This window comes from Balearica regulorum, chromosome 27 (assembly GCF_011004875.1).
Source record: "Balearica regulorum gibbericeps isolate bBalReg1 chromosome 27, bBalReg1.pri, whole genome shotgun sequence".
NCBI lineage: Eukaryota > Metazoa > Chordata > Aves > Gruiformes > Gruidae > Balearica > Balearica regulorum.
Window position 1 is genome coordinate 624,772 of NC_046210.1, and position 59,811 is coordinate 684,582.

At 46.2% G+C, this 59,811-nt stretch overlaps 1 protein-coding gene across 4 annotated transcripts; it reads left to right on the plus strand.

The window, feature by feature from the left end:
- The first annotated feature begins 889 nt into the window (after positions 1-889).
- GFPT1 (glutamine--fructose-6-phosphate transaminase 1) lies at positions 890-45,255 on the plus strand. 4 transcript variants are annotated; one of them, XM_075736736.1, is made up of 20 exons: positions 890-997; positions 11,462-11,569; positions 11,974-12,081; positions 13,143-13,268; positions 14,080-14,138; positions 17,329-17,463; positions 18,392-18,453; positions 19,184-19,263; positions 20,157-20,210; positions 23,185-23,290; positions 24,552-24,715; positions 25,276-25,371; positions 25,677-25,774; positions 26,659-26,779; positions 28,565-28,722; positions 31,694-31,808; positions 32,073-32,200; positions 32,929-33,096; positions 33,413-33,574; positions 44,878-45,255. In XM_075736736.1, exons 1-20 carry the CDS (start codon positions 991-993, stop codon positions 44,905-44,907), a joined length of 2,085 nt encoding a protein of 694 aa, XP_075592851.1. In that variant the 5' UTR covers positions 890-990; the 3' UTR covers positions 44,908-45,255. The 4 variants fall into 4 exon arrangements, with proteins under 4 accessions (XP_075592851.1, XP_075592850.1, XP_075592853.1 ...); XM_075736735.1 differs by lacking the exon at positions 44,878-45,255 and adding an exon at positions 34,183-38,375; XM_075736738.1 differs by lacking the exon at positions 20,157-20,210.
- The last annotated feature ends 14,556 nt before the right edge of the window (positions 45,256-59,811 follow it).

Here is a 59,811-nt window from a genome sequence, read left to right on the forward strand (position 1 = left end):
CGGTGACTTCCTGCTTCTGTTTGTGTTCAGCCAGGTTCTTGCAGCAAGTTCAAAATCTACCCCTGCCCTGTTTTTTTTATGGATACTATCATTTTTGGTTGTTAGCTTTGGTTGTTTCCTTTTTAAGGAAATCTATTGACTTTTAGTTTCAAGATAAAGTTAAGTCAGCAGCATTTTCTTAAGAAGGAATTGCTATCTTTTTGTAGCCTTAGGCTTTTAATAAGTTTTTCAAACGGTATCTGATCACGGTAGTTACATGCTGTCTGCATAACTAAGCTGTCCGGCTGTATGAACAAGTATATTGCTGCTTTGTCAGTGGTGCCCATCCCCATTTGCTTTGTAGATTAATCTTAATGGTTTATCTTCTGAATAGGTGCTATTATAAAGCAATCAGAGTACAAAATGAGAAGATAAGCCACGTGGATTTGGGGGAGGATACGTGCTGTGTCGGGGGTGCGGGAGGCTGAGGGTGCTGCTCGTTCACCACCCCAGCCTAGAAAAGCTCCTGGGTGTTCAGGGTCCCTAACTTGGTGCTCTCCAAACGCCGGCGTTGCTCTTGGCTGGCGGTCAGATGAATTGTTAGCGGGAATGCCCCCCTGCCCAGGGGAACAGGACCACCCTCCCCTGCGTGTCCAGGCTGTCACCGCAGGCTCCGGGCGCTTTATTGCCGCGGCTGCGCGCAGCGCCCGGTTTTCCGTCCATCCCGCTTTGCTGCACGGGGAAGGCCGGGGGTGGGGGGGGAGCCTTTTGTCCGCCTGTCGTGTCCCCCACCCCCCTCCGCCGCCCCCGGTCTCCCCGCCCGTGCGGGGCCCTGGGCGCCGCCCGCCCGCAGGCGGACGCGGATCCGGCTGCCACGTCCCGGGGGCGGGGCGGGCGGCGGAGGCCAATGGTGGGGCGGGCGGCGGGCCTGCGCCTTGGGCCCCCGCCGCGGGGGGCGGGCGGCGCGGCCCCGGCGCGCAGAGGCAGCGCGACCGCGGACCGGGGCGCACCATGTGCGGTAAGGGCAGGGCGGCGCGGCCCGGCGGGGAACCGGGGGGAAACGCAGCGCATCCCGCGGCTGCGGGAAGGGGCTCCCGGGCGGCGGGGGCCGGGTCCCTGGTCCCTGCCCTGCTTCCCCTCCCCGCCGGAGGAGCAGCGCTAGGCCGGCCGGTGCCGTGCCGAAAGCGTGCCGCGGCAGAACAGCCCGGTCCCCGGGACACCCCGGGCAATTTGGGTGGCGAAAAGGAGCCGGCCGCTTCTGCGTTGCCTCGCTTATAGCGAGAAGGGGCCCCGTCTCCGTTATCTGAAAATGTCATCGTCTTGTCTACGGTCCGCATACGTTTCTCCGGGGGAGGCGTCTTGCGACGTATTAGTAACTTGAAAGCGCAAATTATCCCGGAATTATGCGCAAATGTGGCCAGAGCACACAAAAGGCCAGCGCCCTGGCTCTGCGTGAGACACGGCAGTACTAAAAATACGCTGTTTCCTCGGTGCCGAAGCCTTCGGGGCGCTCGGCGATGTTGGTGGGTTTCGTTCGGTGGCGGGTGGTGCTGAGGATGGTGACACTCCTGTTCTGTGCCGGGGGGGTGCGTAGGTTGCAGTTTTCAAAAGCAACGAAGTGACTTAGGAGCCTAAGCCCCAGTGAACGTCAGTAATGTGTACGTTATAGGAAGGGAATACGGGTTTCACCAGTAGCTTTTCCAAACGTGGCTCTGGTCGTATCAGAATAACCACTCCCACTTTTCGGTGAAAAGTAGCGTTTATTGTTAGTTTTTCAGGCGTTACAGCCTCTCACGTGAACACTCGTACATTGATTCAAGTTTACTCCATGTAGGTTGTGAGGCAGACAGGTAAACTGGTTTAAATGTGGTTTAGGAGTGCCCGTTGCAGGGTTATGCACCAGCTCATCGCCGTCTGTTCGTACCCCAGTGGAGGAGCTTCCCCGTGTTGAACACATGCCTTGAGAGAGGCTTGGTCCCCAAAGTCACTTAGGTACTTTCCACTCCTGGTTGCCATGTTAGTATAATTACTCTACCTCATCTTTTGGACACAGGAATATAATTTAAACTTTCTCTTCCTCTGTTTATCACATCGACTTCATGTTTTTCCATGGAAATCTATGCCACAGTGATCTGTTGGCCTTTCTTATTTGCCTTTCCACGTTTCCTTTTTTTTTTCATGTATTTTTATGTGCAAAATTAAAATGATGCTCTAAGCAAGATTGTGGGTTTTATATTTAATGTGTAAGTTGCCATTTCTTTCATTGTTTTTCTGAGATTGAACCAGGGTGAAATGGTATCACCTTCAAGCTGTCAAGTCTGTGGAGCGCTACGAAGAGGCAATCAGAAATTCAGCTTACATTTAACACTATGTTAATTTGTGTTAAAAGTACAAAGTGGAGCAAAGCTAAGAATAGAAGGGATAATTATTATTATAAATAGCTTGCTGCAAGAATAGGGATGATTTTGGTGCCTTGTGCTTGCCTTATTTGAGGTCCAGCCTTTGAAATGTGCAATATTAACATTCTGCTCTTTGTCTTTTTAACTGTGATAAGCCCTGAAAATGCTGTGGGTAGTTACTTAGTTGTGTTCAAGATCTAACGTGTTTCTCCCCTTTCTGATATAAGCAAAGTTCTTCTTGGATATTGAAACATTTTATGAAACAGTAAGAAAAGCATCAAGGATTTTTGGCTCTGTTGTTGAGTCTTGTTCTGGGAGCCAGAGATATATCCTATAGTGAAAAGTGAGAAGAGGAGAGCGTTAACTGAGCACATTAATACAGAAAAATAAGCCTTGGAAATTGAGGAGCTTCTGAATGCAGGAAGTGCGTGGCTGAAGACAGTTAAGGCTTTTGTAGGGAACAGGAGGAGAACTGTTTGGAGTCCGAGGGTGCTACCACATGAACTCTTGTGACTTGCGGTTAAGCACAGTTGGCAGAAACTAAGGAATACAGTCTCCTCTGCTGCTGTCGTTTGCGGTCCGGTTGGTGAGCGCAAGGCAAAATTGACGGTGGTCTCGGCTCACAGTAGGAAACGTTAATTGCAGTGACGTTTGGGCTTTTTTCCGTACAGCAGCAGTAGGCTCCAGCACAAGAACAAGGTGAACAAATTGAGGCATCGCCCTCTTGGGTAGTCCTGCAAGTGTCGTGACTAGGCAGAGCTGGCTTGTAGGTACTCTGTAGGTACCTACAAGCTTGTAGGCTAGCAAGACTTAATTGTCTTTCCTAACTGAAGTGACAGTAGTCTACGTCTTGGAGTAGAGGGCTCTGATTTCTCATGCTGTAGCCTCTGTAAGGTCTGAGTAGCTGTGTTATGCAGTGTAGTGATAGCTGTGCAGGCCTGGTTGCTTGTACGAACCCTCAAACGACATTTCTGTAATAGAATTGTAAGTCAGGATATACGTTGCTTTTTCTTGCCGTGCTGTCTGGTGGGTACACGGTCCACATTGAGGTTTTTCATCTCAGATAGAAAGGTAGTTATTAAGATGAGGTTTTTTTAAAAAAAGGTGACAATGCTGCTATTGTTATTTGAATTCTCCCTGTGACAGCTTGAAGACTATGGAGTTACCAACACAAATGTTTTCAATATACTGATAATCTGACGTTCAGGTTTACGTGTGTGTGACCTTACAGAGTCCTGAAATCTGATGTGCTCATACTGCTTGACAGGTAAAGGAAAGTAGCCTCAAAGTTCAATTCCTTCATGCCTAGCATAAATGACAAGCCTGCTGTGTAGATGTGCTGGCCTTTTGTTTTTAATAGCGTTAGTGAAAAATAGGTTTTGTTCTTGGTATGTATTACAGACTTGCAGTTTGAAGGCCTAGCCAGGTAAAAGTTGGGTGTGCTTTGGTCAGAATGCACCGAACCAGTTGAATGGCATCTATGAAATAGTTTGGAAAACAGGTTTTTCAAGGTAGCCAGGTTTTGTAAATAAGTAAACCTATCGTATGCCATGACTGTTTTTAACAACAAAAAGAAATTTTAGAATTTAGGTCTTGTATTACTAGTGATTACTGAAGATAAAAACGGGCTTAAGACAAAATTCAAGTTTCAAGTTTTAGGGTTGCATGTACATCAGTGGGGACTGTCCTCCCACCTGCTGAAATACCACTTGTACACCTGGGTGTATGCCTTTCTGTGAAGCATAGAGTAGTTGTTCTTGCCCAGAGTGAGTCCTTAGAATTGATACACTGGTTTCTTACTCTAGACAGGAGAAATCTTGTCCTTTGTAGCTGGAGAGGGAGGTGTGTGCGTGGGTGATAAAAGCAGCATCCTGTCAACAAATGTGGTTCTTCACCAAGTGGATGTTTTTCCACTTTGCTTTTCTCCCAGAGCAGACTTGATGAATTGAATGTAAACTGTCCCGTATATATCCCACCTAATAACGATAGTATGCTTGTTTCTGACCTTGCGCTCATTCAACCTGTGCAGAATTAGCGTTGTTTCGATACGCAGGGGTTGGCACAGCGTTCCACCTCACCGAACCACCAGGTAGCCAATAATAGGAGCCCACTCCAGTAAGTTTTGAGCATCAGTATGAGACTTTTTTCTGTGTGAGTACTTGCTATTACTGCCTACTGTCTCCCCTGCTGTAGTTTGAAGAAAAATATTTTTATTGCTTTTCCCAGTCTGTAACGTATATTATGCATGTGTTATTTAGTAGCCTGCTTCTAATTTGTTGAAGACTTAAGGCCTCATAGTCATCACCAGGATAAAGGATTCTTTGGAATTGCCAAGTGGATGTACCGATAACATCGTCTGTTGAAATGGTTTTAACAGGTATACGGTATGGTATAAAGGAATTTGTAAATCCAACAGTAAACCTAGCCTGAAGGCTTTTCTACTTTTGTGGGAAAAGGATTAGGAGAAGCTATTCCTGAGTAACTTCACACATTCAAGACACTGGAAGTGGTGCTTCATTTCATTTGCCTATGAACTTACATGAAATAAAAGAATGTGAGCACCAAAAAGATCACAGGAAAATTAAGTCCTCAGAAAAAAGTATTTTAGTGATTGTCAACAATAGAAACAATGAACATCCATTTGGTAAAAATGCCATTCTGTTAAAATCTGTCAACAGTTTGTAGGGAATTCTTCATTAAGCTGCCATTAAGAATGTCTAAGTTTTGTGCTTGAATATTAAACATCAGTTCTAAGAAGGGCTTAAGTTTCACAAGCAGCTGAGTTACCAGTTCTGCTGGTGCTTCACCAGGTAAAGTTTTTACGGCAAACCTGCAAGAAGAGAAATGTTTTATGTGCGAAAGTGCATTGTTCAAGAAATTTCACTTAAGAGAAATACATACAGGAGTTCATACTACGGTGGGTCTTAGTGTTTTTCAAGAATTGTATGATGAGCTGACATGCTTTGACCAAGTCTTTTCAGTCTGTACGTGCAATGTCCTCTGTCAAGTTACTAGTTGAAATGTTTTATTATGTTGTAAAGTGTGACAACTGTTCTTATCCTGAAGTATATTAGTGTCAAGTCCTGAAGTATATTAGTGTATTCCAGACAGGGGTATGTGTTTTCTGAGCCTGTCAGATATAAATTCCTGTAGTATGCTTGCTGCTGTCTTCTTTTAGCTGGGAGTTCACAATTATAAACAGTGCTGGACAAGAATGAAGTTCACAGGGTAGGTTTTTTTGTTTCACGTGGCACGTATTTCACCTTGAATGATGCCAACTCAGGGCTTGTCAAGGTGGCGTAATTAAATGTTATTCACATATCCTGGTTTTCTATAATACTTCCTCTTTCTGGCTTGTTCGGAGCATGAGTTATGGAGGGCAGGTGTGGCATTATTGCTGAAAGCCACTTGCGTTCAGTGGTGTCTAAATGCGTAAGTCGAGCTGAAACTGCAACTCCTCTTTTCAGGTCTGCTAGGGACAAGAAATTCACAGTGGTTTGGTTTCAGGAACGTTCTGCTTGGACTTCAAGATTTCTACATTTTCAGCACCTGGCATCTAGGCTGGCAAGGGGGATGAGCTGGTGGTGCACCAGATGGGACCCTGATGGGAATTCGCTAGATTTGCATTGGAATTTCATCAAATCCAACATGTTTCCATCGACTGTTGTGATTTAAATGAATTGTCACTTTGACAGAAAAATTGGCACTTTGTGGCAGAGCGCTCCTCACGGAAGCCTTCAAGCAGCTGTAAAGATCCGTACAGCTCATATCTTTCCATCTTTTGAATCGTGTAGATTGATTTCAATATAAGCACAGGGAGGGAGAGAACAAGGCTTTAACAAGGTACTGTGATTTGGAGAAAAACATGTCTCTGGTGCCTAGAAGGAAGGTCTTTTATAGTCTAAACTGCATGGTAGAGTTGCTGTGTGCCATCCCATGTCTGCCACGTTCCACCTCGGAGAAGGCTATGTTTTGTAGCTGGGTGAAGTGATCCTTTGTTCGGCTTTTGGGTAAAAAGAGGTTCTTCTCTTGAACAGCCAGGGCTTTGTGTCATGCTGGGACATAAGTATCACCTGAGTGCCCTTGGACTCAGCACAGCCACGTTCCTCACCAGGCATTTACGCAGGTGGGACCGAAGGCTCGAGGTGTAATTCCAGAGCAGAATTTTACCTGCAGAGCCCGTGTTGGTGGCTGCTGGGAGAAATAAACATTTTACAAAAATACACTTAGATCAGTGAAGTGTAACAAACATTTAATGCTTTGGGTCTTTTTTTTCTCATCAGTGTTTCTGTCGAGGGCAATGGAATTGTACTTAAAAATGGAAGTGGTTACAAGATGTGATTGCTCATGTGTTCCTGAATAATCCAATAGTTAGGGTAGAGCCAGTAAAAATGCTGTTTTCTAAATGCAGATTGAAACTTTCTCCAGCTATGAAGAATCACGTCATTATGGGATGTTTGAAAAGGAGAAAATGAAGTGCATTTGAAAATATTTCCAGTAAATGAAACTGTTATTTACACATAATTCATCATGATCAAATGTCATAAATGGGTGATAAACCTCCAAATATTTGATTTTTAGCTTGCAGATTAGTAAGTCATGCATTTAGGAAGACTCATGTTCCTTTTCACCGGCGTTACTGTCCCATTTTTCACTTTAATTGTGCATAATTTCTACATATTATTCTATTTATTTTTATTTCTTTTTTTCTTCCTGTTTTCTTTAAGGTGAGTTTTAAACTTGCTTGTCTGACTTGCCTTCTCATTTGTGAAATGTGTCAATCACAGGTGAGTTCCTAGAATTTTATTTTCATAGTGGTGTCTCCATTATCACTCCAGCTATTTTCCTGTCAAGATCTAAAAGCTGAACGGAATCAAAACTGAATCTCCCAATGGTTTCCTGGTCGGCTTTTTTGAAGAGTGTGTTCACACATTTTGCATCGTTAATACTGTATTTGCATTTCTTTTAGCTGGCTTGCTTTTCATAGTCTCTGTGTTTTCTGATAAGCAGCACTGAATTCCTTGCATGGTTGGAGTTTTTTTGTGGCATTCTTAGTCTTAGATTCAGATTTTTTTTCACAGTCCTCATGAATAATCTTAGTATAATTGTGCTGTAATTAATAGATTATTTTTTCAATGCCTGAGACAAATGCCAAGTTGGCTCCTTTCTAGATAGATGTTTTCTGTTTGTTTACAGTACAAGTAGAAATAAACACTGCTGTTTTTCAGTCTCATTCCAGATGAGCCATCCCTTCCTGGAGGAAGTCGGTTTCTACTTTGTGCCCATTCAGTACACGGCATTTTGTTGCATGCTGCTAGCAGTTGTGATGACAAGAAATCAAGTTTAGGTTTGTTGGGTTGTGGTGGGTTTTTTTTTAGTTCAGATGTGACTGAACTTGTTAAAATATGCAGAGAAAATAACATTTCAAGCCACTGTCTGATTTGGATTCAGATTTAACAAAGATGTCCAAAGTCAGCCCTGACTAGAGGGAAATACTTCTGGTTTTAAACCGTATTTTTGGTTCAGAATAAGTTGTAATCCTCGTGCCAGAAGCAGGTTGGAGACTGAAATGATCAATTCATATTTACCAAAATATTTTATGACAGGAAGCCAGGTTTCTGCCTAATAATTGTGCCCTTCTATTGAGTTAGACTTTTTTTCACATGGGGGACTTCATTTTAATGGCCTTGCTGGGGCACCAAGGGTCTGTGTGGGAAGCGCTGTGCAAAGTGATTTTCACTGGGACTTTGAGCGAGATGCTGTGGGGTTCCTTTGGTGTCCCCCTGCCCCTCGGGGCTGTGTCTGTTTTATGAGCTACAGAGGTGCTGATCGGGTGTTTAGGTGGGGACACACGCTCTGCACTTTCTGCCGGGCCATTGAGATGACTGCGTTGGGCCCCCAGTCTACTTCAATGGAAAATACCCTCATTTAAATGTAGCGTCACAGCCTGGAAGCAAGTTGGGTTTTCGGTTGCCGTGTGCCTGGTAGCGTTACACGGGTGATGCCTGGTGTCCCTTGGGCGCAGCGGAGCGCTACCTTCACACACCTCCGGCATGCTCTTGGCCGGAGGGGCCTGGAGTTGCTGATGGGCAGCCGAGATGCAGAGCAAACTACCTACATTAAACTTGCTGTCCCGTTCTACACTGCTTCCCCTCCACCTTTCCCACAGTCCTCTTTTCTCCTCCCTTCTTGGCATATGCCCGTACATATCACACCTTTTGCACGCAGTTCCTTCCCTAAACTTCGCAGTGGCTCTGTTTCACCCTTTGCGTGCCAGTGAGGAAAGATCTCCTCTGTGCTCCCATCAAAGAGGCTCTTGTGCCTCTCACGCTGCCGCTGTTCACTGGGAAGGGCTTCCAGGAGCTGTCTCACTGTGGCCAGCCTGATGTTCAAACTCCAGAGCACCTTAATGCTTGTCATCGGTCCCCGTTTGCTCAAAAGAGCATATCCCACTTGAGTGGCCTTTGGTGTTGCGCTGTGCTGGTGGAATAACTAGGGAGCTGTGTGCCAGTGGGACTGGTTATGCCATGGCGAGATAGCTGGAATGCCCCCGGCAGGACGCAGGGATTGTAGGTGACGGACCCAGCTATCGCCAGAGCGAGGAGCTGCCCAGCGCCGTCAAAAAGAGGTGTAAGGCTCCAGGGTTGGGGTGGGAATGGGACCCTTAAGGGCATGTGCTTCCAAATACTGAGAGAGGTTTCAACTCTGAAATTATTTAGCTAATTTGGAAAAATGTAAGCAGCGGTCATGTTTCTGTAATTACTCATGCTGGTTATAATTATTTCTTCTGAAGTAGCTTTGCTTTGGATGCTGTGGTAGGTGGCTTTGGTGTGAAGGGAAATGTCAGGAACTGCTGGAACACAGCGTGTCTTTTTAAAAACATCTTCTGTGCTCGTTGTCTCTGCTTTTATTTTCTATGCTTGTTATTTTTATGTGTAACGTTACCACTGCGTTGGGCATCTGTTTGGGAGGTTTCTGGTAAATATGGAGAGAGGGGCTTTTCCAGCTGCCTGCTAACAAAGCAGTCTGCTTTGTACTCTTGTTGTAAGACCTGGAAGTCATTTAAAGGATTTTAGGCATTCAGGATATAGCTGAAATGTGTCATCCTTCAGCCTGGATGACAGCTATTTGGAGCCAGTTCACTTGTAAACAGGGAGATTGCTGTTTGCCTGAAGAATGCAGTTTTTAGAAATGGAGTGAGCTAAGTATCAAATTGGAAAACTTTTTTTTTTTTTCCCCGGGGGGGTGGGGTGGTGATTGAGAGTGTGGGGGAAGTATCCTTCAGAGGAGGCTTTTGAAATACAGCAGAGGTGGTTAACTGCTGTTAGCGTTTCATGATCTGTTGTTAGCTGTGAATTGGGAGGTTTGCGAAGGAGGACCTGGCCCTGGCCCTGTCCCTGGCGATACTGAAACACGCGTTCAAGTTGAACAAATGCCATCAGGAGATGGCAGCAGCAGGCCTGTGTGCATGTTTTGGGATGTCGGGAGCAGTGGAAACGCAACTGCAGATTTTTAGAAACTTGATCCTGATACAAGTGGTTATCAGAAAAGGTTTTGGGGAAGTGGAGGTAGGAGCAAGAGAAATCAAATGAAAAGCTCCTTTTATTTTTTTTTTTTCCTTCATCTAACTAGATGGTTTAAGAAAGAGGAACAATAGAATGTGCATCTAATTTTTTCTAGCAATATGGAAGAAAATAAGCAAGACAGATGTGCTCTTTTCGCAGCAGAACTGCAGGGAGATGTAACTTCTGATGCTGGTGCTTTGGGAGTGGGAAGTTGAAGCTCATGACAAAGTTGTCCTGAGAGCTGCAGCTGAAGTCCATGGACAAGGGAGAAGGAATGGGGGAGTCTCAGAATGGTATATGGCTGCGTACAACCTTGTTGTCCCCGCTTAGGCTAAAAGGTCCCTTGCAAATGTTTCAGTGCTTTGCTATGTGGTGCATCCATCAACACTGAATAGCCCATATTTCTACTTATAAATTAAGATGTCAGAAGGCTTTACATTATTTAGTTTAATTCCAAAACAAAAACAGCTTAAGAATGCAGTTTTTCAAATGTTCTTTAAAATAATCTGTCTGTAAACATAAAGCTATGTGTTCCAAAAGTCATCTTGGGAGTAAAATTTTTCACATGAATAAGAATTGGGAAGTGCGAGACAGGCTGTATGGAAGTACTATCAGGAAAAAGTGAAAGATTTGGGATGCCTTGAAAAGCACTTTGGTTTTGTGTGTGTGTGACTGAATTCTGTTCTCAAGAAGTTTTGATAAAGTTTCTCAAATTATAAACCTTGAAGTACCCGTCACTTACATATATGGATGAAACACATATTTGTATGAAACCTGTCTTGCTTTTATTCCACGCAGATATTCTTCTCCTTTAAAATGTTAGCGTGAAATGGTAGATTTCAAGTACAGATATTTCTAGCATCCAGTAAATGTCTTCTATGCTACTGCTTCCTGATGGCACCAAAGGAAATCTTTCTGAAATAGAGCCATAGTTGGCATTAGAGATTTAGGAATTTTGTGTCCTCATTGCTGCTTAACAATAGAAGAAACAATTTACCTTCTTTTGCAACCCACAGGAAAAAGAGTTCCATTAGTTTGCATGAGTTAAATGATTATATTTTTCTTAGTGAGTCTGTGGGAGGAACTTAGAGAAAGCTGTTTGAGGAAGGATATATTCAGCATGTCGGTGAACCCTGAACGTTTCATCTGGAGTGATTAATTTCCTGTTCATTGCATCGTCTCCTGACAGCTCATTCTGTCGTGTAGGTCCACCTCACGTGGAAATTCTTTGTCCCATTGCGCCCAGACTTGTCCTGTTTAGTTGCTTTCAGTGTCATGGGAAGGATGCTGGCATTTTGTGGTTGGTTTTGATCTCTTAAACGATAGTGAGATCTTCTCCATTGGACCTCAGGAGGCGTAAGGAAGAGCTGCAGATGGGGTGGTACCTTCCTGCGGGGAGTTCTCGGTACAAAGGCTTGTTTGACTTTTAACTTAGGGCATGTACTAAGTAGATGGCACATACAGAGTCTCCTCAGCTGTGATTTTGTTAGAAGATTATGCTCTTTTTTCCCCATACAGGCATCTTTGCTTACCTGAACTACCATGTTCCCCGGACAAGGCGGGAGATCCTGGAGACCCTTATCAAAGGGCTCCAGCGGCTGGAGTACAGAGGCTATGATTCTGCAGGTAGCTCTCTCTGAGCAACAGTGGCTCTTTTTTGAATTCTGGCATGTAAATGGTGATTTTCATGGTGTATTTGTGAATGGGTTCTACTGTTTTCTGCTTTTGAAGCAAGCTGAAACACAAAGTGGATGTGCCTTTGATCATGTGGTCAGAGGTCTGGATTAACTTTCAGTATATGGATTTCTGTGAACATTGTTGGTGCCTGTTATCTGGGGCTTTAAAAATGCCTACAAGATGACAAAGGGAAAGATGACTTCTAATCTAAGGGGTTTCTTGCCTTCCTTTTGAGAGTCAGCTGGGGGGAGAAAGGGTACTGTAAAAAAAAACACAGGATTTTTGGACATAAAATACTGTAATATACTTTCTGCACTTCACACACTTTCTTTGTATTCTGTGGTGGTGCTTAGGTGTGGGGATTGATGGCGGAAACGACAAAGACTGGGAAGCTAATGCTTGCAAAATCCAGCTTATCAAACAGAAGGGGAAAGTGAAGGCTCTGGACGAAGAGGTTCACAGTATGTATTTCCCTTTCATTCTTTGCCTGCTCTCTTTCCTTGAAATCTCCTCATGTCATGTGTGGTTTGAATATCACCTGGTTTACCCAGAAACACCATATTTCCAAGTAACTGTGTTTAAAGTGCCAGAGATGTAAACACTCAGCGTGTGCTGTGAAGAACCCAGTGATCCTTTGAATGTTGTCATGAAGTTACAGAGAAGTCCTGATTTCTCAAGACAAATGAATCACATCCTATTAAAATAAAATAGACTTGAAATACATTTTAGGAAACAGACCAAAAAAACTGTGAGGGGAATTACTGGGAAATAATTATCAGAGACCTAGGGCTTGCGCAAAAAAAGAGAAATGCTCTAATAACTTCACCGATTGAATTTTAAATTTTCATACATAATGCTTGTCCCAACTAAAGCTGTCTGTCTGAGTAGCAATGGGCTAAGCAGCTGGCTTCAGGAAAGCACTAATGTATGTAACTGTCAAATTGATGAGAACACAGAGAGTGAGGTCGTCTGCATCTGTTTCTGCCTCTTTGTGTTCCCTCGATTTAAATGTTAACTTCATTAAATCTGTGCACAACGCAAAGAAACACAGAGTGGTTGGGTGTGGAATACAGGTAAGCTGTGTGAGAATGGGAAGATGCTTCTCAGAGGAGCCAAGATCTCTAGTTCAAGAGCTGCTGTGTTGTTGGAATTTGACTTCTTTTTAACCCATGCTAGTGTTAACCTCACAGTGCAGGGTGCTGTTTATCCCAAAGAAATAGCGTACAGCAGCTGACAGCATGGCAAGGTGCACTCCTGAGAGCGGAATTAAGGGTGGATCCTTTTTTAAAGGTTGTTTTTTATTTTGGCAGGGCAGGGAATGCAGGGGAGGGGCAGGTTGGTTGTGTGCATCTGTGTTCTGAATTCCCTGAAAATGTGCTTGATGTTTTGTGGGATTTGCTGATTCTGTTTCCCGGTCAGTATTGCTGTCTCGCACATCCCGGAGGCCTGGTGAGACTCCCACGTTGACTTTGGGGTAGGGACAGCCCCTCGGTACTAAAAACTTCTCCTACTTCTGCTGCAGAGCAACAGGACATGGACCTCGACATCGAGTTTGATGTTCACCTTGGAATCGCCCATACCCGCTGGGCTACCCACGGTGAGCCCAGCCCCATCAACAGCCACCCGCAACGCTCGGATAAAAACAATGGTGAGTGTGTTTGCATGAGGAACCGCACGCTCCTCAGCAGGGCTTGAAGGCTCTGGAGGAGCTTGCCGCTGCCGCTGCTGCCCGGTGTGTTGCAGGGAGGGGTGGCTGGAGCCCTGCAGGGGGTTTGTTGCAGACCGTGATGCTGAGCCTGGCTGCTGGGAAGCCAGAGGGGTTTTGGCCTGGATTTCTGTCCAGGGGGTTTGTCCACAGCAGTGAATGATCTCAGGAGGGTTGGGATTAGTGCCCAGAGGTCCAGTGGGTGCATGGGCACAGTGCAAGGAGGAGGCAAACACAGAATGAAGTCGGTTGGTAAGAATTTTCCTGGCTATTCTTTGGAATGGAATTTTGTATACTACTTCCCCCCCCACCCCATTTATTTATGTTTTTTTCATAATCACTATTGTGTGGAAAGGGGTTGGTCTGCTCTGTGCTGCTGCAGCGTGCAGCTTGGTCAGTGTTTGGCGTAGCCACCCGAGGAGCAGCACCGACGAGGTGGCAGGAGGAGTGCAGTGTTTAATTGCTTCCAGCAGGCTGGAAACTGCCAAACACTTAAATGCCTCCAGAAGGTTTGCGGGGTCTTGGTAGCCCTAGTCCCACCCAGGTCATTATTATCTTCCGCCATTACCAGCCACGCCAAACGGGGCAGAGCAAGCAAATCACACCAGGAGGTGAAACTCTTCTTTCTGCCCAGTACGGCTTTTCACACAATAAAGCTTTGTGGTCTCTGTGTCTCTATCACGGGGCCGTGGGCACCCGCTGCCAGGCCAGGGAGCTGGTGTGGGGCTGAGCGGTGCCTTTCCTCTGTCTCCAGAGTTCATCGTCATCCACAACGGCATCATCACCAACTACAAAGACCTGCGGAAATTCCTGGTGAGTGATCTCTGTGTGTGACGCTCGGTCCCTCACTCCCACTCACTTCTGCTTTCACACACTCCCCACTTGTATCCTCACACTCATTTCCCACTCACACTCCCCCACTCGTCCCACTCCCATCATCCCTCCACTCCCTGCCTCATATTCTCATACTCACCCTTGCTCACGTTCCCACTCCACACTCCCCTGCTCCCATTCACTCTCCTCCACTCATGCTCCCCTACTCACACTCACCCACTTAAAGTCCCTCCCTCCTTCCCTCCCTGTATTCACACTCCCCCACTCACACCCCCCTTCATTATTCCACTCATATTCTCACACTCCTTTACTCTCTCCCCCACTCCCTCACACAGACTCACTCTCCCACTTCACACACACTCCCCTCTCACACTCCTTCCCTCTCACCTGTTCCCCCACTCATGTTCTTGCACTCACACCCCCACACCTCTGCTCTTGCTCCTCACTTCTCCGCTCATAGTCCACCCCTCCCTGCCCCATTCCCCACTCGTATTCTCACACTCACTCCCCCACTCACACTCCCAAGCACTTCCCCCACTGACCTCACCTTACTGTCCCTCTCACTCACCTCCTCACTCCCCCACTCAATATTCACACTCCTTAACTCCCACTCTCTCCCACTCACACACTCCTCTGACTCACCCTCCCCCCTCACCACACTCCTCATTCCCCCATTACTCCCCACTCACTGGCCCCATTTCCCACTCAGTCTCACACACTCCCCCATTCACCCCCACACTCACTTTCCCACTCATACTCTCACTCACACTTCCCCACTCACTCAGACTCTCCCACTCACATTCTCCCACTCAATTCACTAATCACACTCTCCCACTCACACCCCCCCACTCTCACTTCCCACTCACTGTCCTGCTAACACTCCGCGCTCCCCTACTCACTACCCCATTCCCCACACTCACTCACACTCCCCTATTCACACTCAACTCTCCCACTTGCACCCCCACTCCTCTTACTCTCCCTCCTTCCCTCCCTCCCTCCCACTCATATTCTCGCACTTACTCCCCGTTTACCCTTCCACTCACACTCCTCCAGTCACTCAACCTCTTCATTCCCTCACTCATTCTCCCACTCAGGCACACACTCCTCAGCTCACACGCCTCTCTCACCTCACACTCACTCTTCGTTCCCCCACTCACCCTCCCACCCCTCCTCATTTCCCCAGATTCTCCCACGCACTTGCCCTGTTCACACACTGTCCCACTCACTCCCCCCACTCTCACTCACACACCACCCCTCATATTCCTCATGCTCACTCCCCTACTCACACTCACTCTCCCCCACTCATATTCACAACCCTACTCACACTCTTCAATCTCTCACTCATTCCCACAGTTCCCTACTCACACTCACCTCTCACACTCCTCCACACTCCCACCTCCCTCCCCCATTGCCCCACTCACACTCCTACTCACTCTGCCACTCACTCCTCCACTTGTATTCTCACTTACACTTCCTTACTCTTATGCTCACCTCCATTCACACTCCCTCGTTCTTCCTTCCACTCCTGCTCTCTTACTCCCCACTGCCCCTCACACTTGGTCATCCCCGGCTCACTCCCCGACTCATGCTCACCCCCCACCCACGCTCATTCCCCCATTCATAGTCACTCTCACACTCTCAGCTCACACTCAGGAGCACTCACACGTACACGCGCTCTACATTTGCACTCCAGCCCACTCCCCCGCTCACACTTAAACTGACTTCCCCCAGTCACACTCATGTTCTCACAACTCAATCCACACTCACTTCACTTGTGCGCACACTCTAATGCAGACTCGCTACTCACATGCTCCCGTACTCAGACTTTTCCATGTACGTGCACACTCACATTCGCTCCCCCACTTGCACTATTGCGTGTGCACTCACATGCACTCTCACTGCCCCGCTCGCACACTCTTCCATTTGCACTTACTCGTCTCCTCACGGGTGCGCTCACCTTCACCCTCACTCCTGTGCTCTGCTGCTCCCTCCCTTGCGCTGACGGAGTGGGAAGGAGGTGTGGATGGAGAAGAAAGGAAAGATGGGAGGAAAAAGGAAGAAGAGATGAAGGGGAAAGGAAATGAAAAGGAGGGCAAGGAAATGGAGGAAAGGGAAGGAAAAAGGAAGGGAAGAAGGAAGGAAAATGGGAAAGGTAGGGAAGATGACATGGGAGGAAGGAAAGGGCAGGAAAGAATAAAAAAGAGGAAATGGAGGAAAAGGAGGAGAAAATGAAGGGGGAAAGGAAGGAAAGAAAGAGGGATGGGTGAAGAGAAAGGAAGGCCAGGAAGGAAGGCAGGAAAGAGGGAAGGAAAAAGGAAACGAGGAAAGTAGGAGAAAGGGAAGAAAGGGAAAGTCAGGACAGAGGAAGAAGGAAAGAAGGAAGGAAGAGGAAAAAAGGAAAGGAAGGAAGTTGAAAGGAAAGAAGGAAGAGGAAATGGACTGAAAAAAAGGAAAGAAGAAAAAGGCAGGAGGAAAGGAAAAAAGGGGAAATGCAGGAAAGGCATCAGGAAGGAAAGAAAAAAGGAAAGCATGAAAGGAAATTATGGAGGAAGAAAGGAAAAAAGGATAAAAAGAAAAGGCAAGAAAGAAGGAAGAGGGAAAAGTCAGGACAGAAGGAAAATAGGAAAGGATAGGAAGAGAGGTAAGGCTGAAAGGAGAAAAGCAGGAAAGAAGGAAGAGAGGTGGAAAGGATGAAAGTATGAAAAGGAAAAGGCAGGAAAGAATGAAAGCAAGGAAGAAGGAAGGAAGGATGGGAAAAGGAAAGGTAAAGAAGGAATGGAAGAAGGGAGAGAGGAAGGAAAAAAAGGAAGAGGAAATGCAGTAGGGAAGGATGAAGCAAGGAAAGGCAGGAAAGAAGAAGAAAAGGCAGGAAAAGAGGAAAGAAAGCGAAGTATGGAGGAAGAAAAAAGGAAAGGCAAAAAGGATGGAAAAAGGAAGGGTAGGGAGGAAGAAAAGTAAAGACATGATAAAAAGGGGAGGAAAAAGAAAAAAGGAAAGGCAGGAATAAAAAGGAAAGGCAGGAATGAAGGAAGAGGGGAGGAGGGAAAGGGAGGGAAAAGCAAAAGAGAAAAGGAGACAAGGAAGGAAAAGGAGGGCTGGAAAGAAAAGGAAGAGCAAGTCGGGAAGGAAAGGCAGAAGGCCAGTTGCCCAACGTGTGCTGTCACTGCAGGAGAGCAAAGGCTACGACTTCGAGTCAGAGACGGACACAGAGAGCATCGCCAAACTGGTCAAGTACATGTACGACAACCGCGACAGTGACGACATCAGCTTCACCACCCTGGTGGAGAGGGTCATCCAGCAGCTGGTAATGCTGGGAGCTGGGTGTGGGGTGGGGACCCGGGGACAGACGGGGGGGACACGCACCAAATGGGCAGACACAGAAAAGAACAGCAGCACTCCAGAATTGCCCAGGGTAACCTGGCTGGCGTTGCCCCGTGCCGGACTGTGCTACAGGACGTTCTGCGGCATGCGCTAACGAGTGGTTTTGTCTTTCCTACCTCTTTCCTACCTCAGACATACATTCGTTTTTCTAGAGCCATCACTCGTGTGAAAAATGTCTACATTTTGGGGTGCAACAGCACCTTGAGGCAGCCAGTCCTTGGTGTGTGCAGGGGGTGGGAGTGAAAAGCACCCCCTGCTCCCGATCTTCCCGACCCCTCCATCTGGAAGAGCTGCTGACCCCTTGTGGGAACTTCCCCACACAGCACCTGGTTCAGAACAGGATCCATCCGCAATTTACCTCTCGTCCCAGAGCGCGTTGTTCAGGAGACGGTGTTGCAGTGATTTGCCTGGCAGCAGCTGTAGTAGCAACAGACCAAGAACACGTTTTGCTGGTAGATTGCGGTGGCTCATCTGTACGTTCGGTGGCACCACACCGGAGCAAACACCCCAAAGTTTTGGTGCTTCTTTTACCAGGCCTGTGCCTTTGCAAGTCCCCTTGCCGCACGCTGAGCTAACACAGGAGCACTCGCGTGGGGAGCCAGTGATGTCCGAGCGCAGTGTGTGTCTGGGAGGTCAGAAGAGTCGTGAAGTGGTTGAGGAGCTACCAGGGCTCGGGGAGGGACACCTTTCCAGAATGAGGTGCCTGGAGCTTCTGCTGGCTGTGAAGCCACCTGCTCAGTCTCTCTTACTTGTTTGCAGAAACATGGGTGCAGGTTACATGCTGGGAACCCTGAAATGGCAGCTCAGACCTCCGATGAAGGGATAACCAGTTTGTATTTCTCTTGTTCCAGGAAGGTGCTTTCGCCCTTGTCTTCAAAAGTGTTCATTATCCTGGTCAAGCAGTTGGTACCAGGTAAGTATTGTCATGGGAAAGAGCGTTCTTCTTGTGCCCTGTATATCACCTTTTTTTTTTTTTTGTTCCCCTGAGTTAGAAGACGACGGAGTAGAGGTTTTTCTCATCGCACTGTATATGCTGTGGTGAGGGTGGTGGTTTTTTCATTTTCTTTCTCTTGTTTTCCATCTGTCATAACAGAAGATTCCCAAAAAATGTTTTGAAAATCTTTTAGCGAACAGCTGTATCTCAACTTTTGTAGACTGTGGTGGTGAGAGCTTTGAAAGGAGATGGTTTTCTCTCTGTCTTTGTGTTTGTGGCAGCATTTGGACAAGTCCTCCATTTGACTTGAAGTTGGGCCAGCGTGGAGTTCAGGTTTTCTACTCCACTTGTAAATGTCGGCATCAGTTGGGTTTGAATTTCACTTCCAATGACTTGTCTGTAGTTACGTACAGTAAGAACAGCCAGTGCGCTCCTGGTTGAAGTGTCCGTGGGATTTCAGTTACCCCTGCAGAGTTTATGTTAAACTTGAGACAGATTCCTCACGTCCTTGCGTTGTGTTTATTCTGAGATTCTTTCGCTCTGTCCTGCGGCCTCCCATGTTTGTGGCACTAACAACTTATCTGGGAGGAGCTCACTCTTTATTAGTTCCGTTCAGTTGCTGTGCTGGAGAATAACGGTCCCTTCAGGCCGGCTGTCAGCGTGATGAATCTCTGGGCGCCGAGGGTTGTAACTCGATGTCCTCTTGCAGGCGAGGCAGCCCCCTGCTAATCGGAGTGCGCAGTGAACACAAGCTTTCCACCGACCACATCCCCATACTCTACCGGACAGGTAAGTGCGAGCACCCCCTTCCCCAGGGCAGCCACCTTCTAGGCACGCTCAGACCGATGTACAAGCGTAGAACTTCACACACAGTTGTGTGCTCTGGAATACATACTACGCTTTGAAACTTATCTGTAAATTAAACCATTATTAAAAAGAGGTGGGGTTTTTTTTTAAAGTTTTTTAACCATGTGCTATGCCACCATATCCTTCAAGTTTGTCTCTGGTTTTATAATCAAAGCTTTAATGTCCAGTGGTTGCAAGGAAAACACATCTTAATGCAGCAGAATAGAACAGTTCGGTAAAGTTAACAGTATGGTTAAGCGTATATATATAAGTTAAGTTTAGATACTTAAGTTTATATATTGTGTGTGGCATGTTGGCATTCATGGACTCAGTTGTTTTCAAGACCAAACGTGACCATGCTTTGCAGGCTACAGGCTTTTCACTATCACAGACCTTTCCCCACCCTCCGACATCATTGTTAAAAAGCAGAATGCTGTTACACTCTGTGCCGCAATCTGTATCTATGTTGTCTGTCCGTCTGTCTCTCGCACCCATGTTTTACTGTAGACACGTAGTTGCACCCTTGAAAATGAGAAGCGGCTAAGAATTATCCTGTAATTTACCGTTGTCAGAGGAGTCTGAACCCCTTCAGTCTGTGGCCACTGGACTAGTTCTCTCAGCACTGCAGTGATCAAAAGGACTCACTGCTTCCTAACGGTGTTGCTAATGATACCCTGCTATGATGTAACATGAAGAACCAGTCCCAGTTCTTTGTCTGTTTATTCTTGGTTGATGCTGGATAATTAGCAGTAATCCTCACTGTATGTATGTAACACTTTTTTTTTTTTTCACTGATGATCTGAAGTTTGTTTTGTTTTTTCCAATTACACTTTCAGCTGTACAATCTATGGATCATTCTTTTGATGGAATATCCATAAAAATGGAGGAAGGTGCCTACCAGAGAAAATCTAATACTTGACATTTCAGAAAATCCTCCAGTTCCTTAGGAAAGGAATCATAAATGCGACAAATATGCATTGTCTCTTTAATATGTGGTTATTGCTTTCTGTGTAGTATAGTGAAACGAATGGGATAATCAGAATTCCTTCTTCATCAGAACCCCCATGAGCAACACACAGCAACATCCCCAGTCCACCCACCCCATTTCAAATATTCTGATGTAATGCTCAGCATATGTGCAAAACTGATGACTTAGTGCAGGTTGTGCTGCATGCTCCCTGCAGCTCTGATGACAGAAGGAAATAGTAAGTTACCTTAAAAAACCCCCACAAAACAATAGTGCAACCCTGTTAGGAGGGTTTCCTAATGCACACATTCTCCAGAATTCCCTCCAGAGTTCAGCTTGTCAAAGAGCTTCGTCTTCCCTCCTGACTGAAGTGTGAATCTGAGTTGCATCTTCTGGTAGAAGCAGTAAGGTTGAGCTGAGGCTGGTATAGCAAGGCGAACTTCCCTTTGCTGGTATATCAAGGCGAACCATTTTTAATTCACATTAAGCACTTAATTTTTTTTCAAAGGCTGACCCATTATATGTGATGTGATGTGATGAACCAAGTTCACATCTGAAGCAGGAGAGCGCTTTTCTATAAGAGGAGAGGATGGGATTCTTAGCTGCTGTAAATAAATGTGATTCCACCCTCAGCAGACAGCAGCCTCGGGCACTGACAGCTCAGGCGGTGAAACCTGGGCTTTTGCCAGAGGAGAAACAAACCTCAGTTTGTTGAAAGGTGAACTGTGCTTGTTCCCTGTCAGGAGCTGGTTTACCTGAACCCAAATGTTAGGTGAGGTTTTGTTTCTTTCTACCAAACATGTGTCTCTTAAGTCAATGTGAAGTGTTTAGAGTAAAAGTCTGAAGTCAGGTTAATTCCCAGGGGTTTTAAGGACCACAGGGCGCTAGGGCTCTTCTGAAAAATGGACCATATGAAATGTATGGATTGGAGAATCTTCGACTATAATCATTGGTTCATTAGCTGTGTAATGCCATCCTCTGAGAACACCTTGTACAGAAATCCAAACTCTAATGCTGCTCAAGTAAGCAGTGTAGTGCCTTTGTAGAACAGCCATGTGCTTAGGATTGTCATTGTGGAGAGTGAGGTGGTATCAAAATATACCCAAAACATACCACCCCCTTAACCCCCTGCCTGGTTTTTAGTATACCTGTGTTAATTCTCCGTGATGTCTCCATTCTTTGATTTAGAAGGGAAAAGATTAAAAGATGATTTCTGTTGCTTCTAAATTCTAGTAAATGGGAGGTAGATGCTGTAGAGCAACAGTCGGGGTTGTCCATAGGTAAATGAACAATCTATGGACAAATCCATAGATACAAACCGACCATAATTGGCTGATAATACTTACTGTAACATTTCAACCAGTCCTTGGTAAGATATACATACAGTGCATGGGTATGTGCACAGGAAGAACACGTTCCAGTTGCAGCTCAGTGTAGAATCTGTAATACAGGAAAGCAATGCAACATAATAAAGTCAATGCAGGGAAATGTTGTATTCTGAGAAACCAAATCTGCATGTTTTGATCAAGTATGGGTGCTTCTGTTGGGGAACGGCCACTAACACTTTTGCTCTGTCCCTTCTCAACAACAAATCAGTCTGTCCTGGCTTAACTCAACAAGGGAGTTCTTTTCCTCATTTACTGACTTAATAACTGAAGTGGAGGGCTCTAAATTGTTGGCTGAGTGGAACCTTCTGATTGAGTATCAACATGAAAGCAGTATTTTCTTCTTTACGTTTTCATTTACAGAAGTATAACTCTAAACATCACGAGCTCTACGTACATCACTGAATCAGATTGGTGAAACACAACATTACAGCTTATGGAATAAATATATAATAGAGAAACTTCAATGTTGTTATTCTCCGGCAACAGTCACGTTTTGCTAGATAAGCTGATTAATCCACCCCCACCCCTTAGCATGTGCAATGACTGGCAAATCATTTTGTTTGAGCAGTAGGTGTTTCGGTCCTCATCTGCATTCCTGATGAGCTTTGCCACTGAGAAGTATTTTCTGCAGTTAAAGAGGAGGCGGAAGATTAGAGAGTATTGGGAATTGCCAGAGTACTTCAGAAAGGATCCTTGGTGAAATGCTGAACTTTTCTAAAGGCTTAGTATGAGTTTTTCAGAAGCTGACTCTTACTCCGATGTCCTGCGGTACACCTAGATACTTCCCTGGCAGTAGAGTAAGACCTGTAGCAGTTTACCAGCTGTACAATTTTTGGATCAGGATGAGGTGGTTGTATTTGATCACTCAGGAACAACACCGAGTACTTAATCATGGATTTCCTGATCTGTGTCTGAACGCATTAGCTCAGCCAGACAAAAGTAGGTTTGGGTTACATCTGCCAGTGCTCTGTGGAACGGTGTGGCTGCCCAGGTGGCAGCTCTGGAAGAATTTCCCCAGTGCTGAGAATAACTGACAAAGCAGCAGCAATCCTGCTTGATTTCTCAAAGCCTCAGGAAAGTTAAGTGAAACAGGAGCACAGGAGAAACTTAAAATGATAAACAGGGCAGATTCAACCAGGAAAATGTTGGTAAATGGTGCCTGCTCATAAAGCAGCTTGAATTCTCTTTTCCTAGTGAGGCTGCATAAATTTTCATTTGAATTTTTACTGATACTTTCCTCTAAACTTAAAACTCTGCGCTAACATTATACTGCAGACTTAATTCAAAAGCACATAAAAACCTCACAAGCAAACTGCGAAAGGGCATATTATTATGAGTGCCAGTATGCTGCCCTCTTCTTTGTCGCTCTTAAAGTTCCTGTGACCGCTCACAGTGATGAAAATAGTGCTTCATGTTGGTACTGTGCCTTGGGACCGCTGGTGAGACTGACATTGCAGCTGCCTTCCGGATTTGTCAGTATGTGCGGTACCTAATCCTTGTGTCTTGTAGGTAAAGACAAGAAGGGAAGTTGCAACCTGTCTCGTGTTGACAGCACCACCTGCCTTTTCCCTGTTGAGGAGAAAGCTGTGGAGTACTATTTTGCTTCTGATGCTAGGTAATGTTGTTCAGTGTCTTTTAGCATCTAGAAAAACATGCGGTTTAAAGCTGAGGCCTCGAACGAGAGATGGGGAGGCTATGGTTTCTTTATGGACAAAGTACATTACGTACATGTGGCCATTACTTTACAAACATTAACTAGTTACCATGTGTGGCCCTGACAGACGGAGGCAGATTAGATGAGAGTTCCTTTTATAGAGACGGACACTGGCTTTGGAATAGCGGTGGTATCCTTCTTCAAGCACATCTGTTGGTAAGATTCCAAGGTGAGTGATAGGAAACACGAGAGTACTGACCTAAATTAACAGGACAGACGCTAACTATCAGGAGAATTGTGTTGATTCTCCAAGGATCTCTCCACACATGAAATTCCTTTATCAGCAAAGGTGGCTTATTTTAATCCCAGGAGGGAGGAAAGACTAACTCGACAGCTGCCTTACCAGAGCTTTTGGCTTTCTCCATATTAGGGAAATGAATACTTGTTCCAGAAACGTAAAAATACCACTATGGTTGACTTCTGCAGCTCTATGTCATTAGAGCATTTTGGAGAGTCTTAGGACACCCTGATGCGTTCTGATTTTACAGAGGTTTTCAGTGACTTGCCCAAGGTCAGAACAAAAGCTACTAAACCAGGGAGCTGATCTATTTCAGTACAGCCCACCTTGTTCAACTGAGAAAGTACAGACTAAAACCTGACCAAAGGTGTTAAACCCCACTGGTGATTCCAATATTGACATTCCCCAAGTAAAAGGCAGGTAGGGAAGGTATTCAATAGTACTGAATTATTGGAGTGCTTCTAGGCAAATCGCAGAGTACTTTAACAGGTGGCCAAGTTGTCCCCAGGTTTACAGATGGAAGGATGAGATGCAGGGAGCGACAATGGCTTATCACTGGAGGAACCAAGAAGGGAATCTGCTCCTGTAGTTGCGCACCCTGTGTGCTAGGGCAAATTACTGTCTTCCTGACTTCCACTCTCTATCTCCTAATGGTTAGATTGCATTGCTGCACATGCTGCTTTGTCTGAGGAATTCACAGTTTCTTCTTAAAGCAGGCACTGAAATTAATAATGAGGTAGGTGGAAAAAATCCAGTTATATTGGCAGCGTGGAAATGTACTTTACAGTACTGCTCTTATTTTAAAAGAAATTCCATTGAAATGAGTAACTTTCTTAAGCTGTACGTTGGATTATAAATAGGGCTGTAGCCCTCATCTTTCTGTGAAGAATAATGTCTTATGGCAAATGGTGTATGCTTTTATAGTGCTGTCATTGAGCATACCAACAGAGTGATTTTCCTTGAAGATGATGATGTAGCAGCTGTGGTCGATGGCCGTCTTTCCATCCACCGGATTAAACGCACAGCGGGCGATCACCCTGGACGTGCCGTCCAAACCCTGCAGATGGAACTTCAGCAAATTATGAAGGGTAAAATCTCTTGGATGTCACAGGTCTCTCCTGGAGTCACAGAATAAGTCAGGTTGAAGAAGAGGTCATCTGGTCCAGTCCCTGGGTTAAAAGCAGGACCAAGCAGATCAGGGTGTTAACGGGCCTTGTTCAGTCGAGTTTGGAGTAGCTCCAGAGACAGAAATCGCACAGCCTGTCTGAGCGCCTGTTCCTGTGCTTTATTACCCTCGTGGTGAAAAAAAGTTGTCCTTGCATCTAATGGGACTTTCCCTCTGCTAACACCGTCGTGGCAAGAATTGTGGTGCTGAGGATTTTGCCTCCTGCTTGAAGGCATCTGTTTTGCCCAAGACTGGTCCCTAGCAGGCTTGCCATTCCAGATCTGACCCTTCCGGTAACTTGAATCCAGCTCTTATGAAAAGCTGATGCTTTGGTAGAAAAAGAAGTATCAGTTTCATAATCTCTGACTGGTAACCAGTCTGTTAGTGATGGGTCCAAGCTTTTCCCTATATACATAGGAAAAAGGTAAATTACTAGGAGGTGATTTAAAGTGTTCACATTTCTTTTGTTTCTTTCTTTTATAGGTAACTTCAGCTCATTTATGCAGAAGGAAATATTTGAACAGCCAGAATCTGTCGTTAATACAATGAGAGGAAGGGTCAACTTTGATGACTACACTGGTAATCGAGATTAAGCTTCCTTTATTTTTGACAGCTCAGTATCTAGTAGTTATTCACAATAGTTATAGAGGAGGAGGTCGGTGATGATAGGGGAGATTAAAACACACTGGTATAAGATGACGTGCGTGTCTCACAGGAAACGCTTCCAGAATTACATGCGCTGATGGCAAGACTAATTTTTGTGATTTATTCATTTTTGCAAAGTGGTTGATGGAGATTGTTACACACTGTGTGTTAGCACCAGTAATCTTGAGAATTCCTGCCACCTGGCCAGCCTGATTGTTCTCTCTGAACTTTGCTTACAGTCAATCTCGGTGGGTTGAAGGATCACATCAAGGAGATTCAGAGGTGTCGTCGTTTAATCCTTATTGCTTGTGGGACAAGTTATCACGCTGGAGTTGCGGTAAGTGGCCAGTCTGGATCTCATTTAAGACTGTTACCAGGAGAAGAGACAACGCAAGAGCAGAAGGCAAATGCTGCAGCAAGGCAGGGGCACCATGAGCCAGGTGGGATTTCCTCCGCTGCTATTCACGCAGACAGCAACGGTGCCTGCTTACAGAGATCTCTGTGCCTGCCCAGTGCAGCGGAGAGGTTTCCCTTTGTACCTTACAGAAGGGCTGGCCGTGTGTACAGCCAGCATGCGATTTGGTCTTGTCAAGCCCTGACCTAGTCGTTGCTCAAAGTGCGACGGCTGTAGGTGAAGCGTTTTTAGATTGCAGGTTGGCAGCCCATAACGTACTCCACAACTTTGCAGAGGAATCCTTCAGCTTCTCTCAGAAATGCTGCGAAACACAGCTATGTTCACTGATTTACAAGGACCAGAAAAGAAAATTTTTGTTCATCTTGGCTAGCTCTGTAAGATAATGTTAACAGTAATCCATCGACTAGCCAAAACAAGTTTCTGGCTTGGCCTGAGTACAGGTGGTGGTTTCCGAGTTCTTCAGTAATACAAGTTATACTCTGATAGAAGGACACCCTGTATTATATATATGTAGCGTTATATAATAAGCAAGACTTAAAATTTAAGATCAATCTACGTGTGAGGAAGGAGTTGGCCTCAGGCTTTTTGTGGTGCCAAAAGCAGTGTCGCTTTTCACAGGGGTAGTTGTGTGACTTGAGTACGGGTACACTGAGTAATTAAAATATAATCCAGCCCTAATTTTCACATGGTATTTTGATAGTAATATTTTCCAGTGTGTGTCAACTAGAAGGCTTTTTTGTACTCCAAACCCTTGGGTTTTTTAACCATGGTGTAATATGTAACTTTCTGACTTCTCCTTTTACCAGACCCGTCAGGTTCTGGAAGAACTGACTGAATTACCTGTTATGGTTGAACTAGCCAGTGACTTCTTGGACAGAAACACCCCTGTCTTCAGAGATGATGTTTGCTTTTTCATCAGCCAGTCAGGTATGGTCTCGCTTTACCACCCACTCGCTCCCCTCCTTCCTGCAAACGTTAGCTCGGGAGGGAAAAGGCAGTGGGGCCAAATTCTGGTGCTGCCTGTAGGATTGCGGGCGGTACGCGCCAGAGAAGAAATTGGCACGCACATGGTAGAGATGGGGAAAAAATAGAGCAGTTCTCCTCCTGTCCGTCTGCATGCCAGTGCAGGGTTTTGTGAGTCTTACATATAGTAACAGCAGTTTTGTTTCCTCTCTCTGTGAAGAAATATTCCGTCAATCAACAGACTAAAAAAATGCTGCTGAACTCTGGGTAAAGGCAACTCAATAGTTTCTTTTGAATAGTTTTAGTTGTCTGGTTAAAGCACTACCAAATACTAAGCTGTTTGGTGGATCGGATCCATAAAAGAATTAAACAATTACACGCAAGTATCAAAAAAATACAACAACTTGGAATGCAATATGATATAAGACAAACTTAAGCATTAAAAACCAAAAAGCGATGTACATCACATTCAAAATATTTTCAAGGAAACTGCAATACAAAAACTACTTTTTTTTTTTTCCCCCTCCTAGTTGCATTTACCATTGTAGATTTTCGTAACTGATCTTCAGCTTGATACTAAAACTAGTCATTACTTTTTCTCCATAGGTTAAAATACTCTTTTGGTAGTAGTTTTTTTTTCTTCTTAGTATCAAGTAATTCAGAATACCCTCTCTTTGCAGGTGGCTCACATTAAAGTTTTCCCTGGGTTTTTGGAATACTGTCCAATCTAACAGGGAACACAATGGAGGGCACACTAGGGGCTGTGTCTTTCCCCTGAAGTGTTGGATGTGGCAAGCTAACAAAGATTTTCCTGGAACCTGAGCTTGCCTATCGGGCAGTACAAAACCAAAGTAAATACTGAGCTGAAATAACCCCAGTTCCCCCCACCCATAAATCCACGTTTCTAGACGTAGCTTCCCACCCTCCACGACTTGCTTTACGTAGTGTGGTACGCAGAGCAGAAGTGTACCAAACTGACGGGGAGGGGTTTGTTCTTTATTGTCAGCTTACACGTGCAGGATTTCTAGTGCCATCGCTGGAGCTCAGCTGGCAAGCAGCACTGTTGGGCTCATCAGTGCAAGGTTGCCTCCCTCTGCCCCACCATGTGCATTTAAACCAACTTTTTCTGCTTCTTTAGAGTTTTTGAATCAACACGTTAAGTGAGGTCCGATCTAAGCCAGCTTGTGTTTGCATAGTGCAAACAATTTTGAACAGGGGTAATAAGTTGTAGACGTAACCTCTTTCGCAAGCTCTCGTGTTGTTGGTAAGAACCACTGGCCAAACAGTTCCGTGGGCTTCAGGGTTTCAGCGGCAGGAGCCTGGAGGCAGGACTCAAAAGGCTAGTTGTAACTTAATGCACGGCATCCACCGAACACTTCCACTCCCTAATACGTGTTTTCCTCCCACCCCACCCTGCCCCAGGTGAATTTTTATTAAGGCAAAGGAAGAAAGTTGGTTTTGTTAAAGAAGATACACTTAAACTGCCTTTTTTTTTTTTTTTGAACTACAGCAGAATACTGACTTTTCCTTACACCAAATACTATTGTTAGGTTTTGTGTTTTCTAGATTTCACTGTCTTCTTTTTAGGGTTAAACCAGAGTGTGCCGGGGCTGAAATAATGACTAACTCCTTTGACTTGCAGGCAAATACAAACCTCTGACATTCTGTTAGGGAAATCACCGCAGTTTTACATCTGCGGTGACAGTAACCAACACTGACCTGCAGCATTGACAATACCTGTCTTTTCAGGCGAGACAGCAGATACCTTGATGGGTCTGCGGTACTGCAAAGAGAGAGGAGCCTTAACCGTAGGAATAACTAACACAGTTGGCAGCTCCATATCACGAGAGACAGATTGTGGAGTCCATATCAATGCAGGACCAGAGATTGGGGTTGCCAGTACCAAGGTAAGTCATAAGTTGAGAGACCTCGCTGATTATCGTAATTGTTACTGAAACTGCCCCGAAGGTGTTGGTGATAGCACGGGTCCTCTGTTAAATGCTTTCTGTTCCCTTTTTACTGGTTGCTGTTGATGATTGTGTAGTTAAGGACCATGTGCCCAGCAATACTCTTCGTTTGCTTTTTCTTGTATCTTGCAGAGGGCTTTTTTTAGTTTTTGTAAATGAAATATTATAAGGCAGCAATATTAAAGGTTGAAAACAAAGGGCAGAATTCCCTTAGAGGCAAGAATTCTCTCCTCTTTGCCATCATTTGTCTTGAGGTGCAGGTTTAAACTAAGGTCTAAAGATGAAAAAGGAAAGGAAAAGACAAGGTAATAGAAAGTTTGACAGCATGTAACTGCCCTTAATGGCACCACTTTAGTAAAGAAAGCATGATATTAAAACTATACTTTCTGCAAATGGGGGAACGGTCTTTTACAGAAAACCAGTATTTATGTCCACCTAACAGAATTATTCTGTGGTTGATGCATCTGGCTGCATGTGATACAGTATAAAACAACTTGCTTTGCTGCATTTCATTTTGATGAAGTGCTTCTGCATGGTGAAATCTGCTTTGATTTAGTTATATTTAGAGGCAGGATGATGTCAATCTGTTACATAAATTCAGCCAAAAACCACATTTGAGTTTAATAGTTCATTGGGGAATTGGATCATGGAAAATTCATGAGTCTCTTATAAGAAACTTTTGAACGAGTTGTTTGTCCCTGGGTTGTTTTCATACAGCCAGCATTACAGTTTGGAGAGAACTGAAAATGGCATTTTTCTCTCTGATGATGTGGGGAGTTACCAAAGTTGTGCGTATATGAAATATGAACTTGCAAAGATTCTGCCCTAAGGTTGTTGAGAACATATTCTGAACACCCCAGGCATTGTTACCCTGAGTGGTTGGTGCTGTTTACTTCTGTAACCTTCAGCTGCACCAAACCAGAGTAGATATCATTCCATATCAAACTCCGCTAGTCAGCATGACTGAAGCTTTTCTAGATTCCCTCAGAGCTGTTCAAGTCTTCTCCAGTATAGCAACAGGCAAGTTTGATCACTGTTTAGGAAGGGACAGAAATACTACAAAACTTAATCTTCTAAGCAACTTCAATCCCAGGCTGACACCACAGACCATTTCATAACGTTTGTCTTATAAAGACTTCAGAGGCTAGACTTTGCGATACCTGTTTGATACTGTGCCTGAAATGTTTGTGCAAATAGAATTGCCTTCGCTTGAGCACTAATTTCACTTGCCTGTGCAGATGTTTTTTCCCCAAAGTCAGTGGTCTTTAGCCAGATATGGAGCCTTAGCAGGGTGAAGAGTTCAGAATCTGTCCTTAAAGAAGGGGGTGGGAAACCACTTACCTTTTCAGCTGCCTTTATGTTTGGTTTGGATTTGCATGACAAGGTTTTGGTAGGGGGGGGAGGGTGGGCTACAGGGGTGCTAGAAGTTTCCCCTGGGTCTGACAGAGCCAATGCCAGCCAGCTCTAAGATGGACCCGCTGCTGGCCAGGGCCGAGCCCAGCAGCAACAGTGGTAGCGCCTCTGGGATAACAGAGTTAAGAAGGAAGGAAAAAAAAAAAAAGGAGCAGCAGCTTTTGCAGCTGGAGAGAGGAGTGAGAAGATGTAAGAAACTCTGCAGACACCCAGGTCAGTGCAGAAGGAGGGGCAGGAGGTGCTCCAGGCGCCGGAGCAGAGATCCCCCTGCAGCCCGTGGTGAAGACCATGGTGAAGCAGGCTGTCCCCCTGCAGCCCATGGAGGGAGGATGAGGGGGTGTAGAGATTCCACCTGCAGCCCCTGGAGGACCCCACACCGGAGCAGGTGGAGACACCTGAAGGAGGCTGTGACCCCGTGGGAAGCCCGCGCTGGAGCAAGCTCCTGGCAGGACCTGTGGCCCTGTGGAGAGAGGAGCCCACGCCGGAGCAGGTTTGCTGACAGGACTTGTGACCCCGTGGGGGACCCTGTGGAAGAGACCCACGCTGGAGCAGTTTGTGAAGAATTGCAGCCTGTGGGAAGGACTCACATTGGAGAAGTTGGTGAAGGACTGTCTCCCATGGGAGGGACCCCACGCTGGAGCAGGGGAAGAGTGTGAGGAGTGCTCCTCCTGAGGAGGAAGGAGTGGCAGAGACAAAGTGTGATGAACTGACCGCAATCCCCATTCCCCGTCCCTCTGTGTTGCTGGGGGGGAGGAGGGACAGAATTCAGGACCGAAGTTGAGCCTGGGAAGAAGAGAGGGGTGGGGGAAGATGGTTTAAGATTTGGGTTTATTTATCATTGCTCTACTCTGTTTTCTTAGTAATAAATTAGATGATTTTTTTTTTTCTAAGTTGAGTCTGTTTTGCCCGTGGTGGGAATTGGTGAGTGATCTCCCCTGTCCTTATCTCGACCTGTGAGCCTCTCGTCGTACTTTTTCTCCCCTGTCTAGTGAAGGAGGGGGAGTGATAGAGCGGCTCTGGTGGGCGCCTGGCTTCCAGCCAGGGTCAACCCACCACAGCGTTCCCTGAATGCGGTGCAAAAAACCTTCAGCTGGTGCGATGGCCAGATGTTAGTGGCGGGCTTCTGCATTGCCAGTCAACGGGTCTGCCCATCTTTGGTGTTTCCAGCATTTGCTTGCAGTAAAGGAGAACATGAGTGTGGTCACAAAACAGGATTTAGTGGTTGCCAGGGAATCTTGGAAATACTTCATTTTACTTGTATCTTAATTTGGAGTAGAAGGAGATTGTGCCGTTGCACACCCCCATTTGAGATTTGCTCAAATGAGATTTGCCCTGTGAATTTTGTGTTCGTCTTTGCTACTTAATTGGAATGAAAGCTGTCATTTGGTACTATGTTAAGAGTGAAGTCAACTGCTAGTCTAAGGATTTTACATAGTAGGTGACAACCGTTTGGTTACTCTTATTGACATGGTTTCTCTCTCTCCCCGCCCCTTATTAGGCCTATACCAGCCAGTTTGTCTCTTTGGTGATGTTTGCTCTGATGATGTGCGATGACAGAATTTCTATGCAGGAAAGGCGCAAGGAAATCATGCGTGGTCTAAAGGGACTGCCAGGTAGGAACTGCTGCATTTATTGTTCTCACCAAGTGAAAATAGCACAGGCGAACTTCAACGGTGCCTGAACTTTGCTGTGAAAGCCCGAGGACGTCAGATGTGTGCAACGTGGCTATTGGCAATAACTTTGCAACTGTGTTCTCTCTAAGACCACTAAATTGCACTGTTAAGATACCGAGTCCAGTTTTTATGCCATTCACTGCTAGCCGTGTATATGTCTAGTTTGAGAGCACGCACAACTTGGATTCTTATCTTTCCTTCTAGACTTAATTAAAGAAGTGCTGAGTATGGATGATGAGATCCAGAAGCTGGCCACAGAGCTATACCATCAGAAGTCTGTTCTCATCATGGGACGTGGTTACCATTATGCTACATGTCTTGAGGGAGCTTTGGTAAGAGATTTCTTTCTTTAAAGCTGATTCAAATGTACTTAGCTATGGACTTCAGATTTCAGCACAGGAAACCACCCATGGCTACAAGTTGTTTTAAAAGTGGCTAACAGTTACGGTTGTTGGCTGACATACTGAGTCAAACAGCTACAACTCACCATAACATTGCTGAGGCTTCCACTGCAAGATACCCAAGTCACGTAACAGCCAGACGCTACAGTGGGTTGAAAGGGTGCGTGTTCTGCATTCACACTGGGAACGCTTCGCTGTGACAGACTGGGCGCCCTAACGAAGTTACTTGTTTGAACTGTTGGGTGGCATTTCCAGGAGTGCTGAACATGTACCCTAAAACCTGTGGATTGCAGTTTTTACCTTTGAGGAGACCTGTTGTAAGTGCCGTCACCCACTGACGCAGAAACGCATCCTCTTCGTGTTTGCCAGCCCAGTTCCAGACTGATGAGAGATAGGTGTGCTGATGGCACATCATAAGGCCTGCGGTGGGTTTGGTGTTAGAACTGTAAGTGTTGATGGCCTGGAAGCAGCTCAGCCCAGGTGCACTACCTCAGTCTAGGTTTTCAGGCTGGCTTGTCTACATATTGGATTTGAGGAGACCCAGAACACATTTTTACAAGTTACAAAGAAAGTGGAAGAAGCCACAGAGATGGTTTAAAAAAAAAAAAATTCAAAAGTTTGCCCAAAGCTTTATGAATGATTTTTTTTTCCCTGTCTAGAAAATTAAAGAAATTACCTACATGCACTCGGAAGGGATATTGGCAGGTGAGCTGAAGCACGGCCCTCTCGCGCTGGTGGACAAACTCATGCCCGTTATCATGATCATCATGAGAGACCATACGTATGCCAAGTGCCAGAACGCTCTCCAGCAGGTCATTGCACGGCAGGTAAGTACCTGTAAAAGTTTACAGTGCATCAGAAATGTTGCTTTTAATATAAAAGCAGTTTACAGGGCACCCAAACCATTTGTCACTGCCTAAAATGTGAATTCAGTCGATATTCTGGGCATTTCAAGTGCAATTTTTGCAGCAGATTGCAGAAGCCTGGTGTGGTTTGTTTACCCCTTAAAATATGCTGCAGGGATGCCCATGGGATGCTAGCTGTTCTAAATTAAGTAAAAAGCTCTTGCCACTGGTGCTCTGAACAGAAGTGAGAAAAGAATGTTCCAGACCTGGTTTTCTTCAACGGTCCCCTTTATTGCAGGGGCGACCTGTTGTGATTTGTGATAAGGAAGACATCGAGACGATTAAGAACAATAAGAGAACAATCAAAGTTCCCCATTCGGTGGACTGTCTGCAGGGGATCCTGAGCGTTATCCCCCTTCAGCTTCTGGCTTTCCATCTTGCAGTTCTCAGAGGATACGACGTAAGTACAGCATTCCTTCCCTTCTGCACTCCTGTTTGCTGTCTGCAGATCTGGAAAAGATGTGTTGGGTGATGCTGGAAGCCTGTGGGGGTTTGTCTGTGGAATTGTTTTAAGGGGCAGGCTAAAGGGTGGACCTGGCAATTACAGAAGCTTCTCGTGAAGAAAACGCGAAGGCAGCGTAGTACACTTGGCCGAGTCTTGTGCGGTTTGAGTTTGGACACGTGTCTGTGTTCTGGTAACAGCGTACTGTTTCTGGAGGGCTGGCAGGGAGCTGGAAGGAAGGTAACAACCCACAGAAGGATGTTTGACAAGCAGCGTCTGTCTGCGTTAGGTGTTTGATCTTAATGCAGACACTGGCCTCTTCCTTTTACCGTTCGAGCACTGTAACAACATGGACTAAAGGGACTAAGTCCTTAGTTCTTGACAGAGGAGTCATAACAATTGAGGTTTATGGACTTTTTCTGCACCGATTATCCTAAATTAGCACGAAAATATGTTCAATCGTTTGCAATTTAAATGCAGAACAAACGTTCCACATGTTACAAAGTTATACACAAACAAAGTGTGTAAATACTTACAAGCATGTTCTTTCTCGTCCCTCTCTGCAGGTTGATTTTCCAAGAAATCTGGCCAAGTCCGTAACTGTAGAGTGAAAGATCATCTGAATCATAGGGGCAAAGGGGAATTAAATGAAAGACTTTTTTGGTACCAAAATAACTTGATTTTAAAGTCCCCTAGGTAAATCTTATTTTGGTAAATCATTGTTTGTGTATAAGATCACCGTAATTCCATTACATTAGTGATTGTCAAATTGATTCCATATGCTATGTCAATAGCTTTGGGTTTTTTTGAACAGTAGACTTCCATGAAAGATGTTAAATGGTTTTCTTTAAAGATTACTGAGTCCTCTAGGTAAGGGGCCCTCCACTTTACTTTAAGATAATGTCATTGTTCCTTAGCCAGTGTGGCTCATTCCAATTGTTGATGAGAAACCATTGAATGAATTACCTGTCATGCTCTCAGGCAGTGAAGCGGGATATCAGAATATACAACTGGAAGAAGAGCTGTTACTGGTCATGCTTGTGCAGATATTTTAATGGTGAATGAAACTGTAAACAAGCATTTGGGGTCAATTTCTGCCTCGTGCACAAAAGGGAATTGAACTGACCTGTCACGACCTCCTCAATTTGAGGCCCAGGGTAAATATGCTAAGAAAATAATGTTTTTTCCGAAGGATTTTATCTATGCCAAATACCTAGCAAGTGACAATCTTGTAGACTCAGTGGGCGACAACGCGCTGTGTAACACCAGCACATACCTGTAGCGGTGCCCGCGAAGACAGTGGAACTCAGACCTTTGAGTGTACGCGGAAGCAGTGGCTGCCTCGGTATGGATGTTTACCAAAGAGGGGGACAAGAGAGGAACGTGAACAGTGCTCGGTTTGGTTGTTGCTGTTGGTTTTTTTTTTAAAGAAGTAGAAGTCTTCCTGTGTGGAGGACTTTTTCCCCTCGAACTGAGCACTGCGGCACTATAAACACATCCCAAGGAACCGGCTCTGTACTGCTGTAGGTCACTTACTAGTCTGAACGCATAGGAGAAAGTTTCTGCCTTGTACCTCTCCGGCAGAGAGACGGCACTAAAGCTCCCTTCCTGAGGCTTACTACTACATCAGCCAAACTCCCTTACTGAAAACGCCGGTTCTGGTTAATTTAGGAGCTGTTTGTATGTGACTTGTGTCAAATTCAGCTGGTTTAAAATTGGAGGGGATAGAAAAGGCTCAATAGACACAACAGAAATATATACCTTGGTAATAGTTTTATAACGGGCTTGCAGAGGATCAGAAATGACACAGAAAACACGCCTTCTAGACTTAACACTGACTTTTTCAAAGTCATTAAAGAGCAGTTAGCTATGTGTTTTCTTATGCAAAAAGGTGAATTTCCTACCAGCTTGATGGGTTTTGAATTAGCTTTACACACGCACCATAAAAAGACAGACAGGCTACAAGGCGTGGAGTGATGCTTGCCAAGTCCTGGTGAATATTCGAGGTCACTCACTTCCCCCACGAACTCCTTTAACAACGGCAGGCCCTGGGGACTGTCCGCTACCCCGCAAAACCCAGTTCTCCTTGCACGGGACGCTGGGTTCTTGCTAAGCGGCAGTAAGCCAGGCTGAGTTGTGTGCTGGAAGGTGACTGCTCAGACCGAGCTGTTTCCAAAGTCTGTCTGTAGCAATTCTACTTCTCCTAAAACTGCAGTAACTATTTAATTTCAGTATCAGCTCAAGGCTTTGTTTTATTATGAGAATGAAGTGCTATGTGCCTGGAAACAGCCTCCCGAAACCAACGTATGTATGTTTACTAATACATCATACTCAGACCGTTAATTTATGAAGACGTTGTGCTGCCAGTTTAAGAGCAGAGTAGTAAATATTGCATTTTATTTATACAGCAGTTGCTTATGAGGCACCGACTTGTAACAGGTACGTGCCTCTGCCTGAAACACGACCAGTAGACTTCCCTGCTTCATTTGAAGATGATACTTTTCCTTAAGGAAAAAACAAAGCATGTTCAATGCGAACAATTTGAAGACGGTTCCTTTTCCTCCTCCCGCTCAGCTTGCTTAAGAGAAGAGAAACTCTGCAAACCTGTCAGGTGGAGGGCTGGAACCAAAGCAGGGTTCCCGCCTGTGCCCACCCAGCACAAGGACTTGCAGTATCCCGTCCCCCGTTCTCTTTAGCAGGGGATCTCTCACGTGAAAGCACCCTGCAAATGAATTATTTTAAGATCTTTTTCTTCTATTCCACTCAGAAGAGTATTAGCAAGCATTGCTTTTATCTAGCCTTGTACAGACGATCGCCCGCTAGCTTCCCAAGTCTCCTAGCAAAGAGGATGGTGTAGCCATCCCTGTTAAATACGAGTTGCTGTTCAGTAACAGTTCGATCATGCAGGCTGTTAAATAGTTACGAAAGTAAGTTGTATACAAAGAGGACCAAAGAACAGGAGTCTAAGTTAGCCATGTTGGGTATAAGTGTACAGATATTGCGGAGCTATTTGGTTTTATGCTGTGATAGACACGAATCCTTATTCTTTGTAATTTAAGGCATTAAAACTCATGACAGATTCGTCATTTGTCAGAAGTAAAGGTAGTACTCGCCCCTGCATTCTCCAAGTTGCCAGAAAACTGCCTGGAGTGTATAAAACTCTGCCTGCCAAAACAGAGGTTTAGTCGCTACTTGCAACTAGGCTGTGGGACGTTGTAATGTTTAATATCAAAGAATGCTGTGGAACACACTTGCTATAAAGAATTTCTCTGATGAGCATGGTAGGGAATCCGTTAAGCATCTCGTTGTTAATTGCCATGCCTGTGTGAGGTGAGAATGTATAAAGGACTCTTCTTAGCTTCCCTTACCTCGTTTTTGTCTAGATGTGTTGCATTTTGATGAACAGATGATGTTTCTCTTTTCCTTAGAAAACTTTTAGAATGTCTTGTGATATTTATTAACAGCCAGTCACTCTTCTGCTCTCCAAAATGAATGTTTTGCTTACTGAGCCAGTAAAATTCCCTCCTTCCTAATTGAGATGTTTAAAAAGTCAGTAGCCCTGTCACTAAAATTGAGCCACAGGTAAATACAGAATATTTGTAATAGCAGCTGCCTGTTACTGCGCACTTTTGCCAGGATATACTCTGAGCTGAGTAACCCTTTTCCTCATCTATGTCTACAGAGGCCTAAGGGGAAGCCCGCGCCCATAGGTCTTAGGGCTTTTTAATTACCAAAGACCAGAGAACTTCAGGCTCAGCCCAACAGATTTCGGCCAGATTCCACACTGCTAGTAAGGTTTTTTCCACACGCACTAGGAAATTAGCTTGTACGTGGAACGTGCTCCCTCCTAGCTCTACTGAAGAAAGGCCATAGACAGTTCTTTACTGGGTCTGTCAGATGAGTAAGTACCGTCTGCATGCCTGTTCTTACAGAGAGCCCAAACCAGTGTTTGGGTAGCCTTGGCCTTGTAAGGTGCAACAGTGAGGCGGCAAACACAACCTCCTTTTTAGCATGGTCTTTCTGCCTCGAAGGTAATTACGTACCGCTAACACGGGGATGCCCTTCTAGCCAGAAAGCTGCCTTGACACCCGTATTTGTGCAGTCTCAACCCCTCTGCACTGAGTCCACTGGTAATCGTGCTCAGTTAGGAGCCTTAAGACTAGCCTAGACACACGAGGTTTGGGTAAGCTGCAGACTGAAACACCTAAAGGCGTAAGGAAGACCAACAGGTTAGTGCAGAATTAGGTTTTTCTCCTCTCTAGCTGGCACCAGTAGCCCTTGACACCACAGGCAGGTGCCTGGCAGCAGCATGGCGGATGGAGGGAGGGATCGAAATTTGGCGCTTGGAGTAAGCACATCAGTGTTTAGCTGTGGCTAATTTTAGATCCTACCTGAATGTACCAAATGCCTCAAAGCACGGAGCCCCTCCTCTACATCAGATACAGGAAGAAGAAGAAGCAAAGAAGTATTTGGTTTGAATAAAAGGAAAGAAAACTATTTGCCTTCAATTCAGTTTATGTAAATGGACATTTGAAGTGGCAAATACCACCCTTTCTTCCCTTCTAGATTTATTTGCCTCTGCTTGTACATATCCAGCTGGCTTGGTTTGTGGGGACCAGTCTGTATCTTGTTTCCTGTTGTGTGCTGTACGCAGAAGATGTCTTTTGTCTGTAGTGTTTTATAATTTGGGTTTTGTCTTTTTGCTTACTATTTTGTATCTCACCCTTTGAATAAAATCAAGTGCCCTACATTAAACAAACGGAATTACTGGTCTTTAGTTAAATCCCCTTTGAAAGTTAAGGGCAGTATGTACAAAGCAGAAAACCACAGGGCTTAACTCGCCTCTCTCCTAACCGGCCAGGCTTTTTTTCATGTCTGAGATAGATAGATTACCCTTCAACTGCCCTTTCCCAACCATGATTTTGCCTCTAACTGAGATGAAAGCCCATAAAAATACCCCTGAGGCAGAACAGCCAGCATTACCTTCCGTACCTTAATTCTCATTTAACTACCGCTTTTCTGTCACTAGGTGAGACGACAAAAAAAAAATCGCAGTCAGCACAGCCCACACACAACCCGTGCTTAGCGAACATTGCTCGTGGTTTCTTTTTCTGGAAAGAAACCTGTTTGGGTAACGTACAGCCAGGCTGCTTTGCAAACCCAGCGGCAGCAGGCTACGACACAGACATGACATGGCATAGTCAAATTAAGTGCACATTCTTGTAAGACAACAGCTGGGGGCTTAGAGATTGTTCATGTCTAAAAAAAAATGCCTGGAAGACTCTGTAAGTGAAACCCACAGTGACAAAAGACTGTCTGAAATTCTGCCCCTCCTCCAGTCAGAGCCATTCATGGATTAATTTCCTCAGGGACCTTCACCTCTCCAGGGGAAGAATATCAAACAATCATTTATTTTCCTAGACAAAGTGAGCAGCTTGGACTTGCTCTGCTCACAAATACCTTTCCTATAGGAGTACCAGTATTAAAAGGTCACGAGGCTACTTTTTAAGGCTTACTGCCTTGAAACAATGCACATACAGCCTTAGTACCACAATAAAAATCAGTGCCTCTGCAGATGGTGGGAGCAAGACGGTCCACTTCTGCCTGCTTCGATCTGCAAAAACAAACAGCAGGTCTAGCTTGTATTACAGTCATAAAAAAATGGGTCAAATTGCTCAAAGCTTTGGGCTGTCATTGTCATAGCTGCAGGTCACATCTGCTGAGGACACCAAAGGAGCCGGGAATGCTGCCTGGGCAGTTGGCTGGGTGCAGAATCTTCCCAGAGCGGCCCCAGGGAGTCTCTCGTCACGTCTCAGGCTCTATGCTGTGGCTCAAAGCAGTAAACCAAGGGGCAGAGGACTCGCAGGCCCTTTGCTCAGAAACTTTAATCCCGATTTCAGTCTCGCACTATGCCATTTGAAGCTAAATAAGCTCCCAGAAGCTAAGTGAGATTTACAGAAAAGCATAAACATTTGATTTGAATAAATTATAATGGAGCGCTTGCTCCAAAGTACTCAGCCCTTCGAGAGCAACCTGCCTCCTGACGTTTACCCTTCACATGCTTCCACAGCGTGTGGGCCTTCAGCACAGTGGAAGTGCTGAGCCTCCGGCTGCTGCGTGTTCATGCAAGCTTCTTTAATCTACCTGTGATGTTTACCTTTTCTGCTCTAAAGCAGCACTCACCCTTGCTTGTAGGAGTCCTGTGCATAGCCAGGCCCCTGGGAGGGGTGGTTAGTCACCACTTCAGTCTCCTCTTGCTCTCTAGGTGTTTTTCACCACTGCAGAGCACACCTGTAGCCCCGTACAAGAACTGCTTGCACAGGAAACACCCATGTAGTGCCTGGCATGAGAGAAATGGCACCGGCCTCCGCAAAAAAAGTCAGTTCTTGGATCACTGTAAGATGCTCAATACGGAAGCAGCAGCCCATAGGATACGCTATGGGGAATTCTTGCCCCTTTTGGATGTCAGCAAGTTTGGAAAGAAAAATGGCACATTGCAATAGTTTTGCTGGACATGGGCAGAACAAGGAGGGGAATGTTTTGCCTGTGAAATTGACTCCCAGTTACCAGGGTGCTATTTCACAGAAGCACCAACTCGCAGTGGAGCCATTCCTACCCGGTAGCCTGATCTGCTGTGCAGGGCAGGTTAGCGTTCATAGTCTGTGCTTCTTGGTTTGAGAAATGTGACTATTCCTTACACCACCTCAGAGAGTGGTAAAAGCTATTTTATAATCCCCCCCCAAGAAAGCACACTCATCACGGTGGTGTGAAGATAGACAAAGTGAATGAACTAACCCGACTTTGTACAGGGACCAGCAGTACAGAGCAAAAAGTGTTCAGGGCAGCACAGCGTTACCCAGTGGACAGCCCGACCTGTTCAGATTGTGGGTCCTGAGCTGCACAGCATCACCGTGCAGTGCCACAGCAGCACCCTGTGGCATTCAGAGCATTAATGAGAAGGACTTAAGGACCTCAGCTTTAGTGACAGCTGATGGGACTTCCTGGGAAACATTAAACAAATGCTGTACGGGAATGGAAATGTCAGTGGAGCATCCTGGGCAGTTCCACTGCTGAGTAGTTGCCTTCCCTGTTGCCCACACACCCTCTTTGCTGGGCTGCTCTGCCAGCATCTCCTTGCTGCTATTTCTGGCTCGCCACAGTTCCAGCTCCTACAGCTTGGAAGGTCCAAGAAGCAACATGCTCCAATAGCTCAGCTTCATCTTCCATCTCTGCTACAACTCCCTGTGCAGTCTGCCCACGCTGCCCCTGAGGTCACCCCAACCTTCCTGTCGGAGGACTAACAGCACCCCAGAAGCTGCACAGCCTCATGCATTTCATTTACCAGACAGGGGAGCATCACTGTCCTTTCCCAAGGCAGTGAGAAGGCAAGTCCTTAGGTACTGCTTTAGTGGCACAAACTCAGAGAGAGAGAGAGACTGCAGAGACAGCCGCGATCATTCACCGCCATTGGAGCCACAGCCCGTGCTCGCACTTGGACAATCTGGCTTCTTCAGCTCCAGCTCAGACATAAAAGCAGGGTTTCTGAACTACTGGAAGCCTGACCCAAGAGCTGCCCTGTGTGCTTAAAAAGAGGCTATTTCTGACCTATTTTCATGCATTTATCAGCTGATTGGAATATATTGCAGGCATTCGAAAGAAACAAAGAAGAAAAAGAGCAAGCTGACTCGCCAAGATGGTTCATTCAGTGCTCAAGAGGTTACCCAGCCTAAGAGAAAAATCAGACCCACAAATCAGACAGTACAGGACTCCTTCCCCCCCCTCCTAAGTCTCATTCTTTATTGTTTAGGTCAAATAAAATATGTTCCCATGGTCCTTACAAATTCCTATGGAAACAAGTTTAAACAAACAAGCTGCTAGCCTATGTCTGGACAGCGAGCAGCAGCATGACTTTAACACAGGATCCTCGAAGCGGCGGTGAGCCCAGACGCCCTGGAGACACTCGCAATACCACCACAGCTCAGAGCTACGAGCCAATTAGGCTCCCAAGGGCTCCTGTGCATCGGGAGATACATTCAGACCATGTGCAGGACGGGCAGCAGCATCGCAGGCCTGGCCAGCTTATTCTGAGCAGTAGGAGGGCGCCCAAAGACCTTAGTAAGCAGAAAATTACCCTACAAAGGCAAACCCAGCTGTGCCAAAGTAAGGCTGCAGCTCCTGCTAAGGGGAACACTCAGCAAACCTGCATGGGATGCAGCTAAAACCTCCCTGCTCCTCTCATTTCCATCTCTGCCCTGAGTTAACCTACATCAGATGAGGGTGCGTGTCCAGGGGCAGGGGATGCGTGGGAGCCTCCCGGCCGGAGCAGGCTGGCAGCAGATCTCTGCATCCCCAGCAGAGCAGGACACGGGACACAAGAGTGCCGCAGAGGATGGCGCACTCCAGCAGCCTCTCCGCTTCAGCGGCACCACACTCGCACCAGTGAGTCATTGCTACGAAGGAGACGCCACCTCTCCTCCCTCCTGATGCCAGCTGCCACTCGAACAAGCCTTCCTCAAGCTCACAGGTGGGTGCCTTCTGGCACCCAGTACTGGGCAAGACACCGCCTGGCTGCACAGGATGACTCACGTTGCATTGGCAAACCCCGAGGACATGCCTGGAAGTTGGTTTCACAACCAAAGCCACCCTTCAGGGCTATCAGCGTATGGCTACTGGCACACCCGTCCTGGGAAAACCCAGTTTGAGCTACAAAACCTCCTTTCCAGCACTTGCAGCCCCACCACGAGACCAGTACGAGAGCGCTACCAGAACAGACAGAATGGCCCCTGTGGTCACCAGCTGGACCGCTCTGCTGTAAACTGTGGCAGGGACTCACATTCCTCCTTGCATTTTTTGCAGCATCTCTTATCCTCAGGAAGACATGCTTTTCCAAGCCCAGCCAGAAACGCTGCTGAAAATTAAAATTCTCTTCTATCCAAACAGCCCCAAGTGGTTCACTGGGGAAAACTCAAGACACACACGTGCCACGCCAAGACAGGACGTTCATGTTCAGAGGGCGACCTCCCTGGTAACGTAACATCAAGCCCGTGTCGCTAGCCATCACCAGGTGGAATTTAGGGGAGATTTCGGGGTTGCACAAAGCTCGGAATTATGCACACAGGAAGCCCCCTCACTGAACCACAGTGTGAGGAGTCCCAGGTTTCTGTGACCCAGTGAATGTGTACTACGTGCCTTGCTGATTGTGTTGCTCATGGAGAACGGCAGTCCTCATCCCCCTCCTCTCCGCAGGCCGGACTACAGAACAGCCACGTCATCTCCCTTAGCATAACTGGCAGACGGCCTTCAGGAAGGGCTCACGACAGGGCTTACAATGTAGGACGAATTAATTGCCTTGAGGATCACATCCAAGTAAGGCAGGGGGCAAGTGGGTCTCGAGGCCGCCATGAGCTAAGCCAGAAAGGCACCTGCTTGCAGGCAGAGCCGCTGGGGTCAGGAAGGAATTTTTGCTGCCGGGCTGTATGGGCACAAGAGCTGGGGTACGGATCAGCAGGGACTGAAGCCATCAGCCCCTCGTTCCCCTAGCCAGGAACAGGGCTGGTCACGGTCCCAAGCTTCATCCCGGGCTTTGCTGACCTAGCTGAGAGGGGCAGGAATGGGCTCTGGGAGCACCTGCAGGCTGGTCACCTCCTGAAAGGGGAAGGAGGCAGAGGCCTGGGGGGGCAAGTGTCTCTCCTCCAGGCACTGCTGGATCCAGAAAAGGACATCTGTTCTTTCCCCTCCTCATCTAGATTTGAAGGTTATTATCCAATGTAAGGTGCCACTAAATGTAAGATGGCTCCTTGTGAGCAGGCGAGATGAAGTGAGAGCTCAAACCTGCTCCTAAACCCCTTGCAGCTTAAAATCTGTCACATTTCCCTAAGAAGTGTTCTGTATCTCATCACTTTACCCCTCCCGTTTGGGTCACCACGTGTCCACGTGGTACCGGGGCCAATGCCTACATGGAAAAGCAATAAAGCAAGTGATTTATTTGTAGCTGTCTTCAATTTAATGCACCAGCTGGATGCGGCCAGCTGGTTTGTAGCAGGCCAGCAGCCAGGGGGTTATGGATAACTGGAGGTACACTGGTCACGGCTCCGAGAAAAACTGTTTGTGAGTAGATGTGGGTGGCTGGTATTAGCATAGGGAAAAAAAGAGAACTGCAGCGAGACCTGGGCTTTAACACCATGGAAACATCATCCAAGAAACAGTCCTGTCATCAGTAGGAATAACCAGGGAAACGTTCAGTTGGGACCAGGGCTCACCAGCCCGGGAACACTGTGGTCTTTAATATTTTCTGCTTGTTTCAGTGACTATGGAAAGCACTATATAAAGTCCTGTTCCAAAGGAAATATCTGCCATTATTCTATGGCTGGAAAAAATAGAGGAAGAACTACAGCTGCTCCTAAGGCCACGTAGCTTATGTGGATGCTGCTTCCCAGAATGAAAACAGGTAGAAAACCCAAAGCGCGGGGTCCTGCGTGACCCACAGGCAGTTCTAAAGCAGCACCCAACCCGGCACAGAGCCTGGCGCTGACACTGCTAATTACACTGTCGATACCTGCCTTCCCCCAAACGAGTCTGGGAGTTTGTGTCCCTCCCGAGCCATAGCTTCACCAGAGGCCCAGGGCACGGCTGTTTCACAGCAAAACAGCAGCCAAGACCAGACCAGTTTCAGTGCTGGACTTGCAGTAAATGACCCAGTTTCCAGCCTGCCCAGTATGTTTTGACAGCAACTGTATCTCAGCGTCCCCAAAATACAGTCTTGGGTTCACAAACACCCAACTCCCCCTTAGGGCTGCACAGCTATTTGCAAACTCCCACCGCAGTCCCAAAGGTGCAGAGGAGGCAGCATTAGCCCCTGCAGTTGTTAACAGACAGGCAAGAAAGAGAAGCAGAGATACACTACGTCACACGTCCCTTGAGAGCAAGGATTAACCCCCTCAACATGCCGAGTTTTTCCTGTAGTATCTCAGTTACAGTGAGTAATCCCATCAAGTCCGGATCGTTATCCTGCATGCACAAAGTCCTCCTTTGTTTAAGCCCAGAATTAACACCGCAGAAAGCAGATACTCCTATCTCCAGGGTTTTTCAAACCTCACGCTACTTTTCCTGCGGCAGACAGGGCTGAACCGCCGGCTGTCTGTGGCAGTGCCCTTCTTTCTGGGTGCCGGATTGGCGCTCCTTACCGCAGCCGGCGTTGAAGCACGGCTGCACCTCCCTGCTCAAAGCGCTGTTCTTTTCACAGCTGCCTGTCCTTTTTGCAGGTGGACCGCATTGCCGCCTCCAGAGACTGAACACCATCGCCGCTTCGTTGCTGTGTGAGCAACTCGCCTCCCCGTGCAGCTGTCCGAGACCCTCGAGAAGAAGGAGCAAGAGGGGTGAGCTGCAGGCAGCCAAAACAACATCCCTGGTGCCACCTTCTCTGCCCACATCAGTCAGATCCTATCTGCTCTGCGCAGCGCAGCCCAGCAGCCCCAGACTGGAGTGTTTTGCACTGAGTAAGGCATAGAAACCTCCCCTAGATAAGTGATGGAGTCACAGATTACTCTACTTGCTGGTTGCATTTTGCACTGCAGTTCTTGCCTTGTTTTTAGGTTTTAAATAATAAAGGTCTCCAAAGATGTCTTGATTTTTAAAGCAAATGCCCAAAGCAGAGCATTCAGTTTTGGAGATGCCAGTTTGTCTTTTCTTGGATGATTTCTTCCCTTCTGGGTTTCTGCGGCCCGAGAGAGAGCGCCCAGTTTGTGACTCTCCCCTTTCCCTGGTCAATGACACTTTTGATGGCTTAAGTCTGTGTTGCTTTGACTTTAACTTCTAGCCTGCATGCTAGTATAGCGAGGAGGCATCTCAGATAGACAGCATGGGAAGTTTGGACCTTTAGTTCATCACAAGAGCCTGGCTGGACAGCCCTGCATCTCGCTTCGTACATTTAAACACGCCAGTCCCACGCAGATGAGAAAAGCTAGCCCAGCCCCCCTCCGAAACCCCCCAAACCTGCTGAAATGTCTATGGCAAGTGCCTGGGAGTGGAGAAAAACCACCACCTTCCCTATGATTAGATTAGAAAACTACAAAACCAGTACGAGATGCAGAGGAGCAGTGGCTTGGTGTTAACGGTGTGGGGCTGGATGTCGAGAAACACCTCTTGGCCCGGTGGGGAACGTCGCTTACAGCGGCCATCGTCACAGACAGGCCGAGGACACGGCGAGGGGTCTGACGTGCAGAGGCATAAAGCTCTCCCTGCTATAAACCCAGCAGGTTAGGAACTCCTGAAGGCATCGAGCACCAAGCCAGCCAGAATAACTCCAGATCCCACTCGGTCCCTGGGCACAGGTCAGAGATCATCACTGTCTGGCAGTTGTTAGCCCAGAAACAACCAGGATTCACCCGGACTATTTAGCTGTGACAACTACTAGCATTTTACACGCGCAGTCTTCGCACAGGTGCTGTTCAGGACTGATACTCTCTTGCAAAGTATTTTGATAACACAGATCTCAGCGAGGAAGTGAAGGTGTTGGTGCGATACAAGGCAATGCTCAAGGCTGGCTTATACAACCACAAGATTTCTAAGGCAGTGAGTTCGTGAGCCTTCGCTTGCCTCTCTCTGCTTGCAGCCTTTTGTGTGAAAGATCAAGCTTTTGTGTTTTTAAACGCAACCCAAGGTGCTCAGTCACGCACCTCTGGGCACCAGAGCTTTATCAGACCTGCGATAACGCCGTGACAGACAGGTACGGGGCACGTTTGTGTCCGAGGCTGCCCGCAAACCTCCATGGGACCTGCCACGACCCCCGGAGCGCCTGCAATCTGTTGACAGCGGGTTCACCAGGGTCCCTGTTTTCCTCAGGGCACCGGTGGACAGTGCACAGCCCGCCCACCCGGCCTCCGGCACGCTCAGCTGTGTAAAGCGTAGCAACACCCGTGCTCTGGAGAGTATGGGAAACCCCCGGCACAGGGGCCGTTTCAGTTATAGATCAGTCCTTATCCCAATTCAATCAATAGGACCTAGAATATGTGTGTGTGTGTGTGTGTGTGTGTGTGAATCTAACATACAACAAACAAACCCCAAAATACTGCTTGTAATGTTTAAGCTAACCCAGACCATTTTGACCGGCCTGGGCTAGGAAGCTGCACGGGCAGTTGTGCCTCTGGATCGAGGGCACAGGATAAAAGGAAAAGACGTGCACACAAAGCTTGTTCTTTAGCAGTGGGCAGCCTGTTGCAAACAGGAGGAGATGTTAATTACAGCAGCATTGCAGAGGTAAATCTGCTGAAGACAGCAGATGAGTTTTCTGCCTGACTCGTAACACTAATTTGCACAGGCACCCAGGAGCAGCACAGATCCTCAGGGTCTACCGTAAGACGCTGCAGTAAGGGGGAAAGCTTTCCCGTTGCTTCAGCAAACTTTGGATCAGGCTGTGCAGGGGAGGATGTGGGACTGGAAGGGAGAGACTGGAGAACTGCCTCCAAGCCCAGGGTCACCCTGCCACCTAATCCCACCCTCAAATCAAACGCTTACTCCTAAATCAGGACGGTACGCTCTTGCTTGGGCACTGTTCCATGATAGCCCTGGAATATCCTCGCTTTTCCTGCCATCTGAACAAAAGCGTGGCTGCTGATTGCCAGAACCACATTTTAGGATAATAAAGGACAGTTGTGCGTATGTGAAAGTAAATTTGTCCTCTCTTCCCTGCACTGTTTTCGAAAGCCTCTCACACGGGCCTAAATAAACAAGCTGAACTGAATTCTGTGTACTTGCATCAGTCACCGTTGCACAAGGCGCTCACGCACAGACACCACGGGCTGCATCTAGTACAAATCTGCTCCTCTGATTCAAATGCATTTAAAAAATTAATCCAGAGCAAGAATGTTTCCAGACCGTACCAGCCAAAATTAGACTGACAAAGCAAAGCTGGAAAAACCTTGACGTTTCCCCACAAAACTGAAGCACCAAGAGAGCAGAAGCGTGTCTGAAGGCTGCTTGAATCCCTCCCGCACCAGTGTGCCTGCAGCTGAATGGCGTAACCAGCAGATCCACCCCTGCTGCAAACCCGTGCAGCTGTGCAAGAAACAGCTACTTGAGCCAACATCCCCCCTCTTTCACGGCCTAAAGATCCTCTAAACTCCTCCAACAGCCCGAACATGTTCCTGCCTTCCCTGGAGCATAGGAAATAACTGTGAAATCCTGCAGTATTTATGCATTAGCAAACTGCAGCATTTTGAACTTGCCAGCACACAGAGTATCCCACCTCCAGCTGCAAACCCTTCCAAGGAGGGGGGTGAGCGTGGAAACGGCTTTCAGCGCAGCTCATCTCTTTCACGTCTTTTCTTCTACAGAAAGGGAGGTGGAGGGGGGGAAAAACCAAAACCCAAACCAACATCCTGAGCTTCCAGTGAAGTGATTTATCACCGAGCTGGCTGCAAACAGACAGACACACATCACCATTGCAAATGAGTCCTGCCTGTCTCCCCAGTGGAGTTAGCTGTGATTAAATCATATTCCAACAACGGCAGAAAGGGAGGAAAAAAAGAAGTCAGGAATTTTTGGACAGGAAATACATGGGAAGAGGAGAGGATTAAGCAGGAGTGGCATATCAAGTGTGAAAGACATGACCTGCTCTTTGGCGCACAGTTTCTGTCCTTCTATCTCCAGCACCCTGGGGCAGGACTTTACTGCCAGAGGGGCAGGTACCTGCGGGGAGCCGGGGTCCCCGTCCCCATCGCCATAGACTCTTCTCTTGATGGTGGTGAAATCCTTCTCTCGCCCAGGTCTGGGCAAGCTCAGCTGAGCTGCAAGCCCAGAAGGAGTTGGCATTACTTGAATCCGCATCGCATTTCTGCGGGCACATGCATGTTCCTCCGAACAAGGTGGGGAATGCAGGATAAGGAACAGCCTCACATCATTCGCTGTAGCCTCCCCCTTCCAGGCAAGGTCTTCTGCACAGGAGCACGGTGCCTGTGATTAAAACAATCCCAATGAACTTAAAAACAATTCCGTGTTTGGTTTAGCTCAGAACTCTTTCAAAGAGGAATGCACTAAACTTATTCAGTTCCTGAACTGATTTTACTCTCAGGCAGGGATGAACCAAGGACCAGGACCACTCTCGGTGGCAGCAAAGTTCCCGTCTCCATTGCAGGAGGAGCGCACCCTTGCGTGACACACGGTTGTCCCCAGTTGTCACTGGCCTACTCAGAGAAACTGTCCCACAGCCTGCAGCCACGAGCACCCATCGGATGAGTCTTCTAGAGGAAGGACCCATGAGGGTGTATGAAAATTACTTGGCTCTGCCAAGTCTGACATATTTTAGGCGTGTGCATTAGAGTCCACAGTAACATTTGTCAGTTTAAAAAAAAATACATTCAACCTTAAAAAGGTCTCTAGTAAAAAGAAGAAAAAAAAGGTTTATTTTTCATTTTTGGCCAAACCGCAGTTTTCAGTAAATATGCCTTTTCAGCTAAATAATTTGTTGTTGTTGTGTTTAAAGAAATAAGCCAGATAAAGCTCACTTGTTAAAGCCCAAATCTGTATTACTTTTTAGGGAAATGAAAACATTTCCCTTCGGCTTTTTATCAGCATTCCCCTCCCCGCTAAATTCTGCGGTAAACACAGACAAGTAAAGAAGATCTCCAAGAAAAAAAAAATCCTGCCTCTGTACAGACAGCTCTACCCTGCGTGATACCAGCGGTTGCCACCAGCGGGTTTTGCAGCTCTGTGTCGTGCCCTCATCTCCCACAGAACTGCCGCCCCTTCGCCCATGCGTGCTCTGCTCCGGGCGCGTGGCCCCAGCTCACCGTTGACCTTTGGAGCCAAGGGGAAGTTTTGTTTCCTCCTTGGCAATCCTACGCGGGAATTTGTTTCAACCAGTTCGCCCCTAGCTTTCAGGGCTGTTCTGCTGCCGGTGCTCGGAGGCATCAGTGTTTGCAACGGTATGGTTCTTCCTCTAGATGATTGTGCTCTAATGACCGTTGCCTGCTAACACCAAATTATTAAAAGATCCCATGAGCTAATGGGATCCCTGTCTACTGTTCTGGTCAAGATCTGCCTTTATCCTACTGAATCAATGGATTCTCTGGCAGGTTTCCAGCAGTTTGTGCCTTCCTTTTTGTTTCTCACATTCTGGTCTGTTTCTTATTTATTTAATTTTATGTTGTGGGAATGTAAAAATGTGCCACAGTGGAGTAGGCCGGTGGCCTGGGTGGTCCGGCCCTTGGCCTCAGCTGGTGTCTGTTTCAGCCAAGTTCTTTCAGTAAGAAATCATTTTGAAGACGTATAAAGCAAAGGCCAAATCCTACAGTCCTTATTCAGGCAAAGATCCCCGCGGACCAGTGAGCGGCAGGATGCCCCAGCACTTACAGCACCGGCAGCTGCCTCCAGACACAAATCCCTTCTCTTCTCCAGCTCGCTGCGATGCAGACGCCTGCATCAGCATGGGACAAATTACCTCCACAGTCAGGAGTCGTGTAACTCTGCACATTCTAGAGATGTTGATGCACAAATTAAGCAAACAGGAAAATCTGTGCTAGAAAAAGGCACAGACGACGACGCAGGACCCCTTTGATGTGTGCCACCCAGCCATTGAGGGGTACTCAGCCCTAAGGCCGTAGGCTGCAGGGCCATACGCGTGATGATGCTGTGTTCTGCTGCACCGCAACCCCCAGGAGGGATCTGCAAATGCATCCCCCAGGGACAGGGACAGGGACAGCGCAGGCTAGGAGGAGCCCCTCTGTATTTCCCTGGTGCTTTTTGACTCCAGAGGTCAACAGCCACCCATTGCTGTAAGAACAGGAGAGGAACACCAGGCTTAAAACCGCTCTGTTGCTGCTTACAACCTGCTCGCAGCAGCTCCTTTGTAAAAGATGGACGGCACAAAGCGAACGTGGCATTTCTCTGGCATTCACACACATGCTTTGCTCAGCTCTCTGGTATATATGACACATGAGGCCCTTCTGTTTTACGAGGAAGTTTGTTATTGAAGGCCAGGCTTGGAAGGCTCTAAGCACGGCTATGGAGTCACAGCTGGAACAGGCATGAGATCAATATATCTGGAGACAAAGGGAAGCTCTTGCCAAGAGAAAAATCAAAAGTTGTTTTGCAAGGGGAGCCAGATTCCCTTCTAAGGCATCCTGTAGATCAAGGCCTAAATCCTGGAGCGCTTGTCTTGGCCCAAGTCCTACCATACCAACCTCCCAAATATACATCAATGCTACCTGGAGGACAAACAGCACCTCTGCAAAGCTCCGAATGCTGCTGTGGCCTCTCCTACCCACGCTGCAACAGGGAACAGCATGCCCGTGGCCTGCAATAGTGTGCAGTGAAATGACACTCAGTAAGAGCCGTTACGCACACATGTACCACCACTTCATGCTGTGTCCCAGACAAAGAAGTTTAGGGAGTTTACATGGTTTGCAGAGGACCTTCACATCATAGGATACAGTTACTGATGCTGGGCCTCCCATTTATGAGATGCTTCTCAGGAATGTCTGCAAAGCTTTTGGCTTTGAGAAGAAAAGTCAAGCCCTTGCTCCCCTTTAACATTTGCCTTTCATTTGTTCCCACATGTCAGACAGGGAACTCCTTTGTCTGCTCAGCCTTTGCACGGAAACAAGATGGGATGGGGTTCTGATAGCATCCAGTCACGATTAGCAGCCAGAGCAGGGCTTTCTTAGTCACTATCTCTGATGTCTTCCATTTATAAAAGGGCACTCTTTAAAACCTTGCCAATTTGGCCTCAGATAAGTAGATAGAGTTACCTCCATATTTGCAGCATTACCTAAACTTTCCCCTGCCTGCTACAGAGAATGTTTGGATATTTAAAGAACCAGCAATCTGTTAACAGGAACTAATCCTGGGTTTCTTTTTCAAAAAGCCCCAAAAAGCTATGCAATCATGCCAGCCCTAATAGAATGGCAAGAGAACCGAGATCGAGCTATAGGGGATGAAGATCCTGGTCCCAGGTCTTACTGCAAGGCTGAAGGACACGGGCACCACGAGGGATGCCCAGGCTCTTGCACAAAGCCAGCACCAGACCTGGGGTCAGAAGCACAAACCTCTTCAGTGCACACGTGCAACACCTGGCTCAAGCCATTAACCATAAATGCCGAAGGAATGCGTGCGCCAGCTGGAAACAGCTTGTGAGGTAGCAAATGGCCAGGTTTAAACTATTAAAAAAAGAAAGCTTTCCTTGTAACCTGTTATTCCAGTCACTTGAGCTCCAATTTTATTTCTGAAGCAACAAGTGCCACCAACAACTCTGCGCCAGGAGCTTCCTCCCTATATCCTCCAAATCTGGCTTTTCCCAGGGGATGCTCCTATCCACGCAGAGCTGTGCCTTGGGGTCACTCAGATTGCTGCTGTCCTGGGAATGGGTGGCATCATCAGTCATCAGATATAAGTGGTTTCTCTTGCTGTGGACACCCCTCCAGACTGGTTTGCACGCAGAGAAGGAAACTGCACGGGAACCTGATTTCATAACTGACCTCAGCCAGGGAGTCAATTTCTATTTTGACGTGATACAGTGTGAATTTGACGGTAGTTACTTTTTGGGGGTAGGACTAGCATCTTTCTGTGTGTGTGATACACTGTTGGCTTAAAGTAATAGCGATTACAGGTGCCTATTTCACAGGCTGTCATGGAAACTGGAGAGATTTGCAGTTGCTAAAACTGTATTGAAATAACTGTAGCAGCATCAGATAGTTTTTTGTTTGTAAAAAATCCTTCTTTTATTTTGCAAGCCGCTCTGAGCCAATTATTTTCAGCAGGTTATCTCAAGCAGGCAGGGGGAGAAGTCTGGACCAAGCCATCCACATCCCTACCCAGACAGGAACAGAGTCAGAGGCAGACAAGTGAGAATGACTTCAGAATTTGACCTTCTGAGCTGGACTGTTAAAAAAACAAACAAAAAACTGTCTGATGCTACTACAGTTATTTCAATACAGTTTTAGCAACTGCAAATCTCTCCAGTTTCCATGACAGCCTGTGAAATAGGCATCTGTAATCGCTATTACTTTAAGCCAACAGTGTATCACACACACAGAAAGATGCTAGTCCTACCCCCAAAAAGTAACTACCGTCAAATTCACACTGTATCACGTCAAAATAGAAATTCCCAAGTTCTGCCCTGTGGGCTCTTTTCTGGCAGTCAATGGAAACGCTGCCCAAATATCTCATGCTGGCTCCCTTGGCTGCCTGCTGCTGCACTGCATTAGAGACAGCTAAAAATACCTTCGATCCATTCCTAATATTTTTTCCACATCTGTCGTTGCTGTAGTTACCAGAGCGCCTGCTATGCCATTCTGAACGGGGAGGGTGAGGCACTTTGCTCAGCCACGAATGATGAAGGAACCATCCAGAAACACGCTCTCTCAGTTAAACGCACCCTGTGAAACACTCCCAGCAGCTCCTCTGAGCACAGGCAGGATTTGCTGTGGCTTCCCAGGAGCGGAGGCAAACCTGGAATCAGGCTCCGTTAGCATCCTGGAATCAGGCTCCGTTAGCAGCAGGGGCTCTTCCCAAACCAGCAGCTGCTGACCCTCTGCTGTGCCCAAGAAACGCCCCGTTGCCGACGCATAGTTGATCCCTCACCCTGCTCCTGGCGGCTCCCCAGCTCTGCCCCACGGCTCCGATCCCCACCCCATGCCAACAGCATCAGGACCAATCCAGGATGCACGCAACCGAGTGGAAGAAAAGGAACACTCATTTCTGATTTTCATTTGAAAACGAGAATATCAGAGCCCATCAGGGCGCTTGTGAGCCCTACCTTAAATAAAACCTGGGAGATAAACCCAGCATTCTCCTCGGCTGTACCACTCCGGTCCAGTTTGGAGCTTTTGAGATGTACAGAAATTTTAATTTTATCTGAACTCAGGCACTGCAGAGCCAAGATGAGAAAAAATAAAAATAAAAAAATCTCACTTTCCCAGAGGATTTTTCCCAGGTTTTCTTAAAAATAGTTCAAGGTTTGCCTACACAGGTCATAGCAATGGCAAGATAGGATATTACATGGCAATGCTGACAGGCACACAAACCTTTCCAAGGCCAAAGATGCTCACATTTCACCAGTCACCCATCACCAAAACCAGATATAAGGACTGCAGACATACTCTATTTCTGCCTGGTGTTTACTTTCCCAGACACTTTCCATTGAGTAAGAAATACTTAGAAAAAGGATCCTGACACCCCCAGTCATCTACTAGTGAGCTCTGGATGGACAAAGAAACCACAACATGTCACGTGCAAGAAGAAATAAGAACTAAGGATCTTCTAGAAGCAGCTAAAGACACAGAGACCCAGAGGTACGCAGCAGCAGGCCTCAAGGATATGCCAGGAAGGGTTTTAAATGAGAATGGAAAGTGGAATATAGAAATCCCCAGCTTGCTTGCAAGTAAAAGTTACCTCATCTGCTAAGCTCAGTTTTCCACTCTCTGTGGTATTTTTGCATACTATAGCTTCTCCATTCCTACTAATTCCTCCAGCTCTGGAAAAGACCCCACGATTTAATGTCTGTGAAGAACTAGAAAAATTCCTGTTGAGGCTGCAGCACAGTTAGCTCATGCAATCGTGGGAGATCACGCACAGCTGAAGGCAGCACAGCACCGGTTACTGCTCCCGGCCACATCCAGCACGAGCCGGGACATCCCCTCAGTGGAGGGGACAGTCTTTCACTATCGGGGACACATTACTTTGGGCAACCTCTACACTGACCCAGCGGCATGAGAAAACACCTTCCCTGGTGCTCTGGGCCTTTTAAGGATATTTTACCTTCGCCTGCTAGCAAGAAGGACCTTTGAAAGCATTCAAATATTAAAACATTTTTAAATAATCTAAAGAAGTTTGTTCTGGCAATGTGCTACAGACTTTCCGCCACTGTCTGCATCCAACACAATTTATTCTATAGCTCATGTTATTTTTACAAGTTATTTTATCGCGATTTCTTCAAAAAAGTGCATTACACTTTCCAGCAACACTAACAACAAACAGAATCCTACCAACATTTGCATCTCCCTGGTGTTTCCATCAGCCCCCCCACAAAAGCCTTATCTATGACTCAGAAGGAGCTTTCTCTGCCAGAATTAGAAAAAAACCCAGTAATTTCTTTCCCTGCCAAGCAAAGAACTCCTCAGCTGCCCAGAGGCAGACGAGCCTTTGGAGAAGCAGGCAGGGTTCATCTGCAAGGAGAGCCCTGTGAGCAGACCCCCTGCACAAACACAACCGCTGTTCAGGAAAAGGGGCCGCTCTCCGCACCCTACTTGTGTACCCAGGTACTGGGGCAGGTATTGCTCACTACCACCTACCCCGGCACAGCCTCTAGCCAGAGGCGCAAAGCCCAGCAGAAAACAGCCTCTCTCCCTTGCAGCCTCAACACAAAAATAAAAGAAGTTGCTGGAAACGGCCCAGCCAGGACTCACCATTTTGGCTTCTTCCAGTTGCTGCAGGCACCATCCCAGTCTCCTTTACTTCCTCACTCCGTAGACAAGCTGGCTCCCAAGACACTCTATCACCAACCACACCAAGATCCCCCCACGCAGCCCCAAAACCACCCGTGTCCCTCTCAGCAGCCCAGGCTCAGCAGCCCAGACCTGCTCCCACCCAGGGCTTGGGGAGGGAGGCAGGTGGCTGATGAGGAGCCAGCCCATCATGGGGGGTGGCCACATGCTCAGGGCTAATTAGCACATCCTTGCCTTGGAGAAACTTTGCTCCAAAAGATGTTCTGGCTGGCGAAATTCTGGCCTGTTGTATGTACCATGATGAAGTCACCATGATGGTAGCACAACGCGGTTCCCTGAGCAGGGAGTTTCCGGAGGCGGCTGACTGAAAGGGCAAACAAGCCTGCCTGGGTCTCGCTATACTGTTTTTCTCAGGTTTTTCCCCAATGTAGTTAGTGATGGCACTTTATGCAAAGTCTAGCTGTGCAGCCACTTCTGTGTAAATGCGTGCTCTGAAAGACCCAGAGCTACCATCAAGGCTTGGCAGGTTTGCATCATCCCTTCTGAGTTTGGGCTATGCTTCCCTGCATTTTTTTTCACTTGTCCTCTTCTGAGAAAAGCAGCTATGATTTTCTTTGATAGTCTCCATTTCAAAAGCACCTTTTGTCCAAGCAAGAGAGCAGAACCTGTTGAGTACTGTGGCTTCCCAGTTTAGTTTAAATAAAACACAGCAAAAAAATCCAGACTGCGCCTAGACTTGCAAGGTTTGATGCACTAAGGAAACTGCTCACTCAGGTTTTCAGAGGAAGCTAAAAAAGCCTGGGCATAAAAGTTTGCATGCTTTGCTGAAGGAGGGCAGGGTGCTGAGGCTGGACTTCTTCGTGCTCTGTTAATCTTGTGGAATAAAATATTCCAACCATATCAAAATCCAGATGAGTTAGTGATAGATAGTTAAGCAGAGAGGAAGACAGAATGACCATGAGCAAACGTAAGAGGAAACATGCTTAGTTATGTCTAGTAGTCATTATGATTTGTTAAAGGATGCCTTTGTTAGAGGTTGCTGAGTTAGCTGCGTGCCATCAGAGTTGTCCTGCACTTGGAAGGCGGGCGGAGGCTCTGGGTCCCGCAGAGGAACAGACGGCTTAGGCTGTGTCACGTCCCAATTAAAATAGCTTTTGTGTCAGGCAGAAGTGCTCTGGGATGTCGGGAAGAAAGTCACCAGGTTTGAGTTCTCCAGGACAACAGAAAGCCAGTTCTATGAGCAAATTTGTTGACCAGGATTCTCCTGCCTCCTGCTTCGTTCACTTTGCCTAGTCAATGAATCTTATGGAGCCCAACACAAATTTGTGTAGTTCTTTAATAATAACATCAAGGTCAGCAAGAGTAATGGCTGAATTTAACAAATGACACATGCAACAAACAGAGGGAGTAAAACATCATTGCACAGCACTGGCTGAACTGACAAAACGTAATTCAACATCAAAACAGAAGGCTTGTTTCTTTTCCTTTGCTGCATCAGCGCCACATATAAGGCAACGTTACCAACTGGTTACCCTTAAATCTTGCCAGAGCTCTCAGAAGCCAGACATTTCCCCCCTTCCCCAAAATAAACAGTGACAGAAGATGCCTTCACACACCAAGGAGTAGAGAGAGAATTCGGATGACTGCAAAGTTCATGTGGGTGAATGGTTCAAAATACAGCCAGCAACAATTTGTAACATTTTAGCAATTAAAAAAAAAAAAATCTGAATTTTTGTCAAGTGCAGCTGCTTAGTCCTTTGAGGCTGCAAGACACGCTGACAGAAAGTTTTGCATGAATGAAAAACAACGGGAGTAATCAAAGTGACCTATTTAGAGCAAATGAAACAACTGTTTCTTTAATGCCATCAGACATCTGTTTATTGCTGTTTAGACCAGCCTCTAGAGGAGCATGTGCAACTAGTAAACAGTGAGACCTGCTGAAGTCTTTTGAAATTGCAGAGCAGATGTAGTGCCACTCAACTTCTTTTGATCTATAATGAACGTTTACTTAAAAACTGGCTAGTGTGGATTGATAGCCTGTGTAATGTGTTTCTAGGAAAGTTTTATAGACAGAGAATACATAGGGTACCATACCTCAGTATGTGGTACACCAGCTAATTCAACCTCATTTACATAGCATTAATTGTCAGTGGAAGCTGATTTAAACTCAGGACCAGATTTTCACTCTTGATTGCCTTACAGTAAGTTCCTAAGTCAATCTTTAAGGACCGGCAGAAAAGGACTATGATTTTAAAAAGCATGTGCGGTATTTTTGGGAAGCCATTTTAGCAGCCACAATTAGGTTGATCCTAAATGCAAGACCAGGTACAAAGTCCGCCACCAAACATGCTCTGATTTTTCTGAGAACATTAGCAAGGGTCCACCAAAACCGATTCACTGGCAGCAGCATGGGTACCCTGCTTCGGCATCCACTTACCCCACACCCGTGTCGTTTGTCTCTACCCACTGCACTCTGGATCGACGTGCAAAAACTCTTTGCCAGTGGATCAAGGGAGCGTATAGCCTGGAGCTCTAGTGCTTCAATTAATGCCATGTAAAATAGGTATTCGTCACTACAGGAAATATTTGTACATTTATAAAAAAGCAATACAACCATAAAGAAAAAATACAACAAGCACAGCTTGATACGATAACATGCCATGAAATGTCATTGGCTTTATAATAATTTACTACAACTTGAAAAATGTTCTTTTATCCACAATGGATAGGAAATGCTTCCATCTAACATATGGTAAGCATGCAGTAACAATATGTACAACAAAAAATTTGGAGTTTGTTTTTTATTCACAAACTGGATGATTACATAGGGGGTATTTAAAATTATTATTTTTCTAGCCTGATCTAGGTTTTATTTTGCTTCTTTAATACCATAGGGGATTTTTTCCCTTAGTTTGGGGAGAATGAAAATTTCTATATACATCTGCAAGAAGTTAGCTTTAGTCATGGAGCATATTTTTTCCCCAGCAGTAGGTTTAGATTTGTTGGTTAATTGACACTTAAAAAAAATTCTCAATGCCGTATTGTTAAAAACAATTTCCTTTCCAAACTTCTTTGAAATACTGAGGATCCATTAATAAAAATATCTATTGATCCTGTATTACACTATTCCTGGTTTTTACACCTTTCATCATGAAACCAAATCAAACAGCTATTAAACCAGATCCCATCCATCACAAGAGGGAGTCCAACCAAACTTGTGTCAGGGTGTTAAAAGCTTCCCACTCCCACCTGCCAATCACAAAGTCATCTTGTTGAACTAACCACGGCCTGTAGCTGATGCAATCTGACATAGCGAGTAGCAAAACTGTTGGTCTTGCTCTATTTGGGGACTGCTCTGTGCTGCCTGCAGACAAAACAGTGTTGTGGGTGAATTAATCGGCCTTTTTGCAGAACAGCCAGCCTTGGCTGTCAATTGAGTCTTCAGCTCCATCGTGACTGACGTATTTATCTCGTCTCATAGATGAGACACTGGCCTAGTGGTGGGTAAGGCTGGTCAATGACAGTTAGCCTGACTGAGTCTCATGGTAGGGGTTCATTCACAAATGTCCTTACCAAAAGGGTCCCAAGTCAAGTCTCCACTGAGTCTTTTCGTTTGTTCCTTTTCCTCCTTGAGCATTTTTTTTCTTTTTCCTTTTTTCTTTTTTTTTGCTAGAAAAGCTAGAATTAATATTTCCAACAGCACTGAAGTAAGTATTGGCAAAGCATTTCTTTATCTGGTAGAAAATTACATGATTATGAGAACCCTTAGATATTCGTAGAACTGCAGCTACAAAGATGACTCTTATGACTTCGCAATTTCCAGAGAGAGAGTCATTTCATGAGAACTGATCCTGACAGTAAATTAGAGAGCCAGAGGTTTGACTGAAGTGCTGAGAGATGTCACCTATTTCTAGCACTGTGTTGCAAAGGCAGGTGCTCAGAAGGTTTGCTATAGGATAAAAGATGTGCGTACACAATATTGTGGAATATGGTGGGGGTCCCATGAAGGTGAGGAGAAAGCATGGAGAAATGCAGCCAGTGCATTTCTTGGAAGACTGATTCCCATCTTGTGTGTCCGGTGTGTTCATTTTTGCCTTAAGTCAACAACTGCTAATAGCAGTGATGTTGTTGAGAACTGACAAGATTGAGTAAGCACACTGGCTCTTCTTCACTATGAGTTTGGAAGGCATCTGCTACTTATTCAGGAAAGGAAAACAAAAAATAAAAATCCATGTGGAAACATTTCCAGGGTGAAAGAATGCAATTTACAGAAAAAACAGAAACACATCAGTGGTAACCATTTCAAACTGACAATAACAAGGAGCCCAAGCAGACTGGATTTAGAGAAATCGATACACCTAACCTCCTGTTTATATTCAGAAACTTTTCCTTTAAAATGGAAACCGGCATTAAACGACACTGCTGAACTGCAGAGCTATTAACGAGATGGACATAATTAGTTGAAACTGAATGCAAAGGCTCTTCTGTCAGCCATACCTTTCCCAGATTCCTTTGCTCAATTTTTATGAACTCCTCTGTCCCACTGGAAGCACTGAAGGCTGACCTGGCGCCAGTTATTCCTTGTCCTCCGGGGATGGGGTCAAAGCCTTGTGACATACTGACTGGTTTATTTTTCCATGTAATTCATTTTCCTAGTGGCACTCTGTTTTCATTCACCTGCACTTCCACATACCAACATACGCAAATCCAGACATCAGAGACCTCCCCCTTCTGCTTTCCAGACCCACCTGAGACAAC

What these genes read in the sequence shown, in the direction of transcription:
- GFPT1 (XM_075736735.1), top strand. An exon ending in AAGACCTGCGGAAATTCCTG is followed by an intron (nt 14,139 to 17,328) that starts GTGAGTGATCTC and finishes CTGTCACTGCAG; the next exon opens with GAGAGCAAAGGCTACGACTT. An exon ending in CTTTTTCATCAGCCAGTCAG is followed by an intron (nt 26,780 to 28,564) that starts GTATGGTCTCGC and finishes CTGTCTTTTCAG; the next exon opens with GCGAGACAGCAGATACCTTG.